At 38.2% G+C, this 72,089-nt stretch overlaps 1 protein-coding gene and 2 long non-coding RNA genes across 3 annotated transcripts; all 3 read left to right on the top strand.

Annotated features, from left to right (window-relative positions):
- The first annotated feature begins 30,745 nt into the window (after positions 1 to 30,745).
- On the top strand, positions 30,746 to 33,673 carry LOC110938649. Its single transcript, XR_002591557.1, has 3 exons — positions 30,746 to 30,873; positions 32,061 to 32,144; positions 33,587 to 33,673. It is a non-coding gene; the product is annotated as an uncharacterized LOC110938649 (long non-coding RNA).
- Positions 33,674 to 36,528: 2,855 nt separating this feature from the next.
- Positions 36,529 to 39,456, top strand: LOC110938648. Its single transcript, XR_002591556.1, has 3 exons — positions 36,529 to 36,654; positions 37,844 to 37,927; positions 39,370 to 39,456. It is a non-coding gene; the product is annotated as an uncharacterized LOC110938648 (long non-coding RNA).
- Positions 39,457 to 59,005: 19,549 nt separating this feature from the next.
- LOC110940187 (pathogenesis-related protein PR-1) lies at positions 59,006 to 59,993 on the top strand. Its single transcript, XM_022181742.2, has one exon. It carries the CDS (start codon positions 59,106 to 59,108, stop codon positions 59,760 to 59,762), a length of 657 nt encoding a protein of 218 aa, XP_022037434.1. The 5' UTR covers positions 59,006 to 59,105; the 3' UTR covers positions 59,763 to 59,993.
- Positions 59,994 to 72,089: the final 12,096 nt, after the last annotated feature.

Raw genomic sequence — 72,089 nt, 5'->3', positions numbered from 1 at the left:
CGATGCGAGCCGCATCGAGGCTCCAGGCAAGCTAACCCCTAAGTGGGAAGGACCGTACCGAGTCAAAGAGGCTAGCGATAAGGGCTCGTACGTGTTGGAAAAGATCGATGGAACTCCTATACCCCGGACATGGAACGAGGTGCAATTAAAGAAGTGTTTCATGTGAACAGCCTACTACGGCAAAAGAAGATCGCTATTTTATGTTTATCATTTCCAGTTTCCGTATGTAATTCAGGAGGGTAATGCCCCGATAACTTTCTATTTCCTTTGTAACCGGGATGTTTTTTCCCCGGACCAATGACTAGCAAAGCAGTGAATAAAGCGATCTGTACTTTTACAAGTATAAAAATAGCATATGTATAAGTTCGAACAACTCCCTAAATGTGCACAAACGGGCCTCGACCCATGCCTCGCGCCGATCGAGAAGGCTTAAATAGTTCTAAAAATATAAAAATCTATTAAGCAGGCGAAGCACCCTCATTCGGTGCGACCGCTAAATTGAGAAACAAATCCCGAGCGAACAGTAAAAAGTTTGGACGCAAACTAAGTACTAAGTAGCTAAGGTTAAATACCTGATTTAACAAAAATCACAATATCATGCATAATGTGTTACCAGAATATTTTGAACAAACATGTCACTGAACAATAAAAAGGTTGTACGATTACAAAGTAAAAGTTTTAAATTTGAATGACATCATCATCCTCTCCAACAATAGGGAGCATGCTCCTTTGTTGAATGACGGACAAGGGCTTGTCTACTAAGTCCGCCACCTTGTCGAGCACGGAAATTTGAAGTTCGTCAAAGGCCTTTACTGCAGCATCTAATGCATCCTGAGCCCCCGCATCATAGCCCGAAACCTCTTCAGCAGAACGAACTGAATCATGCGCGGCCTTGAAACCTTGCTTTATTCTCGCGTTCGCTCCCACCGCATTAACACTATTAACTAAATCAGCAACAACCTTCTCCAGCTCAGGGCTCTGCTGAACTAGCTTGACGACCCAAGCAACCCCCTCCGTCAAGAACCACTGTTTCATAAGCATAAGCTCCGACATTTGGGCGTAGAGCTCAACCATCTCAGTGTCACAACGGGATAACATACCCTTTGCTTCGTCAATCAATGCGTTATGAGACTCGACGGCCCTATCGCGAGCCCTCTCGAGTTCACCTTTTGCTGAGAAAAAAGTAAAATTCAGTAAGATAGAGAAAAGTATATAAACAAAGAATAGTTCAAAAAAAAAACGTACCAGTTATCAAGCGATGGTAATCGGCCAGGAGTTGATCCTATGACGTTTGCATCTCCTTTAGTTCCGCCGCATGCCTCTCCTCCGAACTAACTTATTTTTTCTCCAGATCAGCAAATTTTTCTTTTAAAGCTTCCAAGTCCTGGAGAGCTTTGTCTCGAGCCTCGTGGGCAGCTGCAGCCGAAGCCTTGGAAGATTTGTTGACTTCCTTTGCCTCCGAGACTTGCCCCTTCAATCGATAAACTTGGGCCCGAAGGGAAACCAGCTCTTGCTTCGCCTTTGATCGGACGTCACTTTCATTCTTCAGGTTAGCAATTTCACGTTTAAGTTTGTGACACGACGATTCCGACTCGACCCAACGCTTGTACGTCTCCACCACCAGAGAGTTCGATTGAGCTTGATTCAACATCAAGGCATTCCCAAGCTCTAGCCCGCTCATCTTGCGATAGTGAGAATGTTCAGCAGGGGTCCCCAAGTGAAATAACGACATCTTGGCCGTAAGAGCATCCACAATCCTGTCTTTGTTCACCAATGACCATTCCGGTACGTACTTCTCCAGAGCATGAGCTGAATCCTTGTCTTCAATACCACCCGAACCTAACTCCCGGGATAAGAACACAGCTTCAGTGTCATACCATAAAGGAGAAGAAGAGGCACTGTCACCACCATCAACTAGCGAAGGGCTCGGCCTAGATACATTAGACGCAACCCCCGTAGTGAACTTACCCGAAGGAGAAGGTTCGGTTTTCTTAAGATCAGATGTACGCAAGTCGGTAACGACCTTAACACCACCTCCGCCAAAGGACAACGGGCTTAACGGAGTTTTTAAATGATCCCGTGGAGTGCGGCCCCCATGGAGATGAGCATCTAAATTTGCCAAAACACCTCCGGCAGTAGAGAACTCGGTAACCTGGTCGTCGTCATCAAGTGTAATTGTTTTAAAATCTGCCTTCTTCCTTTTCAGTTGTTTGGGTGTCGGGTCACTTTTGGTCGGAGCAGCCCGTTTTCTTTTCAAACTAACTTGGGGCTCCCCTCCTTCATCCTCCTCATCATCTTCGTCTTCATTCTGGCCATCACCCCCCTTTTCTCCGCCAGCACGCGTCTCAGTTTCCCCGACAGAAAGATGAATTCCCTCGTCCTCGATCACAAATATAGAAACGGAACCTTTCATCCCTGCTGAACCAGCTTTTCGACCCCCCAGCATCATCGACCGTAGCTATCGCCTGAATCGGAGCAGCGGGCAACACCTTCGCCACAGGGGCAGAACCCGAACCACCTTGAGCTGCCAGGTCAGCTTGAACCGCCGAACCACCCTGATCACCAGGAGCATCGGGCGCACAAATCTGATAAAGATTCTCATGTACAAGGTGTAAATACGGGGGATCACCTTTCGGAGTCTTGGTGGCTCGGATGTCTAGCTCCTTGGAGTCGAAAATTTTAACCGTAAAGCCTCCTTTAAACCCATAGCTGCACAAAAAGACAAACGATAAATAATATCTATCACCGAACAGAAGTGTCGAACAAAAAAAATATATATAAAAATACAAACTCAATAAAAATACAGAGAAGCACCACACAACTGACCCTCTTTGTTCCATCGGAGGGCAGGATACCACTCCGGTTCGACCCACATCGTGCTGATCCGCCCCATGACAAGGACGTGTTCCGGATATTTCTGTATACGTCCGGCCTCCTTAATCAAATCAGCATACAACTTCTTATTATACTCAAAGTCTTCAGGAAGAGGAGGCGGGAGTTTCGACTTTTTTAGCCTCCATGTCATGAACTCCGGAACGCACCGATCGTCAACTAGAAAAAAATGATCTTTCCAATCTTTTATACTCGTGGTAATCCATGTGTAACAGCAAGAGTTTTTGTCCCTGACTTCAAAAGTATACCAGTTGCCGGACCGGTTCAACTTGTAAAAAGCCCGGAACACATCCAAATCCGGGTCGGACCCTAAACCATGACAAGCCAACTCGAAATGGCACACCTTGGCAAGGCCAAAAGGGTTCATCTGAGTCAAGTGAACCTCGTGAAACAACAAAACTCCGACCAAGAACTTCGTCAAAGGAAGACGATAGTTACAATAGTCGAAAAAGCGGGTGTAAATCCCTATCTTTCCCGGAACGAAGGGATAGATAGGCGTGTTCTTTTTCGGAAGAACAGGGTGTAGCGATGCGGGAATCGTATAGCTTTCTATATACCAGTCTAAGCCCTTTTGGGTCAAGATATTAAAACAGCCAGACAGGTTACTTTTATTCGCCATAGCAAGAAAGAAGTTTACTAACCTGAATATATGAGTCGATTTCGCCAACAAAGAGGAAGAAGAAGAAAGGAAGAAAAAGAAGATGGAGTAAAAAAAGGTGAAAGTGAAAAGTCGTTTTTTCTCACCTCCTTTTATAGGTAAGGGGCACCGCCTCAAAGAAATCCAGTAAGAAAGTGCCACGTCATGACAGCTGACGTAAATCAAGCGTCGTGTCAAGAGGGAAAAGTTAAAGTTAACCGGCGGTCACCAAACTTAGGTCACCGCCCAATTTCAAACTTTGAAATCGATAAAAACCGCCAATAAAAACCGTGGACCTCAAAATACTCTGACAAATAGTTCGAAGTCTTTGCTAAACAAACACTACGAACTAGGGGGACTTGATGAGGATACGTCCTTAGTCGGACCGAATCATCCTGAGGCATAGAGCCGAGCCATAATACACAAAGTCGGACTGATCCCAAGCCACAAACGGAATGAACGAGTGTGGTGGCACGCCATAACAAACCGGGCCCCACATGCATAACTGCCATGACAGTGACTGGTCCGACCTTAACTAACTTGCCACATCAGCACACCCAAAGACTATAAATACTCTACTTAAACCTCCAAAAACCGGTAACTGCTACTCTCTCACTCTAAACTCTCCTCTCTCTCTCCCTGACCTATTTCCTCCTCACAAATACTTATTCTCACGCCCGAGCTTGGTCACAGAGAGGCCCCCCTCCCTGTGACGAGGCTAACGGTGTGCTGTTTCCTTGTGATCTTGCAGGTTCATTGCTTGATCATCTGAAGCTCTACTCTGACCAGGTCGTACCAACTGGTTTTTGAGTCTTCACAGGTAATCAAGCAGAAAAGGAAACCCAGCTGGTTTCTTCGCGGTCAATAGTTGCTGGGCGACAAAATCAAAATGAACCGAAATTATCGCTTATTTAAATTTCAAAAGATATGCCGTTTGTTCGATATGAAGATAGTGGCGGAGTGGTTATATGCGAGTTTGGTTTTGGCGGAGACCCAGGTTCGAGTCCCTTCTCCACCACTATTTTATTTTTTAAATAAAACTTAGAGATTATACAGGTGGCACCCTTAACTATTAATAGCTTGGCTGACTAGAAATGTTAACTTGGTTAAGTTATATAACCTTAAATCCCACTTGAAACCCTAACGAAATTAACCAGGTTATTATTATTTTTATATAGTGAAAGGAACAAAACTTTTAATAATTAATTAATTTAATTAATTAAACTAATGAATAATAAATAAATAACCATATTCATAAACAAATTATAACGATTATTTATTTCGCGAAGCTTTCGAGTTTCAAGGGTCGGATTTTGGGAAATCCAATTTGACAGATGTTACAGTCTCCCCTACTTTAGGAGATTTCGTCCTCGAAATCTAAGAGGTAGTATTGTATATGTAACACCTCGGAATTTTATATCAAATCGTATGGCAACACGTGTCCAATCAACTCTCAAATATGCCACAATGTTCGACGGGATGGACTAATTCTGTAAAATAGTGGAAGATTGGATGTGGAGGGACCAAATATGTTAACATGACAAAAGATTGGCCTCTGAGTGACCCTTACGGACCGCAAGGCCTAATGCCTTACGGACCATAAGGCAATTAAAACATTGTATCTGACAAAGCCTTACGGACCGTAAGACTTTAAGGCTTATAGACTGTATGACTTTAAGGCTTACGAATCGAAAGCAATTATGAAACCATGGGCGCTGAGGTCCTTACGGTCTGTAAGGGACCGTGCTCGCAGTTTTCACTTGCAGACCAAGGCAGTCTGCTCTCGTGCCACCTCTCTCGTGAATTTCCACCCTTGTTCAGCTTCTTACACCTCACAAAACACCTAGAACCATCCTAGAACCTCCTTTAACACTTGGCTTAATCCTACTTCACTCATTAAAGAATAAAAAGGTTTGCTCATTTCTAAATCTTCTTTCTATCACTCTCTCATAGAGTTTGCTTCTTCATAGAGGCCTCCAACTGAGTTCATTTTCATCCTAGAACACTTGTAAGTGTTCCTTCATAGCTCATTCTTTTTCTAGGCTATGTTATTAGCCGAAAGTCAAGCAAATTGACTTTTGCTTTGACTTTCGGTTATGACCATTATGGTCAAGCCAATGTTCAAATTGAACATGGCTACGCGATCGTAATTAGGTAGGTGATAATCCCATATGAGTGCATCTCCTGAAGATCAAGTTAAGTTGGTCAAATGACAGGTCAAAGTTATAATAAAATAAAAGTCAAAACGCAGTTTTTTTGGAAAACATATAAAATGAACCTATAAACGTTTAAACACATATTTTTTACATTATATCAGTTGGTATAACATATTAGAACATGTTTAAGCATGTTCAACCCATCATTTCCAGTTTATAGTTCGGTTTGCAACCGAAAGTCAAGCAGTTTGACTTCTGCGTTGACTTACGATTCTGACCCGATTTAGCTAAGTTAGCTACTGATTTGAAGTTGCATTATGATCATATTTATGTATGGAATAGCCCTTTGAGGTCATACCATTTGATCATAATCAGTTGTTGGGTTTTATGCAAGTTATTGAATTATGCCATAAAAATACCAATTTTGCCCTTTTGTGCAAAATTGGTTTTGAACTATAATGAACTTATAAAATGGAATACCTACTGATATGGTAATGTCATAATCATGTTTTGGGATAATAAACTTGACATTGACTCATCCAATCACCCGATACCGCCTATGCGCGTACGGTTAACTTATGTAACTTAGTTTATGTAACTTAGGCGAATTGGGTTAAACTCTCTCAATTTCACTTCTAATCAGAATGTATTATTGTTTGCCCTATATTATACAAGTCATAGTACTTGTAAGGGTTTAAACCACATTCTATCCGGTCACCGCTTAATCTAGTGAACCATACCGTTTTCTTTATATAAATTAACCAGTCCAAGTCCAGTAAATTGCAACCTTACTTGTTATTTTGTTTGAACGGCTGTGCTTATATATTGTCTTTGGATTGTAAAGACTTAAGCCAGGTAAATACTCTTAACTTATTTTCCTATACGAGCTTGGGATACGGTTAATTATTACCGCTTGGTCGGGTATGGGATCAGTGACAGATTGTGTCTAAAAATCCAATAACCTATTTTAATTCGTATTGCTTGATAACTTAAACATTGGGGGTTAATGCGACCGTGTCCTTGATATACTCGGCTCATTTAATTGCAAATAGCCACGACTTAAGCACGGGGTATAGGTATACACCTTACAGATGCTAATGCTATGATAAAATATTTTTATACCCTTTTATGGGTTTACCCTTTTATAGGGTTAAAGTGGCGTGTCGATTAATCATGTTATCGGAGTTTAGTTCCGGGCCCTATATGTATTGACAAACATGTAATACTGATAATAAGAGATATATTTTATCCCAAGTTATTTATGAAAATATGTGTACCATAGTGTAATGAAATGATTTTGAATATTTTTAAATTGTGTCGGGTATTTGTATTTACCAGTGAAAACTAACGTATCTTCAAAAGACTAAGCGCAGGTTACAAAATACGTAAATAGGCTGGAAGCTGCCAGGTAATTGCTTAAGTGGAATTTACAACTCCATGCAAGAAGCCTAGTAGTCTCTTTATATAATCTTTTGTTATTCTGATCCGCCTGTGGATCTTTTATACATTTTCCGTCTGTATTATATTTGAACATTTGGATATTTGGACATTTGTACTTTGTAATAGTTATTTTATACTCCCAAGACTTCTGTTATGTTAACTGGGAATATCCATATCAATTTGTCACATATATACCTCAAGTCCGGGCCCATCGGGAAATGTGGGTGTGACGGGTTGTTATCAGAGCCAACATTTGAGTGAATTAAACACTAGCCTTTTGTGTTTAATCGCAGCTTGTATTAATCATTGAGACATAACTTCAATGATCATTTTGTTTTACACTCAATGTAGTGTTAAATTATAATTAGGCAGTTGTGACAATGAGCACACTGACCGAGAAAGGTGGAGGACATATGTCCAAGCCTTATAGCCCTTCTGATCCGTTGAGATCACGGCTAATATTATCAAGTCATCAAATTTGATGACCATTTTTATTATACTCATACATATTGCACTGAGCAATGACTTATTAATGGCTTTTAGCCCAAAGATCTATACATGGCAAACTAGAACTCTGGTAATGCTATTGACGAGCGTGGTAACATTGGACACGCTACTCGTGAAGGCGAAGGGAATGACCTTCAAGCCCTGATTGCCGCTGAAGTCGGCAAAGCCATGGAAAATTTCATGGGCAATTTTAAAGGATCGGGTTCGACCCATCTAAAGTCCCAATCAATTCCACATCCTTCCACACCTAAATCTGAGAGCTCACATTAGTCCTTAAATGAGAGGAGTGAGCCTAAACAAGTTGCCAAAGAGAAAACCCAGACTGTTAGGTGCACATATAAATACTATGTATCATGTAAACCTTGATACTTCACGGGAGAGAAAGGAGCCATCGATGCCATGAAAGGGCTTGATGAAATGGAGACTGTTGTAGACATTTGCGACTGTGCTGATAGAGACATTGTCAAGTATGTATCTCAATCTTTCAAGGCGATGCCTTAACATGGTGGAAGGCCATGATACAGTCGACAGAGAAAGTGTCCCTGTACAATATGAAATAGTCCAAATTTGTGGACTTAATCAAGGAGACGTATTGTCCTCCTCATGAAGTAGAAAAGGTGGAGTCGGATTTCTTGACTCTAACCATGAAGAACCTAGATTGTCGGAAGTATGTGTCCGACTACAACTCATTGTCCAATTTAGTTCCTTACTTGATCACTCCGGAATCCAAACGCATTGCGCGTTTTATGGGTAGGTTAGCACCAGAGATCAAGGGTATGGTTAAAGCATCCAAGCCCACCACTTTTAGGTCTGCTATAGACCTGTCTCTTGTAACAACTCGTATTTTGGTTGCTCCCTTTTTACCATCATTTCAACCGTAAACGCTTGTACTCTGAGATTGAATTATTTTTATGGGTTAAACTATTTTAAACGCATTTTACAACGTTTGTTTATCGCAGTTATCGCACTCAAACGCTTGCTATTTAAACGCTTATTACTTGAACGCTTATCGCAACGCAAACTCGAAACGCGAATTTATTTATATTTTTTGTGTTATTTGTGTGTGTACTTGTTTAGTATGTTATGTGATTATCAACACATCGCTCAAAACGCTCAAACGCTCACACTCGCAACTCGATTTATCTCGCTAAAATGCAACGCAATACTTAATGTCTCGCTTAAATACTTAATGTACTTGCACTAAATAACGCAACAAAACGCACCAAATGAGCATCCTACACGCGAAACGGAGAATCTCTACACCAGACTGGCCCCTTCGAACGAAGCCAGCAGCTTCATACCAAGGCACTGCCTTCGTACGAAGGCAGCCAGCTTTGAACAAGGTCACCAGCCTTCTTCTATAAATAGCCAGCCCTCCTCTCTCATTCTAACTTGCTGCCATTCTCTCCAAAACGCTGCCGAATTGCTGTCCAACTATTTTCAAGTAAGATTTATCATTTTTTTTACATGTTACACAACGTTTTCCACTACGTTTTTCCACAAGATTCATTCTGATTTCATCCAAACTCCTTTCTTTTTACAAAAACTTACATCTTTTATGTAAACTTTCATCTTTTTTAAATAAACTTCATCCTTTTCATGAAAACCTTCATCTTTTTCATCAAATCTTCTTGTGTTACAACGGATCTACACTTAACCGAGTGTACTGGGCCTAGCTACGGCTTCCCAAGTTAGAAATCTGCAGATTTCACACTCACCAAGTGTTAATCCAAGTGAAAACCCTTTAAAACCACTTTTAAACTTGATTTTTTACACCAAAATGGAACAAACCGACACATATTTCGTTCAATGGATAGTGGGATGAAGTGGTGTCAAAACCGTCATGAATGGGACTCGAAAACACATCAGATTCAAACGAAAACACAGCTCCAAACGCTAAGAACAGCCACGAATGCGAGTTGGACTGTTCTGTGCGAAGCCCGGCTTCGTATGAAGGCATTGCCTTCATACAAAGGCACTCATGGCTTCGTATGAAGGCACTGATTTCGCACAACAAAGCCAAATTCTCACCCGTGACTTGAACCAAGACCTCTCCGGCTCTAGGTTTAATCAGTAGCTTAAGGTTGGAGGGATGAACACTCGATTTCTCAAAGACAGACGCGAAGCACACTCGATTTTTGACAACGGAAGCCACACATGTACGAAAACCCCACCTTCGCACGAAGGTACGCCTTCGCACGAAGGCACTGGCTTCGTACGAAGCCTCTGTTTCCCACCCGACACTTCGATTTCGACCGTTTCAGCACTTTAGAGGACTTACGCTTCTGTTCCCGTACGCAGGCTGATCCGGCGCTCCCTTCAATCCATTTTCAGACCGTGTTTACTTGCTAGACACCCACTATGAGTATACTCGAACCCTTTTTCGCTTAACGCACTTTTGGGTGTTACACACGTTCTCTATCAAAATACACAGCACTTAAACGCTTTAAAAACGCTAACCCCACTCGCATGATATACGTGATTAGTTGTATACTTATTGCTATCTTAGACAGTGATGACTTGCCATACCGCCCTTAGCAACGATAGTACTATAGTTTGGACTCAGCACCTGTTTATTCAGGGGTTGTTAAGGATCAAATACTTTACTTCACTTGTCCGCTTCGGTGAACATGTGTCGCGCATACTTTATTCGTAGTCATGTGGTTAGCTTGTATCATTGTTGATAGCTTACTTGATTCACCAACTTACGTGTTACATGTTGGTTATGACTAATGCGTAAATACTTTTATACTATATTTATGCAAACTTGTGTACTCACCTTTACATTATTGTATTGCCTTTATTTTAACGTATGTGACAGGTTGATGAATTGTTTGCTGCAAATGGACAGGGAGTCTAGAAACTCATAATAAAAATCTAGGTTGTCAGATCTTGATTTGTTTGAGAGACTTGTTATCCGTGTTGGACCGGTTGTTGACCCTAAATAGTCAGTTAAGGCAGTTCATCTTTGTGTACAAAGGCGGAATCAGTGTAAACAAAGTAACAACAGCTTTTCCTTTTAATTTCCTCTTCTATTACTTAATTCTGAGTCGTTTACAAGAATTCTGACAAAAATCCGGCAGCACCTCGACTCTGATTTCGCTCCAAACACTTACCAATGAAGATCACACATGAGGTATTTATAGATGTGCTGATTTCGCTCCAAACTGCTAGGAGCGAAACCCCCATGTATCTTCGAGCGAAACCCCCTACTAACTATGTACATAGGAGCAAAATTAACATCTAAGATCCTAAAATCTGTTTTTCGACTCCGTACAACCTATCTAGACCTAAGACTCGATACAAACGTAGTCAACAAACATTCAGTGCACCAACAGACTCCCCCTTGGATGTTGACGAAGTCTTCAGCTCCGAGTCTTCAGTCTTGGTCTTTTCTCCAACTCTGTCTTTTCATCTTAAAAACTCTATCTTCACAGGTTCAGGATCACTTCCTAGCTCCATCTTCAGACTTCCCTTTGACCGTTGTTCCAGACTCCCCCTTTCACAGACTCCCCTTCTCAGTATGCTGGAAACTGAGGTCTTGATCTGGTTCAATCTTTAACACTTCGATTCCGGGGGAATGATGAAGTCCAAAACCTATATCTCAAACAATAACATTACACTCTATCTTTTCACACAAACGAACATTCAATCAGTCCTAGAAATCCACTCAAGTATTCAGGTCCAAGTTAATGACCCTGATTACTCAATTTATCTACCAAGTTCAACTTAATGACCTTGGTTGATCTTTTGACGATACAGAATTATTTTGTTTAAGTTTTTCAAACATTTTCTCAAAAATGTAACAAGCATCAAACTAATGAACTTGTTTTAACTTGTAAATCACTCAAACTCTATCAAGGTAAGCTCTTCTCATTCTTCAGCTCAGAACTTTTCATGCGTCTGCTTCAATCTTTGAGAATCCAACGATTAACTCTCCACTTTGGTTTGTCAAAAATAAAGCGGAAATAAAAATCTTTTTGGATTTTAATAAAGTGTTCTAAACTAAGAAATGAAATACAGAGACTTAAATTGCAGAAACTAAAGAAATTAAACTATTTACGAACATATTTTTGGCGAGCGTGTCAGGGAATCATATCAGCTTTTCAGACAAATTACAAGTACCGTTAAGATTCATTTCATACTCAGAATTAAACAATTCACCTCGATTGTCGATATACTGATCCATCTTAAATTCTCACACAAATTTCAATTTACTCAGGATACGATTTAGATGTCTTATGAACTTAGCTCATTCATGTGTCCCACCTCTTGAATATACTCCCGTATCCAGAATCCCAAATATTCAGTCTTACAGGTGAGTATACCACAGATGATATCTGTCAGGGGTTAAATGCGAGGGCCGTGAGAGCTCAGGTCGATACTTCCGTATACGCAGAGAGATGACGGATTCGACTTTTCGGTGTGTCCCTTTTAGAGGATCTTTTATTTACAACAGCACACGATTAGCATTTTGCAATGTTTCATCGTTTTTTATGCTGAGGGTGGTTGCTATATTTCAAGCAATGCGGAAAGTACTATTCGGGGACTAGGTCAGAACTTCCATTCAGCAGAAGTCCCAGAATAATACCCCAGATATCACTGAGTATAAAGACCTAGTATCTCAGAATACGGGACCTTTCAAACGAGATTTCAGGGGTTACCTATATATCCAAGTAGTGTTCCCCACGAATTATGCAAGTTTTAAATTTTAGGTTTATATCCCGAATAAATCTACTAAATGTGCGAAAACCTATCGACACATCATCAGCGAGACTGTTTAACTCATATAATCTTTACAATTCTTTAGCATATTGTAATTGTCTAGCCGATGTACTATCATTTTCCCTTTTTACACAAGCTCTTTTTCAATTTTATCATGTTTTTGTATTTTTGCATTTTTTAATGTTTTTGTATTTTTTGACAATAAACTATTTACAACTACTCCCCCTAAATACCAAAACAAGTGAAAAATCGACAAACCATTGCAGATTGTTTCTCATCTTCATCCGCAACAGTACTCTCATCAATGCCAATAATGCCATCCGACACCGAAAGAAGCTTCATACCGTTTAGTTTTAACAAATATTTAAACCGATTTTTATCAAATGCTTTGGAATGTAAATCAGCTTTCTGTTCGTCAGTGTGGATTTTCTCTATTCGTATCAACTTTTTCTCGAAACAATCGCGAATAAAGTGATGATGAATTTCTATGTGTTTAGTTTTAGCGTGATGTACTGGATTCTTTGTTATATTTATTGCGGCCTCGTTATCAACAAAAAGAGGTGTGTTAAGAAACTACAAACCGTAGTCGCGCATCTGTTGCTGTATCCACAGGATCTGAGAGCAGCAACTGCTAGCAGACATATACTCCGCTTCACATGCAGATAGCGCCACAGACGTTTGTTTCTTACACTGCCAGGTAACCAATCTAGGTCCAAAGAACTGGCATCCTGCAGTTGTTGATTTTGAATTGACTTTGCAGCATCCGAAATCCGAATCGGAATACCCTTCGAGTGTAAAGTCGCCTTTCCTAGGATACCACAACCCCAATGAAGGAGTTCCTTTCAGGTAGCGTAATATCCTCTTCACAATAATCATGTGTGAAGCTCTCTGGTTAGATTGATATCTTGCTGCGAGGCACGTTGGGTACATGATATCAGGACGTGAAGCAGTTAGATACATCAAAGAACCTTTCATGGAACGATAGAACGTTTCATCAGCCCTGTCTCCGGTAAGATCTGGGTGAATCCCATGATTTGTTGCAAGTGGGGTAGCAGCTGGAGTAGAACTTGACATTCCAAATTTCTCTAGAATATCATGAACATACTTCGTCTGGTGAATGAAGATTCCCTCAGGTAGTTGTTCAACTTGTAGACCCAGAAAGAATTTCATCTCCCCCATCGATGACATTTCGATTTTTTGCTTCATCACCTGTTCGAAATCTTTGCACAGATTCTCATTCGTCGACCCAAAGATTATATCGTCCACATAAATCTGAACTATCAGAAGATGACCGTCGACTTCTTTAGTGAAGAGAGTGGCATCCACTTTTCCACGTATAAAGCTGTTGGCAAGTAGGTGTTGAGACAAAGTCTCGTACCAGGCTCTCGGGGCCTGGTGTAAACCATACAGCGCTTTATCCAATAAGTAGACCTTGTTCTTGTGGATTGGATCGATGAAGCCCGGCGGCTGACCGACATAAACCTCCTCTTTAACCTTCCCATAAAGAAACGTCGATTTTACATCTAGCTGATATACTTTGAAGTTCTTACAAGATGCAAATGCAAGGAAAATTCTGTTTGCCTCTAGTCGTGCCACAGGAGCATAGACTTCAGTAAAATCAATCCCCTCTTGTTGACTAAAGCCCTGAACAACAAGTCGAGCTTTGTTCCTTACAACAACTCCTCTGTCGTCTCTCTTACACTTAAATACCCATTTCGTATTGATTTTTCTGTGACCATCCAGCAAATCCACTAGCTTCCACACACCCAACTTTTCAAACTGACTCAATGCTTCTTGCATCGCAATGACCCAATAGTCTTCAGTAAGCGCCTCTTTGTAAGTTCTCGGTTCGATCTGCGAGATAAAACAACTTAGTGAAAATCAGTTTGTAAAGGTGCTACTGTAGAATAAAAACATGTAAGGCCCTGGTCAATTTGACGTCTCATGCGAACGCCTGCTTGCAATTCATCGCCTTCCAGATTAGTAACATTTTGATTTGCACCTTGTTCACTCATTTGGTTTGTTTGACTTAAATCCTGAATCTGCTCCCCCTCAGAATCTGAATCTCCATGATCAAATATAGGCATATTTTCAGCTTCTTGATTATCATCCTCTACCGACTGATTATCTTGAGCAACTTCATTTTGTTGGACAACATCATGTTCACCAGCATTACTCGGACCTGCTTCATCGTCATTTGAAGTTTCCCGTGGTCGCCTCGAATACTCAGCTGGGAACCTTTGCTGTGACTCATACTCACGCAAAATATCCAACTCATCAAAGAAATCTTCTTCTTCTTCTTCTTCTTCTCTCATATCAAACGAATCCCACAACTTGTCATAATGATAACGCCATGAATCTCCTGGATTTTGTGGCGGCATAGTATAACTTTGACATTCAACATTTGCAGCTTCAATAATCCGCTTCTCACTTGGAACGAAGACACGTCGCGAAGGACTTGAATATCCAACAAATATACCCTCAATGCACTTTGGACCAAACTTTCCATAAGGCTCTAGAACAGTACAGGGTGACCCGAACGGTTCAAGATACTTCAAATTCGGTTTGCGGTTATTGATTAACTCAAAACATGTTTTGTTGAACTTTTTGATAGTGAGAACTCTGTTGAGCGTATAGCATGCGGCGGAAACAGCTTCAGCCCAAAAATTAATTGGTAACTTTGAATCTGCGAGCATCGTTCTAGCCGTCTTGATTAGTGTCCGGTTTTTGCGTTCTGCTACTCCATTCTGCTGCGGAGTGTACGGAGCACTAAACTCATGCAAAATACCTCTTTCATCACAAAATTCTTCCATCTTGCTGTTCTTGAATTCAATACCATTATCACTTCGAATTCTTTTGATATGCCTTTGGTACAGATTCTCAATTCTTTTGAACAACGCCATCAAACTATCAAACGTTTCGTCTTTCGTCTTCAAGAAAGAAACCCACGAAAATCTGGAATAATCATCAGTAACCACAAGACAATATTTGTCTCCCGTAATACTCTTGACATTCACCGGACCAAATAAATCCATGTGAAGTCTCTACAGAGGTCTTGAGACTGAATTGACTTGCTTTGTAGGTTGTGACTTTCTCTTCTGCTTGCCTTTAACACAGCTAATGCACTCCCCTTCCAGATGAAATCCTTTTACATGAACTCCTGTAACCAAATCATTGTGCACCAAGTGATTCATTTTTCTATGATGTATATGTCCCATCTTACGGTGCCACAATCTCGATTCTTTTTCAGTTGCTCTGGACACGAAACAATGAGCCTGACCCGTGGTTGTAGTAGCTACGCTCATATCCAACACGTACAGATCATTAACTCTTGGTGCCCTCATGATAATCCATTCCTCAGGGATAACAAATCCTGGCTTCAAGATCAAACATTCTTTATCAGTGAAGTGAGTGGTATACATCCTGTCACAGATCTGCGAGATACTCAGCAGATTGTTCTCCAGCTCAGCAATGTAGTTAACTCTTTCAAATGTCACAATCCCATTGGATAACGTTCCTTCACCAATAATCCTTCCTCCTTGATTACCCGCAAAACCAACATAACCTCCATTGATATTCTTCACATCATACAACAACGTAGTCTTCCCTGTCATATGTCGAGATGCTCCACTGTCCATAATCCAGCGTGAGACTAATCTCGGAAGATCCTGCACATATCACAACATGATTTAAACACTTCAATAAAGATGCCGATTCATGCTTCGCGATCAAGGAAGCTCTGACACTTCAAACTGTTTAGTCAAACATTGTGTCCACCCAAGCCTCATCAGCCTTGGGTGTAACCTTGACACTTTTAACCCTCGCAATTTTAATTTTAAAGTTTTCAGCCTTTAGAGGTGGAAAATTTGCATCATAATCAATCTGAATTGAATCCTCAGAAGGTGAAATCTTTTTCTCAGTTTTAGGTTTCCAAACTTGTTGAGATAATGCTATCCGTTTGTAAAATTTATCATTTTTAGTTACCACTTTCTTTACGGGTTCATTTTTCACTTTGATGTTGTCATTTTTCACACTCTTTTTCTCAACAACCAATCCATTGGTGCTTTACCCTTCTCGTCAACTTTCTTCTTTTGAATCTTCACAATTTCAGTCTTAGGCTTCACGTTGGTACACTTTCGTGCAATGTGACCAACTTGATTACATCTAAAACATGTTCAAGTGTCAACTACCCGACTTTGCCTTCAGACTGAGACTGTGAATCTCTTTTCTCAAAGAATTCTTCATTCGATTTTGAAAAAATTTCTTTCTCTTCATCAGCAAGTGAACTCGAACTGTTCACAAACGTTTTCTTTTCAACAAACCTTTTGTTTTGAACATTTCTCTTTTGATAACTCTTACCACCCTGATAACCACCCGTCCATTTGTTTCGATTCTTGTTGTTATAAAAACGCGGTGGAACAACATGTTTTTTGTAGTATGATTTATCTTTTTCAAAATTCATTTGTCTCTTTGTTTGACACAAACTGTTCACTTCTGATAATTCAACTTCGACCAACTTGAAAACATTTGTTAACTTTTCACATTTACATTCTCAATTGGAAACTCTGAATCCGAATACAACTTATCAGATCCCGACATCTTGTACATAACAAGAGTAGGTTCATCATTTAAGTTGTTTTTGGATTTTTGTTTCGGAATGTATTTATCCATAAAACATCCATCATCTTCAGCTGAATCAGACATCAAAACAGTTTCAGCTGTGCTCTTAACAATCTCTGTCTGAACACTATCATCAGATGATGTAAAAGTAACATCAATATTCTCCGGAAGTTTAACTTCATTCTCTTCCTCGATTTCAACCAACCCAGATTGCTTTTTCGTATAATTTTCCAGAATCGGTGGTGGAACTCTATGAAAACCCACCCCAGTTCCATCAGAATAAACATCTTCGCCAGCTTTGTTTTTACCGATGGGTTTGGGAACAATGTGTTGCAAAACAAAACTTGCGGAATTGTAACTATTAAGCTTCAATTGGATTCGCTCATTTTCGATTTCAGCCTCTTGAACTTTAAGTTTTAGTTTAGCGATTTCATCCAGTTGTTGGTTGATTGATTCTTCTTTTAATCTAAGCACAGTTTTTAATTGAACATTTTCTTTATAAGTTTTACCATTTCGATCATCATTATCTTTCATTGTGGTTTTAAGCTTCTCAAATTTTTTGGTGATTTGACGGTTTTCAAGAACTAACTTTTCATTTTCTTGTCTAATCCTTTCATGATCAGTTTTATCATTTTCAATCTTGTTACTTAACTCTTTTATCCGTTTAGTTGAAGCTTTAACCATCTTGTCACGATCAAGAATTTGATCCTCAACGTTTCTGACTTTCGCTGTCAGATCTTCAACCTTCTTACCGTTGAGATACATGACCGTATTACAAAATTTGCATTCTTTGATGCAATTTTTGCAATCAACATCCCCATTGACTTTCTTACCTGATTCAGTCGTTGACGTGTTTGAACTGACCTGGCTTTTAGACTCAGAGATGGATTTAGAATCTACCTCAATCGCCTTAGCTGCCAACACCTTGTCAGCCATTTTTCCAAGATTTTCAGCAGTCAACTCCTGAGTAGTGTCAATGATTCCAGTATCAACTTTCTTTGACTTCTCTTTCTCCTTCTTCTCTTTCTCTTCTTTCTCTTTCTCTTCTTTCTCTTTCTCATCTCCAGTTCCCCACCATTTATTCTGCCAATATTCATCATCATCTTTTAACTCTTTGATTATGGCCTCTAAATCAAGAGTGTTGTGATCAATAGCAATGTTTCCATATGGGTCAAGATAACACTCCCTATCTGGATCCCATCTATTTGCTTTTTTTGCCTCCAAAAAGATACCAGATATTCTGATCATTCTGTTTGTGGCCAACATCCTTCTGTAATTATACTTCTGCTCTTCAGTTCTGTCGTCTTTCCACGGAATAGGTTCATTTTTTGCCATGAAAGCGTAACCAACCGCCTCTTCCTCCGGTAACAGTTCACTCCAGTCATAACCCTCATCATCATAAATCACCGCAAGAGCTCTAGATTTCTCTTTGTTCTCTTCAATCTGCTTCATTCTTGGCGGCTCCGATTTGTTTTGATGATATATTGCCTTCTTGTAGTAATCTTCCCTGAACGGGTTTTCAGACTCATCAGCATACACATTTCTGCATTCACGCTTGAAGTGACCTTTCTGCTTACACTTGAAGCATGTCACCTTGGACTTGTTAAACCGCAACTTGGTAGATGGTCCACCAATTGTCTTCCTGCCGGTTATTTCCATGAAACGCTGTGCTCGACGAATAGCACTGGCCATGCACCACCTTATGTCAATTAGTTCCATTTCTTCAGGATCTATTTGATCATAGTCCTCTTTTGTTAGGTTTGTGTTGCCAATCTTCCCAGCCACAAGACTTTCATAAGATTCTAAGACCGGCGCTAGGAAAACCATCTGCTGCTTAGCCGACTCCTCACTGAAATTCTGAGCATTCTTCATGTCTACAGCGATGTTGCAGTGAAATAAGTTCTTTGCCTCAGACTGGTTTGAATTTGATGAAGATCCACTGTGATAACCACTATGATATCCACTGCTTTGACTGCTTTGACTTTCTTTGCAAGTTGTGGACACATTCTCAGCAGAAAACGCAGTTTTGGGAGAATTGTTCTTTGGCATCATGCTCTTTGGATAATACAAATCCAAGTTCTGCTGGTACGACGAGTGATTGACTTTGTGTGTCTTCTTCAATTCCAACTCATGACTCTCGAGTTTCTCAATCAGCAAATCTACAGTTAACACTTCTGGTGCCTTGATAGTATTTTTCAGCATCATCGCATAATATTGCCAATCCATCTCGTCTGGCAACGAATCGAACAATTTGTCTACTAGCTCATCTTCAGGATACTTAATTCCATGTCTAGCTAGTTCCAGCTTCAGGTCTCCAAACCTCTCGATCATCTTTGAAACTGATTCATTCTTTAAACACCCAAACAAATCAAATTCTTTCCTAAGAAGTTTCTTTTTGTTTTTCACGATTTCAGTACTTCCTAAACATTTCTTTTCCAACTTTATCTAGAGATCTTTTGCACTAGAGTATTCGATCAAAGAGATTATATCTTCACGAACAGATTGAAACAGCAATGCAATACATTTCTGCTCAGCAACAAACGACTCTATCTCATCAGATGTTGATAAAGTTTCACCCTTTTTGCTTCCAACATCGTATCCATTTTTGAGACTCTTCCAACTCAGAAACGTAAAAGCCATCAACCAATATTCGAATTTCTTTGCCCATCGACTATATTCTTCAACAGCCATCAACTTCGGTGGTTTGTTGTAAGTTCCGAAAGCACTTTCAACCTCCAAAGCATCCGATAACTTCTTCTTGGCATTTGGCGGGTTCTCATTGTTGTTGCTTGTAGATGTATCATCTCCCGAATTTCCAGCAAAAGCGTACATGTCGCTAAACGGGTTCAAGAAAATGTCATCCATCTTGAATGTACCTGACAAATCAGCAAACACTTAGAAAAAATTTCGAAATTTTGAAAAACAGTGATTTCGAGCGAAATCACCTATGAGCGAAATCAACAGAATGCACTGCGAGCGAAATCAGGTATATACTGATTTCGAGCGAAATCAGAAATGTCTTTACGAGCGAAATCAAATAGTATGGTTCGAGCAAAATCCGTTTTTGACTGATTTCGAGCGAAATCAACAAATGTCCCACGAGCGAAATTAGACATTATGTTTCCTATGAGCGAAATTAGGTATTTCGCTCCAAATGACCAGATAACTTTCGAGCGAAATAAGCAGTTTTCAAGCGAAACCCCTTCGATGAACAGTACGAGCGAAATCAAGTTTTTAGCTAATTTTCACCATTTTTAGTCCGAATTTTAACCTGATTCTTTCTAGGGTTTATTAATTCTATGTTTTTCACGTTATACTCGAAATTCAGGTCATTTCAACCGTAGGAACCAGTTCAAATTAGAAAAATATGAGAAGAAGTGAGTAGAAGTAAGAGAATCTGGTAGAATCAAGCTGTAGTAGTATGAACTCCTCGTCCTGAGCTCTGATACCACTTGTTGGACCGGTTGTTGACCCTAAATAGTCAGTTAAGGCAGTTCATCTTTGTGTACAAAGGCGGAATCAGTGTAAACAAAGTAACAACAGCTTTTACTTTTAATTTCCTCTTCTATTACTTAATTCTGAGTCGTTTACAAGAATTCTGACAAAAATCCGGCAGCACCCCGACTCTGATTTCGCTCCAAAGACTTACCAATGAAGATCACACATGAGGTATTTATAGATGTGCTGATTTCACTCCAAACTGCCAGGAGCGAAACCCCCATGTATCTTCGAGCGAAACCCCCTGCTAACTATATACACAGGAGCGAAATAACAAGTACATGATTTCGCTTCAAATGACATATGTGTCATTTGGAACGAAATTAACATCTAAGATCCTAAAATCTGTTTTTCGACTCCGTACAACCTATCTAGACCTAAGACTCGATACAAACGTAGTCAACAGACATTCAGTGCACCAACAATCCGTTTTGACTGTTTGTTGAAATATTTGTTCATTAGTATGGGATAATGATCTCATTAAATATTGTCACTAAATAGTTGTTATGGATTCTCTTGAGCAATCTGGTTCGCCTAGTGTCGCGCCCCGATGATTCCGCCATCGGTTAGGGTGTGACAGATTGGTATCAGAGCCATAACTATAGGTAATTAGGTCGTGTCGTGTAGAACAGGCCTAGTCTATAGTCTAAGTACCAACAGACCACCTTCATACGAACCCAATTGGCTCTTCGTACGAACCCTCATGCTATACCCCTCGTACGAACCCACATTACATACTATGGTTCGAACCCATGTTACACCTTCGTATGAGCTCACCAGCTTCGTATGAAGGCAGCCTTCCCTAAGGCTGGAAATTTATTTTGCCTTTCCTAAGGCTAACACAATACACACGTTTGAAAACACTCGTATAACACAAATGAGTGATTGTGTCGAGATTAGGTGTGAAAACCAAGAGCTCTCGATAAGATCACTCACCCCACGTATTTTACTCTCACACGAGAATCTTTCGTTGAGTTAGGAGTGAAATCGACACCTCAACGGAAATCTCCATTTCTATCTCGTGGTTGTTAAACCACGGCTAGGAACAAAGTTGTTAAGTTAGGGGCGAAACCCGCATCTTAATAATACGTTCCACTCCTTAAATTGATTTTTAAAGATCTCACCAAAGTCCCAGCTATTCCAATGACTCAAGTCACGTAGTAACTGGAAGGATGGATGCCGGTAGCCATATTACGGTGAGAGCATAGTCTATTAGGCCAAAGCGTGTACTCGAACTCGTTGAGAATAGTTGAATCACTTTGGGTAGTCGAAGTCTCAACACCCAAGACACTCTATTTATATTTAAGCCCGCAATCGTCGATTTTACGCGTCATCAAATTTATTGTGTTTATGTGTTTTTCGATTTCGAGGTTTTACGCTTTATCGATTTCTCATTTTATTGTTTTTCTCTTTCCGAAAATACGCACAACTCGCACAGCCCTCACAATCTAAAACGCTAACTAATCGCGAGCAAACTATGAAGCCTCATACGCTATACTCATCGCTTACGTTGCTCGCTTATGTCGCGCAACTCTCGCAAACGCTTTACATCATTTAAGAGAAGGTGAATACGTGCAAAATATGTGCTAATACGTGCTTATGTGTATAAGTGTTTATGTGAACTATGTGTATACATGCAAATACGTGATTATATGTATACGTGAATATGTGCCGGCGTGTTCCTGCGCTTTATGTGAATAATAATAATAATAAAATGTATTGTATTGAACGCTAAACTTTTAAACAAAACCTGTTATAATCGAATCTCATCTAACACCTATGAAGGCATCTGCATAAGGACTCACACTTGACAATGTCTTCTTTTGGGTGTCACACTCGTCGAACCGTTCAGAGGAACAATGCTGACAAACGTATCGCGTCTCTCATGGCCAAGGAAATGGCTAAGGTGATCCCTCAAATTGTCAGTGAAATCCACACTGTCAGCAGTACTTCTTTTGTTGATTCCAAGCATGACTCGCGCAAGGCTCCGTTCAGCTTCAAGCAGTTCAAGGCATACGGTCCTATGAACTTTACTGGTGAAGATGGACCCAGTATGATGTTTCAATGGTTTGACTCGATCGAAGTTACCTTCCGACAAAGCGGATGTCCTGAGAATCTCTGCACTGTCAACGCCACTGGTGTATTTCAGTCAAGGGAACTTGACTGGTGGACCGCCGAGCGCAACAGGCGCATAAATGATGCAACCTATGGTCTCGCATGGGAGGAGCTGAAAGAGCTCATGATGAAGGAAATATGTCCTCCCAAAGAAGTCCGGAAGCTGGAGAATGAATTCTGGAACATCAAACAAGTTGGAGGTGATAACCCTGGTCTCAACGCCCGATTGAAGCAGTTGAGCATCATCTGTCCAAGTCAAGTGGACACTCCTGAGTGTTGGTGCATGTTTGTGACAACAGCTTAGATTTGGTCTTTGGATATCTTGTAATTAGTTAAACGATAAACAGTTAGCGGGTTTAGCTTTGTAATAGTTAGTTGTAATGTTTGGGCTAACTAAACCCAAAGAATTGGGTGATGGGGGCGAATTGGGCCTGTCCAATTCGCAGCCCATGATGTTTGACCTAGACCAGTTGTAAACCTTGTGTTATATAAACAAGGTTAGACATTAGGGTTTAGGTTAATCAGCCAAAACAGTTTGTGAGAGAGCAATTTCGTGAGAGCTTTAGTCTTGGACGAAATTAGGGTTTGTGAGGGATCTTGATTGATTGTAATCAGTTTGATAGATAATCAATAAAGATCCGGTTTGATTGAATTGTTGTTTTCTGTTCATCTACTTGTTTTCTGCTTATTCTGATCAAGAGGATTCCGCACTCTTGATTGGAAAGACGATTCTGTGAAGATCCATACACATCAAGGGGACCTATAATTGGTATCAGAGCATTAGGCTCTTGATTGCTCGGTTCAGAATTGTGCTTGGCAGGAGGATTTTCGAAATTTTTGAAACCTGAAAATTAGGGTTTTTAAAATTTTTGAATTTTGTGTGTTTTGGTTTGATAAAATTTTCGAATTTTTTGGCTGTTTGATCTTCTGGTTTGTTTGTTTGGTGGTTTGCAGGGTTTTCTGGAAAGATTCGGCTTATTCTGGAAAAGTTTTTGGCTGATAGACTTGAAGATTCGAAGACTGTTCTTCGTGTTCTTGAGTTTATTCAATCTGTTCTTGATAAATTTTCGAAATTTTTTGCTGATTTGCTGCTTTGATTTTGCAGGAAGTTGTTAGAGAATCAGAAAAATCTTCAAATTTTCGAACAGATTAAGTTTCCAGATTTATCCAGCGAACTTGACCAATTTCGCTGACAGACACAGCGAATTTGCTAGTTCCAGCATATTTGTCGGCGAAGTAAATCCAAAGGCGACTTTGGTGATCGTATAACTTTCCACAGCGAAGTTATTACGATTTTTGGCGAATTTACTGGTCGTCGGATAGCGATATTGACCAGCGAATTTAGCGAAATTGGCAGCGAAATTTGACCAGCGATTTTGACAGCGAAATTGACATTTAAGCGAACTAGATCAGTGAATTAGACCAACGAATTTGATCTGCGAAATAACCCTTGACTAGCCAGCGAAATTAATAGCAAAATTAAGGGGTGGAATTTCCATTGGCAAGCGTCGGAAAATTTTCAGTGTTTTGCAAATAGAAATTGATCCGTAGCTCGTTTGACAGAACCGTTTGCACCATTGAACTCGTGTGATTTTTAGGACAAAAAAAAAATTCGGTTTTTGACATTATATATCATTGGATTCGTCTTTTCGAGACGATTCTAACGGTGTAATTTGGTAACCACTGTTTTCGGACGACTATTGTACGGTTTCTCCGTCTGTTAACGTTAAAATGTCAAACATGTCTACTTTGAACGAGCTGTTGAAGATGGAGCATGAGGTTGGTACTACCAACAAACCACCTAAGATGATGAAGGTGGAAAACTATCTGACATGGAAGGATCGTTTTCAGTCCTTCATTGAATATCAGGATACGCGCATGTGGATATGCATCGAAGATGGTTACGTGAATCCTACACACGACTTTGAGGGCAGACCACGTCGAACAGAATATGTGAACATGCAAGATAATGATAAAAAGATGTATGAGGCTGAAAAGAGAGCCTTGGCTGCAATCAAAATGTCGTTACCTGATAGCATCAAACATACCTTCAAAAAGTACACTAACTCAAAGGATATGTGGGATGCTTTGGAGAAAAGATACGCTGGTAATGCTGATGTCAAGAAGAACAAGATTGATCTACTTAAGAAGCAGTTTGCTGTTTTCAAGTACATGAAGCATGAGTCACTTGAAGACGTCATCACTCGTTACTACCATCTGATGTCAGAAATGGACAATTATGAGATCGATTGCTATTCTGACGTAGAGAAGAATGACAAGCTGCTAGATGCTTTGCCTACTAAGTGGGATATCTACACTCTAATGATCAAGGGTGAAGCAGATTATGAAACAAAAGAGCTTGAAGAGGTAGTAGGAAAGTTGAGAGCTTATGAGCTCAGTATGAAGAAGAAAGATACTGGATATGATCAGGTTCAAGATCCGGCTGTTTACAATGGGCTTACATCTTCTTCATCTCACAACGCTTCTAGCGACTCAGCTACTGCGTTTTTATCATGTGAGAATGAGCAGGTTATGGTGAATCAGGATGGTGATGTGTGTTTTGTTGCTGCTTCAGGAGGATCATCAGGAGTAAAGAAAACGTCAGCTTCTAAGCAGAGTACTGGTGCTAAGTCAATGCCAATGAGTGTGAAGTCTGCTGAGGAGCATCTGGCTCTACTTGCTTCGTTTGTTGCTTCCTATGAAAACTATATTCAGGGAAAGATTTCTGATCCTGCTACTTTAGATGAAGACTATGATCAGATTGACCCTGATGATCTTGAAGAGATGGATTTGCAATGGCAAATGGCCATGATTTCTAGGCGTGTGAAGAGGTTTATGAATAGAACTGGGAGGAAGTTTGTTGGGAGGTCTGTTGGTTTCGACAAGGCCAAAGTGAGGTGCTTTAACTGTCAAAGTTATGGGCATTTTGCTAGGGAGTGTCAGAAACAAAAGCAAGAAAACTCGAGTCAGAGTTCAAACAACAGGAATGCATCAAGCAACTCTAGCTCAAAGGCGTTGATCTCTACTGCAAGAGAGGGTTCATATGATTGGAGCATTCACTTAGAAAATGATGGGGATGTCACTCAAGCATTCATGGCAGAGATTACTCCAGTCGATGATGGTGAAGCTAAAGTAGATGATGCTGAAGTGAAAGTGGATGCTGAGGTGAAGTTAGAGAATAGAGCTGAAGAAAAGAAGGTTGATCAGACAACAGGTGCTGAAGATGAAAAACAAAAGTCTGAATATGAAAGAGAAGCTGAGGAAAAGGATGCTAAGTATAAACAATTGGAAGCTCAGCTTGCAGCTCTAATGGCCAACCTTGACAAACAAACAGGAGAGGTAAAATCTAATTCTGTGTGTTTAAAATGTTGTGAACTACAGGGTGAGGTTGACAGGTTGTCTGCACAAAACAAAAGTTTGGTAAGCGAAATGTCTAACATTAAAGAATCAAACTTTTTTGCTAAAAGAAATGAAACGTCATACTTGAAGAAAATAAAAGGTTATGAAAGTGAAATTGAAGCCGTAACCTGCAAATTAAATGAAAAACTTCAAGTCATTGACTTAGCTCATGACATGATGGCTGAGAAAACAAAAGAGATTTCTGATAAAAACAAAGAGTTGTCAGATGCTCAACTCAGAATTGTTGAACTTGAAAAGAAATTGGGTCAATTCAGGGATTCTACTTTTGTTATGAAACATATGATGGGTGGGTTAAAGAAGAGTAATGACAAGACTAGTGTAGGATTCCAAGGCTTTAATGAGGTCCCACCTCCTCTTAGTCATGATTATTCATTCCTACCTGATCAAGATGAGCTAACAAATTTCATGTCAACAGCACCAAGTAGTTCCACAGCAAGTCGAGGAGAGGAGTCTGAGAGAGATGAGGCCAAGAAGGATAATAACAGCAAACCTGTTTTGAAAACGAAAACTTCACATCCTAGGAATAAAAACTCAACTTCTGTTAAAAGATTAGTTTTGTTCAAGGAAGTGACATGAAAAACGAAACAGCTGTTATTGAAAATGAATCGAACATAGAGTTTGCTAAAAATAAAAACAAAGAAACTTCAGAAATTAAGCAAACTGAACCAAATACTTCTATGGCATCATCATCAAAGCCTGAATCTAGTTCAAAGGCTTCAGATAAGAAGTCTTCGAAAAAGATGCCGTGCTTCAAATGTCACACCAAAAGACATGTAGCTAGCTGTTGTCCTAACAAAAAGAATGAAGCACAGGTGAATGAGAGGAAGATAGAGAAGTCACCAGAGAAAAGCGGTGATAAGCAGGAGAGAGAGTCCAACTCTCCAAAGAAATCTGCTCCTAAGCAACCAGAGACAGTTGTTGTTGGTGTGGATAAGGCTGAAAAAGGAACTTCACCAGTTCCTCGTTTTCAAAGAAATCAACCTAGATTTCAGCCTAGATCTCCACCAAGCAGATTTGAGAGACCTAGAAGCAATTCACCAAGAATGAACAATCAAAATACAAATAATTTCAGAAGTCAAGGTCAATATCAAAATCGATACCAAAATAATGGTGGTCGAAATTTTTATAACAATGGCTTTAGAAATTACAACAATAATGCTTCTAGGAATCAAAATCAAAATTTTCAAAGGTCAAATAGTCTAAACACACATAGGAACCCTCAGGACCAAAGACCTACTGGAAATCAAAATCAAGTTCCAACAGGTCTAAGATCCAAGACTCCAGTTAGGAGTAATGGATATTGGATGGATGTTCCGGTGGTTGGTGAATTTGGACGACCCAAGACCATTAAGGCTTGGGTCCCCCAAACTAACTAATCTTTTGGTTGGTGTGTGCAGGAGCTGCTAAGGAGGATTATCAACTTGTGGTATGTTGATAGTGGCTGCTCCAGGCACATGACGGGGGATGCAAGGTTGTTAACTGAATTTGAAGATTATGATGGAGGACATGTGAATTTTGCGGGTGCTAAAGGTGGTAGAATTACAGGACGAGGAAAGGTGACCAATGGGAAGATCTCACTGGACAAAGTGAACTATGTTGAGCAGCTTAAACACAATCTTATGAGCGTGTCACAAGTCTGCGACAAGGGTCACTCGGTCCATTTTACCAAGAATGAATCTTTAGTGTTGAAACCAGGTTTGGAAATACCGGACGATTGGATAGTGATGCGAGCGCCAAGGAGAAATGACACTTATGTCATGGACATGGGTGCTAAGGATCCAACTGCAGTGGTGGCGTGTTTACTATCAAAAGCATCTGAAGCTGAATCGATGTTGTGGCACAGACGCATGGCCCATATTCACTATCGCAAAATGAACTATCTTGTTAAAAATGAGCTAGTGAAAGGGGTTCCATTGCGGAGGTTTCAAGTGGAAGACAAATGTCTTCCATGTCAAAAGGGAAAACAACATAAGAAACCTCATAAATCAAAAACAGTAAATTCCATAGATGCCCCTTACGAATTACTTCACATGGATCTATTCGGTCCAGTGAACGTGAGGAGCATAGGTGGAAAGTACTATTGTTTGGTTGTCACTGATGATTACTCACGTTATTCATGGGTTTTCTTTTTAGGTACAAAAGATGAGACAGCAGAGATGTTGATAGATCTTTTTACAAAATTGGAAAACGTCCATGATGCAAAGATCAAGAGGATAAGGAGTGATAATGGCACAGAGTTCAAGAATCGTATTCTAGATCTCTATTGTCTTCGCAAGGGAATTGAACATCAATATTCTGCTCCTTATACGCCTCAACAGAATGGAGTTGCTGAGAGGAAAAACAGGACGTTGATTGAAGCCGCTAGGACGATGCTTTCAGATTCTAAGCTACCAGTTCTTTTCTGGGGAGAAGTTGTGAATACAGCTTGCTATGTCCTAAACAAAGTTTTGACTGTTAAACGTTTTAACAAGACTTGTCATGAATTAATGTTTAACAAGAAACCAAACTTAGAAGGCTTTGAACCATTTGGGTTACCCTGCACCATTGTGCGAAATAAAGATAAACAAAAATTCGGTGAGGTGGCTGACGAGGGCTACTTTCTAGGTTACGTACCTGGCGCACCGAATAAAAGGGTGTTTAATCTAAAAACCGGTAAAATTGAGGTTGTGTTTAATGTTGAAATTACTTCATACAAACCTCAACAGTCAACGAGTGGACCAGCTATATTATATGATTATGAAAGTGTTTTTAAATCATTTAATATTCCTGAGTTTTCCAATGCAGATGAGTCTCAGCTGATTCAAACAGTGATTGGTGATGATGAAGGCGAGTTCATGCCTAGATCGAATGTTGATATGACAGATGCTCCGGAACCTTCCCAAGATGCTGCTGCTACTGATTCAAGTGACGATGAACCCGAACCCAATCAGGGGGAGGATTTCATTAATCCGTTTGCGGATCAACATATTCAGGGGGAGGTTGGATCAAACCTGGGTGACAATTTGGAAGTCGATGCGGTTGCTACTACTCGAGCAAGTAGAGATCATCCAGTTGACATGATACTTGGAGATCCTACTGCAGGTGTTCAAACGAGAAGAAGCATAGCAGCGAATACTGGTTTATTTGTGTCGATTGAGAAGACTGGGATAGTAAACGAGTGCTTGTATAGTTGCTTTATTTCCCAAGAGGAGCCGAAGAACATTCATATGGCTCTTAAAGACAATTCATGGGTTGAAGCTATGCAAGAGGAATTGGCCCAGTTTGCTAAGTTGAAGGTTTGGGAGTTGGTTGATCTTCCTAAAGGTGAAAGAGAGATTGGCACTAAATGGGTGTTTAGGTGCAAGAAGGATGAAAGAGGTATAGTCACGCGAAACAAGGCTCGATTGGTTGTCAAAGGTTTCAATCAGCAAGAAGGGATTGATTACAATGAAGTGTTTGCACCAGTGGCAAGGTTGGAGGCAATTCGTTTGTTTCTGGCTTTTGCTTCATTCAAGGGCTTCAAAGTTTACCAACTAGACGTGAAGAGTGTGTTTCTTTACGGGAAAGTCCAAGAAGTGGTGTATGTCTCACAACCAGATGGGTTCGTTGATCCAGATTATCCAGATCGAGTGTACAAACTTGATAAGGCTTTATATGGGTTACATCAAGCTCCCAGGGCGTGGTACGAGACACTGTCTACACATCTGATCAAGAATGGTTTTGAAAGAGGTCAGATTGACAGTACACTATTCATCAAGAGGAAGAAGGAAGATTTTCTGCTGGTACAGGTGTACGTGGATGACATCATCTTTGGGTCATCTGATGAAAGCATGTGTAAAGAGTTCGAGCAGGTGATGAAGAGCAAGTTCGAAATGAGTGCTATGGGTGAGCTGTCCTACTTTCTGGGATTACAAGTTGAACAGAAGGCGGATGGGATGTTTATTCATCAAACAAAGTATGTGTATGACATTTTGAGTCGGTTCAAAATGAATGATTGCACTACTTCCAACACACCCATATGTGAAAATCACAATCTTGGCCCAGATCATGAAAGTACTGAAGATGTTGATCCTACTCAATACAGGGCAATGATTGGTTCTCTAATGTACTTGACTGCTTCAAGACCCGACATCATGTTTGCTGTATGCTTGTGTGCCAGATATCAGGCGAATCCTAAAGAGTCACACATGAAAGCAGTGAAGCGAATTATTCGTTACTTGAAGGGGAAACCTAAACTTGGGTTGTGGTATCCAGCTGATAGTGATTTGACGTTTGTTGCTTACACTGACTCAGACTTTGGAGGATGCAAATCGAACAGGAAGTCTACAATAGGTGGTTGTCAGTTCTTAGGAGGCAGGATCGTGTCTTGGCAATGCAAGAAGCAATCCTGTGTGTCTACCTCTATGTGTGAAGCTGAATATATTACTGTTGGAAGCTGCTGCTCTCAGGTTCTCTGGATACAACAGCAAATGCGCGATTACGGTTTGGATTTCTGTAACACCCCAAATTTCGTAAGATATACTAAAATGCTTTAATCGTAATATTTAGCGAAAAGAAATGATAAATATAGAATTCTACTATTAGTAAAGTTTTATAAACTATGGAAAGTGTAAAACACATGTGCACATGAAGTTAACCAAGTTAGTATGTAAAATGAAATAAATGCCATGTTATAAAAGATAAGGGGGTTAAAATGAAAAATGTATAAATAAAACACTTGACCAAAAGTTAGTCAGTGTTTGGTGATGGTGTGCGATCGAGAGAAAGGGCAGGGGAAGAACAAAAACCCTAATCAGCCTAAATTCTTCAAATTGAGGGAGGAATTTGGCTCAAAACTAATGCATGAACCAAGATTCTTGACCACCCAAGTGTTCTTCACACCAAGTAAGTCGAATTTTATGTTTTGATGATGTTTGACAAGATGGGTTATGATCAATTCGTAAATTGATATGAAATTAAGCAAGATTGTGAATTAGAATCACCAAATAGAACTTATGTTGTGTGTGATTTTGAGTAATTTCATGGTTTGAAGCAAAACCCACTTGTTCAAGTAGTATGATGTTATGTGATGATCTTGTAGTTGTGAAAATTGTTTAAATATTATGAACTAGTTAGTGTGTGATACATGAATATAGGTTAGATTGAAGGATTGTATGAAATTAAAGAAATTCTTAGTGGTGATGATGAAGGAAGATAGGAAATAGGAATGAAAGCATGATTTAGTTGTACATTGTGCATCAAACGGTGTACGCACACCAAGTGTTTGATGAAATGCCTAGTGTAGGATAGTGTGGGAAATTTCATGCTAACTAATGAATGAATATGTGTTGAGTATGGTAATGATATAATTAATGATAGTTGAATATAAGAGACGCGTAGTAGAAGGAATTCATGAGATGGTGTTGTTGATGATATCATTTGGGTGGAAATGTGCATTAGGAGCTTGTACCATATGCTTGAACGAGGAGGATGCACATCATGTATTGGATCAATTTCTTATTGGTAATGTAGGATTTGATGTACACTAAATACAAAACATGTGAACTTGCTAGTAATGATGTTATGACTTCGTTTAAATAGGCTCACCTTGTATGTGGTGGTCAAATGTGAGATAATGAAAGCATTAACATGTGAAAGTATGTGTACGTAGTTAGGTGATCGTGTGGATGTAAGCATATTTCATCATGATTGTTATATATATATATATATATAGTGATGCTTGTGCAGCCTAAAATAATAATACGGATATATGAGGTTATGTCATAAGTTATATGTTAAACCGTTGACTTCCGAAAGTCAACAACGCGTCTACGCATAGGAAGCATGATTTGATTTGTTGTCTTAAAGGTAGGATCATAGGAAGTCGCATGGTACATGTTATGTTAATACGCGTTATTTGTGATGACATGATGAATTACATTAGTTTGAAAGGATATGAAATTGATTATATGTCTTATGCTTGTTAGTTTTGACTAAAGAAAGTCAAATGTGAAATATGCGGTTGATATGATCGTTAACATGTACAATGATGTATGCTAACGAAAATGTGATTTGGTGACATGAAAGTATAGGAATCATGTCAAGACGGACTCAAGCATGAAAGGCTAACGGGTCAAGAGGAGACAAGGAATCGGATACGAACCCGGATGCACGAGGTAAGTAATTTCTATAATTACTTCTTAGTTGTTTATGTAAAGTCATGTGCAATCTAATTAGTATGATAATTGAGGTCATAGAGGAATGAATGGGTATGATATCAATGAAGTATTAAACGGATCCTAGCAACTATCCGAGTATGATATGTGTGATTAAGAATGATAGCTAAGTAGTAGGATTGGTTACTTAGGCAAGGAAGTCCTTTGTTGTTAAGGATAGGGCTAAATTGACAAAAACGCCCTTGATGGGTATTTCGGCCAAATGACCTTAAAAGTCGTTTGGAAACAAACTATTTGATTCGAGTAGTGTCTTGGTTAAGTATAAAAGCGAAGTATAGAGTTTTATATGTCATAGACCATTTAATGCGCAAATACCCATAACGGGTCAAAATAAGCCTTTGAGCGAAAGTGAGTTAAGAGGATGCAAGGCAAACGAGAATTTAACCTTTCATGATAGTCGAAAATAAAAGTATTAAGTCCATATGGCATTGTGGTCAAATAATCAGATTATGTTGGTAAAAGCACGAATGGGTCAAATAGTTAGAAAAAGAATAATAAGCCGGAAGCGTGTAAGATAGGAATTTCCTTAAATCGGATATGGGATTCCAAGTCCATATGATAGAATGTGAAATTAGAAGCATGTAGGAAGAAACGGGAGGTTAATCGGATAAACGGATCAAAAGTTACGCAAGTTTTAGTGCGTACGATCGACGAAAGCAACACAGCAAGAAAATGGCAAACCTAGAGGCCGTCGCCGACGCCCATAGGGGCCGTCGCCGACGCCTCATGGAAAATACAGTTTTGCCGACGCCTTATCTTGCTGTCTACGGAGAGTTTGGGCTACGCGTAAAACCAAGGGCCGTCGCCGACGCCCCCTAGGGCCGTCGCCGACGCCCTCCCCATGTCCAAAATGCTGTAAATTGTTATTTAAGTCAATTTTTGGAACGTATGTTCCGGTATGTTAACCGTGGACTACGGTGGATCTCCCAAGCATGGTTTTGATCGTGCCTTTAATGTTTTTGGGCTATAAATCTAAGTTTAGGTCCCATGTGATTAATATACGTGTATGTAGTGATATGTAAGATCTTGAATGCGTACGTAGGGATGTAGGTGCGAATGTGAAGGTGTATATATGTATGTATGAAGGTACGTATAAGTGTACGTATGTACGTAGAAACATAGGAAGGTGTGTATGTACATAGACGTGTATGTATGCATATAGGAATATATGCAGCCATGATTTAGATGTGTTAAGTAATAACGTTATTAACAGCGTGCCTTGAGAATGAAAAGCATTGCAGGTACACTATTGAAGCCTCACTTGGTAATGCATACGCGTATGGAATGTTTAATGTTAGGAAGATAACGAAATGGGAAGCGTACGAGAATGAATCTAGTTTATATAATGCGTGCTAATGTTATGAATGTATGTGTGAATGCAGGTTGTATGAGTCACGGAGGATTACTGAAAAGTGAAGATCGAAGACCGAGTCTTAAGTTATATTGTACGGGAGTGTTTGAATAAGTAATGTCATAAAAATAATTTATATTTCTAATTGTAAATAAGTTCGATGGGAGTATTCAGTGTAACAGTGTCACTTTAAAAATTTACTTCAAGTAAGTCAAGACGTTTAAAAAGAAAGAAATTTTAAAGCTCCTTTTTCCGCTGCGTCATCTTTAAGGTTAAACGTGTTAGGGCGTAACAAGTTGGTATCAGAGCCCTGGTTTGAGAGAATCAAGTAACAGGAGGTAAATACTTGAACTCAAACCGGTGTGCTCTCGTGACCAAGAACCCGTACAATCTAAGACTCGATCGAGGCCTAAATGCAAAAGCGAATGTAAGTATGTATTAGATTATGTATTTGAAGGAAACTAATAGTATGTTATGTGCAAGGTAAGCTTAAGAGTTTGAAGAGGGTGATCCGTGAATGCAGGATAGGATGAACGCCAAGGCGGGCGAAGGTGCAACTAGGCAAATTAACCCCAGGTACACAATACTAATATGTATGAGTACCAATGTCAAAATAAAAAGGAAAGGGTCTCCTTGGGAGGGTAATTATTAAACGAAAGACCATGACGTGGTCTTGGGGAAGTATTAGAAATATGCACGAAACTGAAACCCATCTCTCGGGCGTAAGGCGATGATTACACGAAGGCACGAAACTAGTGTGTGGATTGCGCACCTGGCCAGTACGCAAGAAGCATATGACGTTCGTGAGACCGTGGCAATTATTGCAGGTATGCCCGGTAGAACTGGGTAGCAGGTGGGCGCTATGTTGTAGCGAATGCGAAATAGCAAATCCATTGCGGATTTGGTTATGCTAACGAAGGCTATAAAAAGTTATGCGAGTCGACCGGTTCTAGCGAACAAGTCGAATAAGAATGAGCTACCATCCGTTTTGAACGGGTGATTTCGAATGCTCTAATGAATGCTAGAAGCTTAATCCGTTATACGGATTGAAAGAAGAAGTTATGATTAAAAGCGAAAAACCCAATTATTTGGGTAAGTGGAATATGTATGCTTAACTCTCGTTGAGAGTGTTTATGCCGAAACCCAACTATTTGGGTAATCGAATGTGTATGCTTAACTCTCATTGAGAGTGTTTATGCCGAACCCCATTTACTTGGGTAGTTGAATGTGTAAGGAAGAAGAAAACTCATATATGGATAGAACTAAAATGAAGTAATTATGATTCGACAACTAAGATGACTAACCTTAAAACCTAGTTGCTAAAGGCAAGTAAAACTTTAAGTTTTTGTTAAAACACATGTAAGGAAGAAAAGGTACGAATGATATGTTTGAAGCCGCTAGATGGATTCAAACATAGAAGGAATGAAGGGTATGGATGTTACATTTAAATCCGTGGGACGGATTTAAAACATGTACCTCGATACGTATATATATATATATAAAAATAACAAGAATGATATATTAAGAAATGGCCATGTATTGACCTGTTATGAATAGGTCTAACACACTAATGTCTTAAGAAGGAATTGATAAAGTATTGATGTATAAACGCGGTCATGTGATAAACATCATGTTTAAATAAAATCGAATGAAGTGTGTAAACCCCTAATTTTATAATGAGATTGGCAGAAGTCATGATGTAATGAATCTACCGAGGACGGTGAAAGAATGTTCATGAATGGAAGTTCATGATAGCAGATGGATAAGATCAACCCTGTTAAGATACGGATTCGTGAAGGAGCGAGTCAACTCGGGTTGTTACACGTTGGTCGGTGCCAAATTAGCAAGGTTAGTAAATGGTTTAACTTGTGGATGCTAAATAGAAAGTTACATATTGACTGATGTTCTATGTGAACTAGTGGTACTGAACTTGAACGATCATAACTGTGGAAATTATGATAGAATATACTAGACGGCGAGTATCGTTAAGAAATGCTAACCTTGATGCTCGGCTTGTTGGCCATGTTCATTTGAACAAGATCTTGTAGAAAAGATACGCGTGGCATAATTGACAATAGTAACCACGGAAATAATGCTTAGTCCTCATGATAAGTACGGATAAAAGAAGTGTGATTTTAGTTGTAATAATAAGTCTTTGAGTGATTATAGCATGTGTACGATAATATATCGGCCCCTCCTATGAGCTTAAGGATGATCGGAAGTAACGATAGTAATGGAATGTTTGGGATGGCTCGTAGTGAACAAAATGAAAGATAGCATATGATGTATGAGTAGAATGAAATAAATCGATTTATTTCGATTAGCAAATATATGAATGTAATATGCGTAAATAGGAAGTTAGAAACAAGCCATAGACTTGGGTTTGCACGATTAATAATTGTATACAATTGGAATAAACTCGATGAATGAAATGCTAGTGATAGTATGTACTAGAAACTAGCAATATAAAGTAAAAGACACTAATAAGAGCTCTGGACCAGACCCTGACCTCGTGTTATTATGAAGGCAAATTACTAATTTAAGAATATAAGGACAATGTGTACCATCATGATTATTCATGATTAAGACTTTTGCAAAGACCCGAATGACTTAGGTTGTAACGTGCCCATTGAATAAGTACAATAGAAGGGTAAGAGTAAGAACGAGAAAGGTTTCGGGGACGAAACCTTCTTTAAGGGGGGTAGACTTGTAACACCCCAAATTTCGTAAGATATACTAAAATGCTTTAATCGTAATATTTAGCAAAAAGAAATGATAAATATAGAATTCTACTATTAGTAAAGTTTTATAAACTATGGAAAGTATAAAACACATGTGCACATGAAGTTAACCAAGTTAGTATGTAAAATGAAATAAATGCCATGTTATAAAAGATAAGGGGGTTAAAATGAAAAATGTATAAATAAAACACTTGTCCAAAAGTTAGTCAGTGTTTGGTGATGGTGTGCGATCGAGAGAAAGGGCAGGGGAAGAACAAAAACCCTAATCAGCCTAAATTCTTCAAATTGAGGGAGGAATTTGGCTCAAAACTAATGCATGAACCAAGATTCTTGACCACCCAAGTGTTCTTCACACCAAGTAAGTCGAATTTTATGTTTTGATGATGTTTGACAAGATGGGTTATGATCAATTCGTAAATTGATATGAAATTAAGCAAGATTGTGAATTAGAATCACCAAATAGAACTTATGTTGTGTGTGATTTTGAGTAATTTCATGGTTTGAAGCAAAACCCACTTGTTCAAGTAGTATGATGTTATGTGATGATCTTGTAGTTGTGAAAATTGTTTAAATATTATGAACTAGTTAGTGTGTGATACATGAATATAGGTTAGATTGAAGGATTGTATGAAATTAAAGAAATTCTTAGTGGTGATGATGAAGGAAGATAGGAAATAGGAATGAAAGCATGATTTAGTTGTACATTGTGCATCAAACGGTGTACGCACACCAAGTGTTTGATGAAATGCCTAGTGTAGGATAGTGTGGGAAATTTCATGCTAACTAATGAATGAATATGTGTTGAGTATGGTAATGATATAATTAATGATAGTTGAATATAAGAGACGCGTAGTAGAAGGAATTCATGAGATGGTGTTGTTGATGATATCATTTGGGTGGAAATGTGCATTAGGAGCTTGTACCATATGCTTGAACGAGGAGGATGCACATCATGTATTGGATCAATTTCTTATTGGTAATGTAGGATTTGATGTACACTAAATACAAAACATGTGAACTTGCTAGTAATGATGTTATGACTTCGTTTAAATAGGCTCACCTTGTATGTGGTGGTCAAATGTGAGATAATGAAAGCATTAACATGTGAAAGTATGTGTACGTAGTTAGGTGATCGTGTGGATGTAAGCATATTTCATCATGATTGTTATATATATATATATATATATAGTGATGCTTGTGCAGCCTAAAATAATAATACGGATATATGAGGTTATGTCATAAGTTATATGTTAAACCGTTGACTTCCGAAAGTCAACAACGCGTCTACGCATAGGAAGCATGATTTGATTTGTTGTCTTAAAGGTAGGATCATAGGAAGTCGCATGGTACATGTTATGTTAATACGCGTTATTTGTGATGACATGATGAATTACATTAGTTTGAAAGGATATGAAATTGATTATATGTCTTATGCTTGTTAGTTTTGACTAAAGAAAGTCAAATGTGAAATATGCGGTTGATATGATCGTTAACATGTACAATGATGTATGCTAACGAAAATGTGATTTGGTGACATGAAAGTATAGGAATCATGTCAAGACGGACTCAAGCATGAAAGGCTAACGGGTCAAGAGGAGACAAGGAATCGGATACGAACCCGGATGCACGAGGTAAGTAATTTCTATAATTACTTCTTAGTTGTTTATGTAAAGTCATGTGCAATCTAATTAGTATGATAATTGAGGTCATAGAGGAATGAATGGGTATGATATCAATGAAGTATTAAACGGATCCTAGCAACTATCCGAGTATGATATGTGTGATTAAGAATGATAGCTAAGTAGTAGGATTGGTTACTTAGGCAAGGAAGTCCTTTGTTGTTAAGGATAGGGCTAAATTGACAAAAACGCCCTTGATGGGTATTTCGGCCAAATGACCTTAAAAGTCGTTTGGAAACAAACTATTTGATTCGAGTAGTGTCTTGGTTAAGTATAAAAGCGAAGTATAGAGTTTTATATGTCATAGACCATTTAATGCGCAAATACCCATAACGGGTCAAAATAAGCCTTTGAGCGAAAGTGAGTTAAGAGGATGCAAGGCAAACGAGAATTTAACCTTTCATGATAGTCGAAAATAAAAGTATTAAGTCCATATGGCATTGTGGTCAAATAATCAGATTATGTTGGTAAAAGCACGAATGGGTCAAATAGTTAGAAAAAGAATAATAAGCCGGAAGCGTGTAAGATAGGAATTTCCTTAAATCGGATATGGGATTCCAAGTCCATATGATAGAATGTGAAATTAGAAGCATGTAGGAAGAAACGGGAGGTTAATCGGATAAACGGATCAAAAGTTACGCAAGTTTTAGTGCGTACGATCGACGAAAGCAACACAGCAAGAAAATGGCAAACCTAGAGGCCGTCGCCGACGCCCATAGGGGCCGTCGCCGACGCCTCATGGAAAATACAGTTTTGCCGACGCCTTATCTTGCTGTCTACGGAGAGTTTGGGCTACGCGTAAAACCAAGGGCCGTCGCCGACGCCCCCTAGGGCCGTCGCCGACGCCCTCCCCATGTCCAAAATGCTGTAAATTGTTATTTAAGTCAATTTTTGGAACGTATGTTCCGGTATGTTAACCGTGGACTACGGTGGATCTCCCAAGCATGGTTTTGATCGTGCCTTTAATGTTTTTGGGCTATAAATCTAAGTTTAGGTCCCATGTGATTAATATACGTGTATGTAGTGATATGTAAGATCTTGAATGCGTACGTAGGGATGTAGGTGCGAATGTGAAGGTGTATATATGTATGTATGAAGGTACGTATAAGTGTACGTATGTACGTAGAAACATAGGAAGGTGTGTATGTACATAGACGTGTATGTATGCATATAGGAATATATGCAGCCATGATTTAGATGTGTTAAGTAATAACGTTATTAACAGCGTGCCTTGAGAATGAAAAGCATTGCAGGTACACTATTGAAGCCTCACTTGGTAATGCATACGCGTATGGAATGTTTAATGTTAGGAAGATAACGAAATGGGAAGCGTACGAGAATGAATCTAGTTTATATAATGCGTGCTAATGTTATGAATGTATGTGTGAATGCAGGTTGTATGAGTCACGGAGGATTACTGAAAAGTGAAGATCGAAGACCGAGTCTTAAGTTATATTGTACGGGAGTGTTTGAATAAGTAATGTCATAAAAATAATTTATATTTCTAATTGTAAATAAGTTCGATGGGAGTATTCAGTGTAACAGTGTCACTTTAAAAATTTACTTCAAGTAAGTCAAGACGTTTAAAAAGAAAGAAATTTTAAAGCTCCTTTTTCCGTTGCGTCATCTTTAAGGTTAAACGTGTTAGGGCGTAACAATTTCACTCGTACTCCTATTATGATAGACAATAATGCCACTATTTCAATAACTAATAATCCCGTGAACCACAGTCGCACAAAACATATTGACATACGTCATCATTTTATACGGGATTGTGCTGAAAAGCGACTGATTGAATTACATCGAGTCGACACAGAAGATAACCTGGCAGATCTTTATACTAAAGCATTTGACAGGGCTCGCTTTGAACACTTAGTCGAACTCAACGGGATGAGGAATCCTGAATAACTGGTTTTTCATAAGAATTTTTGTAAATAGTTTACTGCTTTTCTTAAAAAAATCAAAAACACAAAAAAAATGAAAAATCAAAAACATAAAAAAAATTGAAAAATCAAAAACATAAAAAAAATAGAAAATCAAAAATGAGTTATCACTGTGTGAAAAGAATAAATGATAGTACATCAGCAAGTTAGACTGTCACACTGAAATTGAACCTAAATTGCTTAAGTGTGATAGCAGCTTCATCATATGATGTACCAGTAGGCAAAAAGCATGAAATAATCAACTTACCAATGTGATATAAACATAAATGAACTGAATATGAGTGGGGAACGCATCAGTGGTGTATGGTTTAATGACCTTAATTCTTGCGTTGATAGATTGCCAAAATCTGAAGTTTTGGGTCTTTATGCTGTTATTTCATCTAGGGATATCTTGGCAGTCTGTCTGTTAGAACTAAAATTGTACATGACCTCAGGAAAGAAAGTCACTTGGAATTAGCTCATTTCTATTTGAATGTCTGTATATTGTCCCGATACACACAATTTTGATCTGATTCTGAAATCTTCTCTGAAAAAAAGTCGTGTACCTCCTCTGCTGCATCCAGATATATGCTGACCTGGAGGTGCTAGGCAACGACAGCTTCTGCTGCATCCAGATACATGCTGACCTAGCTGTACGTTGTTGCGCTATAGATCTACTACACCCGAAAGAGGCCCTCAAGTGCCCAAAAGAAACCCAAGAAACCTATATCAAATTGAGAAAATCTCATTTGATTTGTATATTATACCATCTCTCCTAAAGATCTATTCTTTTCTCTTCTCAACCTAATCCCAGTTAAGATTTCAGAAATCTGGATTGGACTTGTGAAATATGTGGTAGGGAAGTTACTTGCATGATAGAGTGTGCTGTTTATATTTCCAGGATTTGATTAGTCTTTCTTTGGGTGTTCATTGTTAAGCAATAAAAACATGATAACACATATTATATGCAGATTTAGACACCGTCATGATATCTTAAAGTTTGAATTCAGTATACTCACCTACTACGATGAATCTTTGTGCATACCTTGATCGTGGGGGTATATCCTGTTGTGGGACACGCTCATATATCAGTAATAAAATTACCTTAACGTATCATATGGTAATGGTACTTGAAATGTTCATGCATTTTGTTTAAGTGGACAAACATACTGGTAATCGTCTTGAACTGTTTTTCAATAAATTTATTAAAGAATTATCTAATTGTGTGAAACAGTTTGATTGTGCTGATATGATCTTCTTACCAGTGATTCTCACAAAAATAGAGTGTTTATTGCTTTTGTATTTATTTGCTTTCAGAAAATATAAAAATACAAAAATAGTGTCTTTTTATGTTTAAAATTCTTAACGTACGGAAAACTGTTATTCTTGGAGGAATTGTTACTGATAGGGGGAGACGGTGTTAGTAAGTGAGTTCAAATTTTAACTTCTGCAGGTTCTTGTGTGTTGAGCAAAATGTTTTGCGTGTTGATGATTTTGAAAAAGCTTAATCTGTTACACAGTTTAACTAATCTCTTGAAAAATAATAATTTATTTAACTTATGTTGAAAAATTCTTATGGTTTCTCGAGATATTGGTTTTATAGTGTTCAGATTGAAGCGGTTTGTTGCTGAGAAGTTGCTGTGAAGTGTGAAGATGAGAGTTTGATTGGCTGCATGGTAGAACCTCCTTTCTAAATTGCAGACAAGATTGAAGAGTTTGAAGATTGCTTTGCAAATGCTAAATTGGAGTTTACTCAAACGCTAACGTGTTGAAGATTTGGTGATTGGATGCATCAGCTTAGGGGGAGTCTGTTGCTGACAGACGCTATTGAAGCTGAAGCTATCCAAAGACCAAAGACAGTGCAAGATTACTTGAAGATTGCAAGAAGACCGAAGACAAAGTTTTGACTCAAGACAAAGTTTTTATGAAGCTATTGTCAAGGGGGAGTTTGTTGGTGCATGTTTGTGACAACAGCTTAGATTTGGTCTTTGGATATCTTGTAATTAGTTAAACGATAAACAGTTAGCGGGTTTAGCTTTGTAATAGTTAGTTGTAATGTTTGGGCTAACTAAACCCAAAGAATTGGGTGATGGGGGCGAATTGGGCCTGTCCAATTCGCAGCCCATGATGTTTGACCTAGACCAGTTGTAAACCTTGTGTTATATAAACAAGGTTAGACATTAGGGTTTAGGTTAATCAGCCAAAACAGTTTGTGAGAGAGCAATTTCGTGAGAGCTTTAGTCTTGGACGAAATTAGGGTTTGTGAGGGATCTTGATTGATTGTAATCAGTTTGATAGATAATCAATAAAGATCCGGTTTGATTGAATTGTTGTTTTCTGTTCATCTACTTGTTTTCTGCTTATTCTGATCAAGAGGATTCCGCACTCTTGATTGGAAAGACGACTCTGTGAAGATCCATACACATCAAGGGGACCTACACTGAGAAATCTTTCAAGAAGTACATTTGTGCTCTCCCCGACTATGTCGCTGACTTTGTTCAAGCAGCGAAACCTGCTACAATTGAGGAAACTTATCAGCTCACAGCAGAGATCAATGACAAGCGAGGCTTGGCAGGAGTTTTCAAAACAACGACCAAGAGTCTCAACCAAGCTACTGCAACTCCAAGCACCGAAACTGCTCCCTCTCAAGCTCCCAAGTCCAATCGCCAAAGTCGCAAGCGAAGGAACTCTAACAAGAACTGTGCGGTAGTCGCAGCTCCGCCCAACACCCAGTCTCGTCAGGTTGTTACTCCCAACGCGCCGCCTGCTAAGCGTGCATATACTGGTACTCACCCACTGTGCTCTACTTGCACTTATCATCATCCAGTGGGAACAAACTGTCGTTTCTGTGTCAACTGCAACCTCTATGGGCACTACACAGCTCACTGCCGCTCAGGTCCTCGTCAGCAAGCTCCTCAAGCTCTCACAGAACCACCGGCTCAACCACTCGCTCCTCAGGTTAACCCAGCAGTTCCTGCACAAGTTGTTCACACACGCGCTTGCTACACGTGCGGTGACTCGAACCACTTTGCAAATGTCTGCCCATAGAGTGTTGTGAAACAAGAGCCGCAGCAGCAACCGCCACCGCAGCAACAGCAACCACCGCAGCAGTAACAGCAACATCAACAACCACAAGCAGCTCGCAGAAGAACTTTCAACATCAATGTCCACCAGGCTCAGACTGACAACAATGTTGTCAATGGTACGTTCCTTGTCAATGGTATTTATGCTTCATGCTTATATGATACTGGAGCCGATAACTGTTTTGTATCGTTTGAATTCGAAAAGCTTCTAAAACGTAAACGCGCTAATCTCCCAACGACCTTCGACGTAGAAGTTGCCATCGGAAGAACCGTTACCGTCAGTTCCATTCTACGTGATTGTACTCTTGAACTCAACAATCAAGTTTTCCCTATCAATCTCATACCTATGCAACTAGGTAGTTTTGACGTCATAGTAGGCATGGATTTTCTTCACGAGAATCGTGCCGAAGTTGTTTGTTTCGAAAAGATGATTCGTTTTTCTCTTGTAAACGGTGATCAATTATGTGTCTACGGTGAAGTACTCTCGAAAGAGTTGAAGCTTATATCTTGTATCCAAACGAGTAGTACTAGTGGATGAAAAGAAAACCGCGAAAGACGTTCCTGTTGTTTGTGATTTTCCAAACGTTTTTCTCGATGATTTACCTGGTTTACCCTCTACTCGTGATATCGATTTTCATATTGATTTAATCCCATGCGCTACACCTGTAGCAAAAGCTCCCTATCGCCTTGCACCATCTGAAATGCGCAAGCTATCCAGCTAACTTCAGGAATTACTGGATAAAGGCTTTGTACGCCCGAGCACGTCACCATGGGGCGCACCTGTCCTTTTCGTGACAAAGAAGGATGGATCGTTCCGAATGTGCATCGATTATAGAGAACTTAACAAGCTTACCATTAAGAACCGCTAGCCGCTACCCCGAATCGAAGACTTATTTGATCAACTATAAGGTACTACATGTTTCTCCAATATCGATTAACGTTCAGGCTATCATCAATTATGGATACAAGAGCAAGACATCCCAAAAACTGTTTTCTGTAGTCGTTATAGCCATTACGAATTCGTGGTCATGCCTTTTGGTCTCACAAACGCACCCGCGGTCTTCATGGATTTGATGAACCGTGTGTGCAAACCCATTTTGGATCGTTTTGTCATTGTGTTTATCGATGATATTCTTATCTACTCTAAGTCGAGAGCCGAACACGCGCAACATCTTTTTTTAGTTCTCGAGCTTCTTCAAGGAAATCGCATCTACACCAAGTTCTCCAAGTGTGAATTTTGGCTCAAGGAGGTTCAATTTCCCACTCACATCGTCAACAGTCAAGGAATTCACGTCGACCCCACGAAGACTGAAGCTGTAAAGAGTTGGATTACGCCGAAAACTCCTTCCGAAGTCTGTTCGTTCCTTGGATTGGCGGGTTATTACCGTCGATTCATCGCCGACTTTTCTAAAATCGATGTGTCTCTCACTGCCCTAACTCATAAGGATAAACCTTTTACTTGGGGCTCTGACCAAGAGGACACCTTTCACACTCTCAAGTGTATGCTTTTCTAAAATCGACTTTTCTTTGTTTACTGTGATGCCTCTAACCTAGGTCTTGGTTGTGTTCTTATGCAACGAGACAAGGTTATCGCGTATACGTCTCGACAACTCAAATTCCACGAGAAGAACCACACTACCCACGATCTCGAACTCGGTGCAGTTGTTTTTGCGTAAAAGATATGGCGACACTAACTTTATGGTACCAAGTGTACGGTCTTCACCGACCATAAGAGCTTACAACATATCTTGAATCAGAAAGAACTGAACATGCGCCAACGCAGATGGGTTGAACTTCTCAACGACTATGATTGCGAGATACGCTACCATCCTGGTAAGGCTAACGTCATAGCCGATGCTCTCAGTCGACGAAGCTATGTGCATAGTATTCGTAATGTTCAAGCCCAGAATGATCTCGAAGCTCTAATTCGCGTCGCTCAACATGCATGCTTCATTGAGAATACCTTGAAAGAGGAAATGAAGTGTGGTACCGAAACTCAGCTAGTATACAAATGGCACCCTTTGAGGCACTGTACGGTAGAAAATGTCGATCGCCTATTGTTTGGCACGAGATCGGAGACGCACAGATCACCGGTCCTGAGTTAATACAAGAAACGACAGACAAGATTCTCCAAATAAGAGATAACGTCCTCTTAAAGGTTTCACCTTGGAAAGGGGTGATCCGTTTCGGTAATAAAGGGAAACCAGCGCCTCGTTACGTGGGTCCCTTCAAGATTCTGGAAAGAATTGGTAAAGTGGCCTACCGACTCGAGTTACCGGTTGAACTCAACAACGTACACCCGACTTTCCACGTCTCAAACCTCAAGAAGTGTCTAGCTGAAGAAAATCTTCATGTACCTCTTGAAGACTTGCAAATAAACGAGACACTGCACTTTGTGGAAAAGCCAGTAGAAATCATGGATCGAGAAACCAAGAAACTTCGACGCTCTCGCATTCCCATAGTCAAGGTTAGATGGGAAGGCAAACGCGGTGCCGAGTTCACTTGGGAACTCGAGAGTGATATGAAAGCTAAATATCCGCAACTCTTTGTTATGTCTACTACTTAATTTCGGGACGAAATTCCCTAAAGTAGGGGAGACTGTAACAAACCGTATTTTGGTTGTTCCCTTTTTACCGTCATTTCAACCGTAAACGCTTGTACTCTAAGATTCGGATTATTTTTATGGGTTAAACTATATTTTAAACGCATTTTACAACGCTTGTTTATCGCAGTTATCGCACTCAAACGCTTGCTATTTAAACGCTTATTACTTGAACGCTTATCGCAACGCTTATTTATATTATTTGTGTTATTTGTGTGGTTACTTGTTTAGTATGTTACGTGATTATCAACGCATCGCTCAAAACGCTCAAACGCTCGCACTCGCAACTCGATTTATCTCGCTAAAATGTAACGCAACACAATATTTAATGTCTCGCTAAAATACTTAACGTACTCACACTAAATAACGCAACAAAACGCACCAAACGAGCATCCTACACGCGAAACGCAGAATCTTTACACCAGACTGGCCCCTTCGAACGAAGCCAGCAGCTTCGAAACAAGGTCACCAGCCTTCTTCTATAAATAGCCAGCCCTCCTCTCTCATTCTAACTTGCTGCCATTCTCTCCAAAACGCTGCCGAATTGCTGTCCAACTATTTTCAAGTAAGATTTTTCTTTTTTTTACATTTTACACAAAGTTTTCCACTACGATTTTCCACAAGATTCACTCCGATATCATCCAAACTCCTTTCTTTTTACTAAAACTTTCATCTTTTATGTAAACTTTCATCTTTTTCAAATAAACTCCATCCTTTTCATGAAAAGCTTGATCTTTTTCATCAAATCTTCTTGTGTTACAATGGATCTGCACTTAACCGAGTGTATTGGGCCTAGCTATGGCTTCCCAAGTTAGAAATATGCTGATCTCACACTCACCAAGTGTTAATCCAAGTGAAAACCCTTTAAAACCACTTTTAGACTTGATTTTGTTACACCAAAATGGACCAAACCTGTACATATTTCATTCACTGGATAGTGGGTCGAAGTGTTGTCGAAACCGTCATGAATAGGACTCGAAAACCAATTCGATTCAGACGACAACACAGCTCCGAATGCCAAGAACAGCCACGAATGTGAGCTGGACTGTTCTGTGCGAAGCCCAGCTTCGTACAAAGGCACTGATTTCACACAACACAGCCCAATTCTCACCTTTGACTTGAACCAAGACCTCTCCGGCTCTAAGTTTAATTAGTAGCTTAAGGTTGGAGGGATGAATAATCGATTTCCCGAAGACAGAAGCGAAGCACACTCGATTTTGGACAACGTAAGCCACACATGTACAAAGACCCCACCTCCGCACGAAGGCACTGGCTTCGTACGAAGCCTCTGTTTCCCACCCGACACTTCGATTTCGACCATTTCAGCACTTTGGAGGACTTACGCTTCTGTTCCGGTACGCAGGCTGATCCGGCGCTCCCTTCAATCTATTTTCATACCGTGTTTACTTGCTAGACACCCACTATGAGTATACTCGAACCCTTTTTCGCTTTAACGCTTTAAAAACGCTAACCCCACTCGCATGATATACGTGATTAGTTGAATACTTGTTGCTATGTTACACAGTGATGACTTGCCCTACCGCCCTTAGCAACGATAGTACTATAGTTTGGACTCAGCACCTGTTAATTCAGGGGTTGTTAAGGATCACATACTTTACTTCACTTGTCCGTTTCGGTGAACATGTGGCGCGCATACTCTACTCGCAGTTATGTGGTTAGCTTGTATCATTGTTGATAGCTTACTTGGTTCACCAACTTACGTGTTACAAGCTGGTTATGCGTAAACGCTTTTATACTATATTTATGCAAACTTGTGTACTCACCTTTACATTATTGTATGACTTTATTTTACCGTATGTGATAGGTTGATGAATTGTTTGCTGCAAACAGACAGGAAGTCTAGAAACCCAAAATAAAAATCTAGGTTGTCGGATCTTGATTTGTTTGAGAGACTTGTTATTTGTTATGACTGTTTGTTGAAATATTTGTTCATTAGTATGGGATAATGATCTCGTTAAATATTGTCACTAAATAGTTGTTATGGATTCTCTTGAGCAATCCAGTTTGCCTAGTGTCATGCCCCGATGATTCCGCCATTGACTGGGGTGTGACATCTCTCTCACTCACTAATTATTCATATGTGGAAAGATATCTCTCCGAATGGGTATAACCTCCGGTAATTATACCCATCGCATTTAATGCGATGGGAAACAGTACCAGCAAGTGGATAGTCTCATCCAATGGGGGAGCCACACATCAGGCGGGAAAAACTAAAAAGTCGCCATTTTAGGGCGTGTGGCCGCCACACGCCTGACACAGCCGGAAAAAAGCAAACTGTCACCCTGACGTACCCCTGCAAAAGTGACTCCTACACTCCCCGATGCGACAACCACTTCAACCTGCAGAGCTACAATGACAGACGTCGCCATCAGTCTCACCAACCATGAGCACACGTGCTTAGCAAAAAACTTCACTTAGAAGAAACATTACTCATCATTTCCATGCACTGTTTTGGCTCATTTATGTATGCCATTTCCATGTGTCATATTGGCTCATTTAAGTATGCCATTTCCATGCGCTGTTCTGGCTCATTTTAGTACGCCACTTCCATGCGCCATTCTCATAGGTCAATTTGGCTCACTTCAGTATGCCATTCCCATGCGCCGTTTTGGCTTCTATACGCCATTTTTACGCACGTCGTCCTAGCTCTTTCCAATATATTATGCCACATATACCACTTTGGCTCACGGGAGCACCCTATGTAGGATCGTTGTGACGACCAAACGAGTCGTTCAGAAGAGATCTCGTCCAATACGAAAGGCGGAATCAGACGTATCGGAGTTATTTCAGCTTTATACACACTAGAATCACTTTAACTATCTCTTGTATTGATTTCAGAACGTTTTACAGGCTGGAGATACTTCAGCAGAGCTTCGCAACCGGAATCAGGAATGTTACAAATGAAGACATGAGCTCTCATATTTATAGGCAGGCCAGTCCCCATGAACCAGACATCACCAGTTCGTGAGAAGTGGCCACTTCGTATGAACTGGCTCTGCCAGTTCGTGAGAACTGGACAATTTACTCTAAAACCCTATTTTCTTGACTACCGAGCTCTGTTCTATCCAATCTAGATACAAGACACAATACAAGACGAAGTCAACAGACATATGCACCAACAGACTCCCCCTGGATGTTGACGAGTCTTCGGTACGAGTCTTTAGCATGACGAGTCTTCAGTCTTGATCAGTCTTCTTGTTCTTTTTAAAGTATCTGACACTGTAAGCATCCTTCAATCTCTCTCTCTTCTTTTCTCTCTCAGAATCTCAATCTGACTCTTCTAGATCTCTCGGTTCTTTAAATTCTTCAGCATTAGCAGCTAGCGTGGACTGTAGGATTCAAAACTTGCTCTACTATCTTCAGACTCCCTTTTGCAAACAGACTCCCCCTTAAGTTGTTCCGGGATCGCAATCAAACATAGCTCTTGATCTAGAATCGAAACCTGGCTCAACCTCTGCACATATCTCTACCCAAAAGTTAGTTTTTCAATTATTTAAAAATTTAACCATTTAGACACCACTTGTAAAATCAATCTCAAACCATCACTTGTAGATATCATCCAAAATAATTTTACATTTATAATCTCTGATGGCCACTTGTAAGAATACCATTTTCTTTTTTTTTTCTAAATAAACTCTCCCAAACCTGTTATTCATCATGTTTAGCACTTGGAATTTTGAAAATCATCTTTTCAACATCAGTTATCGAAAGTAAGATGAAATATAATCTTTTTTAATTTTTCAAAAACTTTATACTGAAACTCATTCTTTTTGGATTTTGGTTTTTAAATGAAAAGCAGTAAAGAAATATTTACAGACAATATTTTTGTGAGTTTGTGTAAGAGGATCATATCAGTTTTTGAGACATATCACTAACACCGTTAGCTTTAAACATTTTAAGTTCTAAACGATTCACTTAGATTGTCAGTATACTGATCCACTTAAATTTTCACACAAAGTTCAGTTGTTTCGAGATACGAAAATTAGTGTTTTAAAGACTTAAACTTATTCGCGTGTCCCACCTCAGAATATACTCCCGTATCCAGACTCCTATATTCAGTCTTACAGGTGAATGTACACAAATGATATCTGTAAACGGGTAATGCGAGACCATGAGAGCTCAGGCTAGAACTTCCGTTCAATCAGAGAGATGATGGCTCGTCTTTAGGTGTGTCCCGTTTGGGGATCTTTTCTTCAACAGCACATGATTAGCATTTTTCAATGTTTCATCATTTGTATGCTGAGGGTGAGCTTTAAGAATAAAGCTGTGCAGAATATTATACGAGGACTAGTCTATTGCTTCCGCAAAATCAGAAGTCCCGGTATAATATCCCAGATATCATCACGCATAAAGACCTAGTATATCAGAAATAGAAAATCTTTCAAACAAGATTTCAGGGGTTACCTGTATATCCGAGAGATGTTCCCCATGAGATAAGTAAGTATTTGATATTTAGGTTTATATCTCGACAACAATCTACTAATCGTGTAAAAACCTACTGGCATATCATCAGTGAGACGCTTATCACATATTTAACTTTCTAAATCTTTAGCATGCTGTGATAGTCTACTGATGTACTATCATTTCCTTTTTTTCACAACAAAACTCATTTTGATTTTTATCATGTTTTTGGCTTTTTCAAATTTTCTAATGTTTTTGGATTTTGGATTTTGGATTTTATCTTGTTTTTGGATTTTTTTTTTCAAATTTTCAAAATTTCTAAATTTTTTACTCCCCCTAAAATCAAAAATATGTTTCAATTTTTGATTTTTCGGGAAAATTTGAAAACAATAAACTGTACAAATAAAGTGACAAACTGATTTGAATTGATTCAATTCGCCATCCACTTGGCTTAAACAATCAGAACTCCCCTGACAACAAACTATTTTCCAATTATGATTTCAAAACACTTAAGTTTGTTTTAATCAAAATGGTTTTTCCGGAAAATTAGTTTTGTTTGTCATTTCACAAACATGGGGTTTCATCACATTGTTCCTTTTTTCAACCACTTGTAAAATCTAACACTTGTAAGATTTTCTTAACAACAACATTTTTCAAGAATGATGCCGATTCATGCTCCACGATTACCAACTTGGGAGCTCCGGCAAGTCAGGATTTTCAAGAAAACAATGCTGACATCCAAGCCTGACCAGCCTTGGATGCATCCGAGTTATTTTCACTCGGTGTTTGAACATTCCTTTTTTATTCAAAATTTGCAGCCCGCAATGGTGGAAAGTTGACATCATCCATTGGCGGTACTGACTTTTCTCTGTTTAGTTCAACTGGTGGCTCCTCTGACTTTGACGAGTAAGATTCATCGCCAGAAATTGGCTCCTTTGCTTCCGAAGAAACAAATTCATCGCCAGATTTAACATCTGATTTCTTAACAACCCACATTTTGTTGTTAAGATTCACATTTCTTTTGTTAAACCTTTTAAAACTCTCACCAACCTTAAATTTTGAATTTTTGAACATTTTAAACTGTTCGGTTAGTGGTTCAGTTTTATCAACAACTTTTTCTTTCTTTATTCTCTCTTTTGTCCTCAGATTTGTATCTGATGAATTCGTTTTACTTGACTCATCATTCTTTGTGTAGGATCAAATTCTGACCCGAACGAGTCTATCAGAGGAGTTTTGATCAGATACAGGTGCGGAAAATAAGTACCTGACGTAGAAACAACTAGATCTTCACTTAAATCACTTTATTGATTGATATAACAATGTTTACATTCAAATCTCACACCGGCAGCACCTCGGTATGGAATCTCAGAAGTGTTACAAATGATTTCGCTCAAGAGGTATTTATAGACATGTACGAATAAGCGGAACCTTTCATAAGGTTTCACTTATACGGACATGTACGAATAAGCGGAACCTCTCATAAGGTTTCACTTATACGGACATGTACGAATAAGCGGAACCTCTCATAAGGTTTCACTTATACGGACATGTACGAATAAGCGGAACCTCTCATAAGGTTTCACTTATACGGACATGTCGGGAAATCTCGTACAAAGCGCCCTAATCTAACATTCTAAGACTAAGACTCGATACAAGACGAAGTCGACAGATGTATGCACTAACACTTTGTTGAGTAAAGCGCTTCATCAGAACTTTTATCTGAATCAACAATTGTATCCGAGGACAAAATCTTTTCAAAATACTCTCTCGCTTTCTTTCTTTTCTTTCTCAGTCTATCTTTTTGCCCTTGTGATAATTTCACTTTCTGTTCTTTGGGCTTTTCCTCAACTTTGACTGTTTTCTTCACCATTCTATGAGATACAGCCCTCGATCTTCCCTTTGATCTCATTGGGCAATCTCTGCAATATGACCTCTGATATGACATTCATAGCATCTTCTTGTCTCAAATCTCTGACTCTGGCAGTTAACAGCAATGTGTCCTTCAAAACCACATTTGTAACACACCCTGTTATCATACCATTCTCCACTTTCAAACCACACACTTAAATCATAACACTGATTTGATTTGTAGTACTCATCATTTCTCAGTTTTCTATCATTGTGATGATTTGTCTTTGAAAAATCTTCATTTCATCTTCTCCTGTAAGCTTGATTTGACTTTTGAGCACCGTGGTCAAACCTGCACCACTTATTATCAACTTTTTATGAGTTTAGATTTTCAAATTTTGTGATTTTTTATAAAGATTGGATGATTGAACTGATGATCTTTTAATGTTATTTTGAAAATTTTTAGAATTTTTAACATTTTGTTTTTGTTCCACACTTTTCTTAAAAGGTTTTTGCGTTGAGCATTCACCTTTTCAGTAGATTGTAAAACAGTTTCTTGAAAATTTTCTTTTAATTTCAAAAATATTTTCTTTTTATCATTTTCATCATCAGATTTATCATCACAATCTTCAATTATGACTTTATCATAATTTCTGACATTGTCACTTATTGGAATTTCATTGATCGGTTTTGGACATATATGATCTAGTATTAATGACGAGGTCACAAAACCTTTCAATTTCTTTTCTAAATAATCAACTTTATTTCTAGCAATCTCAACTTCATTTTCAAGTTGAGTGATTTTCTCAAGATGAGAATTTATTTCTTTTTGATTTTCAATATTATTATTATCCAAAACAGATTTTTTATTTTTTAAAACTTTTATTTGATTTTGAAATTCTTCTTCATTTTCCTTTAAAATTTTGTTTTCTAATTTTATCCAAAACACATCTTCATTTTCTAAAATTTTTATTTGATTTTTAAAATCTTTTTCAATTTTTAATTTTTCATTTTCTAAAATTGTTATTTTATTTTGAAATTCTTTCTCATTTTCTTTAAAATTTTGTTTAAAAATGTCAAACTCTCCACGTCTTTCAGAAGCTTGACATTGTCTGATCTAGATTTATCACATTTTGAGCACACTGGTTCAGAACTTGAAGTTTCATTTTTCTCGGATTCTTCATTCTTTGGAATTGATTCTGTCTTGAATGTACCTGCAGAAAAAATTTTAATAAAATCAAGAGGATTCAAATTTTCATCTATATAACAACCCCTCTTAATATCATATTTCATAACATTTTTCTCCTGCAAGACATATATTGACTCTTCTGCTTATTTCAAGAATCACATCCAAACTTATTTTATCTAGATTCTTTTCTATTTCGTTTATCAATTTTTTCTTTTTCTTATTAATTTCATAATTGTGTTTTATAAGCTCTTTGATGAATTCTCTTGGATAAAACTTTGAAAATCTAGAATCCTTTTTTAGTTTAATAAAGAATTCATCCCACTCTAAAGGTAACGCGTCTGCAAATTTTGATATCTTTTCAGCATTTGACAATCTTATCTCGTACCTTTTTAAACTGTCAAGTAATTTATCATACCGGTCTTCCAACTCATTCACCGTCTCATGTTTCTTACACAAAAAACATTCAAGTCTTTTAACCCAAACATTCTCTTTCTCATCTTCTTTCCTATTAATACACATCAAACCAATCATTTATTTTTCAAGTTTATCGTTTTCCTTTTCGTCAAACATTTTAACCACAATTAATTCAAACAATCTGATGTGATGTTTACTCAACCCATGCGAGTTGGATTTAAAATCAAACGACCTGGTCACCTTTTCAAATGACCTGGTTCGAGTTCGTGCGACCTGGAAATTTTTCACACGAATTGGACCTTTCGTCGATCTGAGGTAGATTCAAACGACCAGGACTTCAAGTCGTGCGACCTGATGATATCTCAAACCGTACGAACTGAACTTTCAGAAGACTTGACGTTTCACACGACTTGGCAAGATTTCAAACAATCTGAGTATATTTCTGATCAATTATTAAATGCTCACATACAGATCACTCACATGCAATATCTGATGTAACTCTTATTCTATTGGACCGAGAACTGTTTATAATAAATGGGCCTCGTGATAAAACAAATTGATTGGACCGATAGCTAATAAAGCACTGTACTTCACATGCAATCCATTGAGTTAATGGCCGACAAACATCAAGTGTCACAAGAATATGATTGGGCCGAGATTACTTACATCACATGCAAACTGCTATTATCAAAAACACTTTTGCCGACAACTTTAATTCAAAAACTCAGTTTCATTTGGCCGCACTATGAATTCACATGCAATATATGAATATTGCTGATAAAGTTGACTAAGTGGCCCGATCAAACCGATGCAACCTGACCACACCGTACGACCTGAAATCCAATTTCAAACAACATGGACCAGATCGTGCGAGCTGAAGAATATTCTCAAATGATTTGACCAGGTCGTGCGATGTGAATGATCAGTTCGTGCTAATTGAGTAATTTTTTCAAACGATCTGATACTTATTACGAACGATCTGAATGATTTTGTCAATTTTGATCAAGTTTTAGGTGGAATTAGGTTCTGATTTGTTCAAGGATTGATTAAAACTCAGTTTTACGAGTTATATCACGAAATCAGATCATTTTAACTGTAAAAACTCAGTAAATTTGATGAAATTGTGAAGAAGAATGAGTAGAAATGAGTAGAAATGAGTAGAAAAAAGATATATCCGTGAAATCAAGCTGAAATGGTAAGAACTCTTCCTCCTGAGCTCTGATACCATTTGTAGGATCGTTGTGACGACCAAACGAGTCGTTCAGAAGAGATCTCGTCCAATACGAAAGGCGGAAATCAGACGTATCGGAGTTATTTCAGCTTTATACACACTAAAATCACTTTAACTATCTCTTGTATTGATTTCAGAATGTTTTACAGGCTGGAGATACTTCGGCAGAGCTTTGCTACCGGAATCAAGAATGTTACAAATGAAGACATGAGCTCTCATATTTATAGGCAGGCCAGTCCCCATGAACCAGACATCACCAGTTCGTGAGAACTGGACAATTTACTCTAAAACCCTATTTTCTTGACTACCGAGCTCTGTTCTATCCAATCTAGATACAAGACACAATACAAGACGAAGTCAACATACATATGCACCAACACCCTATGCCCCATACGCCGACCTGAATCACTTAAGCATGCGTCTTTCAAATACAAGAGTGCCTTATAAGTCCAGAGCCACTCCCAACCGATAAACTCATCTAGAAGCAGCACTGGACTGGGGGGGGGAGACTTGAAGAGGTATGGTCCCAAACGACATGCGCGAGCACGCATTAACAGGACCACACAACTCCGAAAACAAGACTTTGCCACATAGAACAATCTGGAAAGATCTAGAAGGATACACATGGCAACGAAAAGGATGCTCCTAGAAGAAAGAAAAGGACGTCAGGTGGCACCAATCATAAGATGCTCCTGTCACATGATCCTCAAAGGACAGCGAGGGACTGGGCGACATCAAGAACAAAAGGACGCTAAGCTGGAACGAATGCCCATAGTACAAGACAAGACCGGGTCGTGTCAGAGAAGACAGAATGGATATTCCTTCTGGTCGGACAGCTGGCAAACGACCAACTGGCGCCTCCTCTCCTTCACAAATCTCCGACTATAAATAGAAGGCTTGACCTCTAGGTTTAAGGATCCGTTTCTTACTCCCCCACTCTATACACACAGTTATATCCTCAAAGTGATTACTTATTCTCACGCCGGAGGGTGGTTACAAGGAGAACCCCCAACCTCTCCTCATTGTAATGAGTTCACCGGTGTTGTTCGTTTTGCTGAAGAAGAATCAGACTCATTGGCAAGTGAAGAATAGAGATCGATTATTATTCGCAAGACAAACCAGTTGAGTTAACCTAGTGTTACTTAGTTTATCTTCACCATTGTTTTTGTGACTTGACAAGTCGCATTGCATAGGTTTGTTACAACGTGAAGTTGTTATTCTTTTCGATTGTATTATAGTTCCATTGTATTGTTAGAATAAGTTTCATCTACACATCACATCTAATTGAAGATATTAGCTTTCGAAGATAATTTTGGTATCAGCTTAAGGTTAATTCTTGATGTTAAACTTACGTATATAGATGAATCATAACCTCTTTTCATTTTCAATATGTTTTGTTTTATTAACATAAAATAGTTTGAACTATTTCCTAAACCACATTATACCATAATACAACAAATACCTAACTTTGTTTGTGGGACAAAATCAATTTTTCATAGGTTTCAATATTTTATATTTTATATTTTATATTTTATATTTTATATTTTATATTTTATTTTGTTAGTATAATGATTTTTAAAATATTTTTTTTCTTGTAACTTTTAAAATAAGATGTTTACAACATTTCGAATACGCTATTGCGACGTGCTTGCTTTTATATACCTCTTGATATAGACTTTACTCAAAACTGAGTTTCGAATAGTAGTGTGCAAGTGATCGAAGCACATATACGTGTCATCAAAACTGGCTCACATTTTTTTTTGTTTTTTAAGATAACATAATGCTTATATAATTCGGAATGTGTTGTTTGTTACATACTTATTTTTTTTTTTCCTATGTATCAATAAAAGTTGATTATTTGTTTGTTTGGTATGAACTGAACCAATACCATCGATGCCTTAACAAATTGAATAAATTCTGACCGAATAACATCATATTGGTATATGTATCATCCAAACCGGTATCGGTATTAGTTTTACGGTTTTCGGTCAATGTAAAATATGTGTTGATATTCCCTTGGGCATACCTCTTTCGACTGTTATATTGAGTCTGGTATCGTACTGTACTATAAAGAAAACCAAATACCGACCGAATGTTTGCCACAATACATTAGAAAATCCGATGCTTATTGTCCAAAACGTGAATTTGAGCTCCAAATAGCATCCATGAATTGTCAAAATGAACTTTTTTGATTAGGCTATACTTTCATATAGTTATCTATCAAGATCAAATAGATGTTAGTCCTTATTGTGTGTAAACTTTGGCTAATATAACAACCATTGATAGCGTCATGCGCAGGGTGGACGACAACAAAGAACTCATTCTTTCGAAAGCCCAAATTTTTTACTTTTACTTTATATTTAATATATAAAATTATATTTAATATATAAAAGTGTATGTTTGTGTATGTATATATTAAAACAAAAGCTCATAAATAAATTTCAAACTCAACTAAAAACGAGTAAAATAATAAAGTAATTATTCATGGTCCATTTAAAGGTCCGTTTATCATTTTGTTATTGTTTTTTATATAAAACATTATATTTAGAAATATTGTATTTTAAGAATCCCGACTATTCGTCGTTGGCCGCTGATAGTCTCAACTTCAAAAATAACAAATGGCAGTTCCAATTATTGACATATTGGCCACCAATGGACCCTGACTAAACAGAACCCTAACGCCGTTAGTCTCTGGCCGCCGGAAAACCGTTTTTGGCCAGTAAAAGGTTTCTAAAGGGCAGATCTAATGTTACAAAAAGGTTTCGACGAGGATGTTAAGTTTTCCAACCAAAAAGTTGAGTTTTCCTGCCAAAAATAAGTTTTCCGACGAAAAAATGAGTTTTCCGACGACTTCAGTAATTTGAGCTTTTACTAGAAAAAGGTTTCTAAAGAACCGTAATAAGGTTACAAAGAGGTTTGTGATGAAAATGTTAAGTTTTCCGGCCAAAAATGAGTTTTCCGGCCAAAAACGTTTTTCCGGCGACCAGAGATTAACGGCGTTAGGAGTCTGTTAGTTGGGGTACATTGGAGGAAAATATGTTAATAGTTGGGACTGCCAGTGTTTATTTTTGAAATTGAGACTATTAGCGACCAACGACGAATAGCTGTAACTATTAAAATCCAATATTCCTTATATTTATCGGCTCGTTTTTTACATGTACAGGGTTCCCGAACTCATCACCCTAACCATTATATATCTTAACAAATGCAAAGGACATGTACAGTAAATTATAATTAATTAAACATAAGTTACAATGTGAAATATATTACTTACAAGTGTCAAAAGGAAAAGATTTTAAAAATGTTTTTTTTTATTTATTGTGGCTTTTATTTTACTATTTCAAAGGAAAAGGTTTTAGAAATTTTTTTATTGTGCCTTTTATTTTACTATTTTAAAATAAACCTTTTTTGTAATAATTTTTATACTAAAATTTCTTTAAACATATTATATTTTTTTCCTTATAACTATTAAGATATAATGTTTTATAAACTTCTAAATATGTCATTATGATATACTTAAAATCGAGTTGTGAATAATAATTTACAAGTGCTCAAAATACATACGTACATGTCATCAATGTTATGTTATGATTTAGTTTTTTAATATAATGTTTTATAAATTTCGAATATTTGTTACGGGATGCTAATTTTTATCCAGGATAAGATAAAATTATTTGAACGTATCAAATATCGTTAGTTTTTGTTCTTTCCTTTAAAACTAAACCAATACAACCAAATAACATTGGTACCGGTACCACATTCATTTTTAATGATTTTTTTAATGTGCCAAACAACATAGTTACCGGTACTTGTATAGTAACGAACCAAACTGATACGGACTGAAAGCCCGCATCAAAGCGCAGGTATTCCACTAGTTCATATGATTTCCAAACACAGTATTAGAAAGGTTTCAACCCCATATTATTCAGATTCATCATTTTCACACAACTTATTAAAATTGTTGCTTGGAAGCTTTGGAGACCCGTGACAAAAGAAAACAAATTTAGAAGGTCCTCGCGTCACATTTTGTAGCAAGAAACATGTGTCACATGCATCAAGATAATTCACGGGTTCAACTAACAAAACTACCATATATACATATAACATATACCATATACACATATACGTACATATATACAAAATCATATAGATATTTTAAACTGCCACAACTTTATAAACATTTGTAGTATACTTTTAATTTCGTAATAAATTTATATAATACACTTATATGACAGTATCTTTTTCTCCTTCTCTCTTTTTAAAACCCTATATATGAGCAAGTAACCAGAGTTGGTGTGTGTAGATATATATGTGTGTATGTACGTATGTATGTAACACAAAATGAACCCCACGCCACACATGGTTTTGCATGAATGTTAGGCTAGTAAACTTCAATCAATGGCAGTCACATCTTGGTGAATGTCACATTCTCCTTTGCAACCAAATATATACTCCTCTAAACAGCTTCCCCTATCATTGCCAGCTTCTAGTTCATTCCTACAAAAAATGACACCATCTTCTTTACTCTCCTTCATCCTCCTCCTAACTTCCCTAACTCTTTCCATCTCAACACCAAGCCTTTCTTCCAACAAAAAACCCGACAACGAAACCATCTACAAAACCTCTAAACAACTTTGCATCGGTTGCACATACGAATCGTTGCAGTTTCTATTTGCCCAGAACATGGTTCGGGCAGCCAAGTGGGAAATCCCACTAGGGTGGGATTTCCAACTCCAAAAATACGCCCAATGGTGGGCGGGACAAAGGAAAAGAGATTGTCAGTTGATGCACTCCTTTCCCGAGGACGATTTTAAGTTAGGAGAGAATATATATTGGGGCAGTGGATCATCATGGACTCCTGTGGATGCTGTGAACACGTGGGCTGGAGAAGAGAGATACTATAGATATGGAGCTAATACTTGTGCCTCGGGCCAACAATGTGGGCATTACACACAAATCGTGTGGAAAACAACTCGACGCGTTGGGTGTGCTAGAGTGGTTTGTGATAGCGGTGATGTGTTTATGACTTGCAACTATGATCCCGTTGGGAATGTTATAGGAGAACGGCCATACTAATTAACAGTCGTGACATTAGTTTTTGCCAATTTAGCGGTTGGGAAAGATTGTGTCATGTCTTATTATCATTATATATATAATACCATATATGTAAAAAAAATCATATTATTACGTAGTTAAATGGATTTAAGTACGAATGAAATAGTCATTTATCGGAATTATATAATAGTTTCTTGTGTTGTATCAGTTTTATTTATTAATAAAATAAAATGGCATAGCCTTAGCCAGTAACAGCCAGAAGTGTGAAAATGATTGGGGTGTACATGTTGCAAGACATTATTTTTAGGATAATAATTTTTTTAAGAAATTGTTATAAATAAATTTATATATTGTTAAACTTGTGGAAAGAAGCTAGGAAGAACATAACAAGTTTTTTTATATTCCCACAATTATACATGTTATCAATATTGGGGAAGGTTCAAATGAAAACCACTAGTTAACGCGAAAACTCGAAAACTAATTAAAAAAAGCCAAAAAAACATGCAAAAAAATTTTTTTTAAAAAAATTTTTTTTTTCAATCAAATTTTCGCAGGTTTTTTTATTAAAAAAAAAAAATTTCAAAAAAAAAAAAAAAAAAAATTTTGTGTAGTGCACATGTGTAATACTGCACATGTGTCTGTGTACTACACATGTGTATTATTACACATGTGCACTACACAAATTTTTTTTTTTTTTTTTTTTTGAAAAAAAGTTTTTTTTTATATATAAAAACTAGCGATTTTTATTAAAAAAATTGAAAAAAAAAAAAAAAAATTTTTGTGTGTTTTTTAGGCTTTTTTTAGTTAGTTTTCGAGTTTTCGCGTTAAAAGTGGTTTTCATTTGAACCATCCCCTATCAATATTAAATCAAAGTGTTCATAAATAGTAAAAAAATATATTTAAATATTATTATTACATTATAACATTCTTTTAATATTTTATTACTATAATGCGCGTTTAATATCTTAACTTGAGTGATGATAAATGATAACATATAGTTTTTTTTCTTAATTTTTTAGATTTTATTGTTATAATTATTTTCAAACACATTTTATCTTTTCTTAAAATTTTTAAGATATAATGTTTTATGAAGTAATGCTTATTTTTGTTATTCTAATAATATATTGTATTGCCTTATAAAACTATAAAAGTACTATTGCGATATGTTTATTTTATATGTGTTACGATAAAAGCTTTGTTAAAAATTGAATGAGTCAATTATAATTGATTTTTTTTGTTCGAACAACTTCGGTAGCAGAATAGAGTATCTTTTTTATGTTACAAGATATAAGCTACAACGAGTGTCACTGACGAACAAAATTGATATAGTCCGAACAACATCGGTACCACGTCGATTTCAACTGAACATCGGTACCAGTATTTGTACTTTTGAAACCTTTGTCAATATTCATTTTTAAAGTTTTTGATCGATGTAAAATATGTGTCGATATCTTTTAGAGCATATCATGACTTTTGTTTGAGTTTATCTTTCGATCGCTAGGCAAAGTGTCAGTTACGATCCTGATACCTTATGAATTGAACCGATACAGACTTCCCGTCACAACGCGCGGGGGAAGTCCACTAGTATATATTGTTAGTGAAAGATGATGAATAGTAATTTTAGTTTTATAATAATATATAGCCTTTTATTATTTTTATTTTTAATAACATATTTTTAATTATTTTTTTCTTTTTTAAACCATATATTTCCTATACCGTGTTTTTAATAATTCTCTTTTATTTTTTAGAACATATATTATCGATTAATTTGGTACTTCTTTAATATTATACATTTATAACTTTTTCTTAAAACTTAAGTACGTAGTTATGATTGATTTTTTCCCGGACATTCCGTTATAAGTTTTATTAGAAACGAAATTGTACTTATATTAAAATATTTATTTGGTATCATAAAACAGTACGATAATAAACTAAATCGTTCCAATGGTTTATCTTTCTAAACAACATGCTTTATTTTCAAATTATATTTGTTTTATATTATCATTTGTTCGGTTTCGTCGCAACGAGCAACGAAAAAATACTAGTAATTATAAATTTACAAAGTTTCTGTAAACGCCAAATTTAATAAAAATGCATTAAAAGAATTGCAACATCATATATAATTGCAACATGTGCACCTAATCAATTTCACACTTCTGGCTGTTTGAGAAAGGCACATAACAACTATTTATATTTTATATATCCCCACAATAATTATAAACCTACAAACTTTCTGTAAACGCCAAAGTTACTAAAAAGTTATTTAAAATGTATTAAAATAATTTCAACATCATACAACTAGTTATTTTAAAATTTTGGTTAGATCAAGTACAAAGTGTAAAATATAGAGAAAGGACATAAAGAAAAGGGAAAATTACAAAAATGTCAGTTGACCAACCATGTTTTCGATTTTGTCACGCTTCTGTGTTCGTGGACGGACCTCTGAGTATAGGATGAGTCGGCGTATCATGTTGAAGAGTCCATGTATCACGCTCCTTCGGAAGAGTCCACCGACGCTTCGGAAGAGTCACTGACGCTTCGGAAGAGTCCACTGACGCTTCGGATGGACATGGACTCTTCAACATTTACGCCGACTCATCCCATGCTCAGAGGTCTGTCCATGGACGCAGGAACGTGACAAATTTGAAAACACGGTTGGTCAACTGACATTTTCGTAAATTTCTCTAAAGAAAATATCATATATTTGTGAACTTTCTCTCTTTACACACATGTCAATTCCTCCATCATTTTAAAATGTATATAACTTTTTTCATATGATATTATTTCTTAAAAAAAAATATCATAATAACGAGCGTTTTTATCCTTAATATAAGTATTATATTGCTAAATAAAAATAAAATAAAAATTACATTGTTACAAGGTTTTTACACTACAAGAAACGGGCACCTTTAGCGGCGCCAGCCGTCGCCGCTAGAAGTCCTTTTTCTCGCCGCTAAAGGGTCGCCGGTATTGATCGGCCGGTATTGCCTGTTTTGTCGCCGCTAATGACCCCCTTGCCGCTATTGCCTTTAGACTTTTAGCGACGACAAATCGTCGCTAAAGGGTCGCCAGTATTAACTTGGTCGGTAATGGTTAAACATCAATTGTGTCGCCGCTAAAAGTCAATTTTTTTAAGGACATCAGCTAGATAAAACTGCATACCAGCCGTTTCAGGCCGAAAAACAAAATCTGCCAAATTACAAACAACGCAAAACAAACGCCATAAACATATACTAAAAGTAATATAATTACAAACAACGTTTAAGTCCTACATTATCATCCTACAACGTTTAAGTCCTACATTATAATCCTACGTTAAAAATAACAAGTCACTCGTCGGAATCATCCTCATCTTCGTTATCGAATAAGTTATCAGAATCGTAGTCGTTTGCCTTTCCTTTTCCTTTTGAACCAAGATAGTTGTCAAGTTAATTTAAAAAGGCCGGGGTTTGGAACAAGCTATTAACAAATTCCTACAATAATAAATATCAAAACGTATATTAGCATATTAATTAACGCTACCAACATATATTTAACAAGGAAACATGCGTTCGTTTATCATTTTATAAACTGCGTAGTTTACCTCAGAAAAGGGTTCTTGAGTCTAAGGTTGCGAAGCCGACAAGTTCGAGGTCGTGTTTGAAGAAGGTTTATGCCCCATATCCCCCGGTACCATCCTCGTCGCTTTCCCAACGCTTCCTGATACGGCCAATTGGAGGACCATCACCGCTCCATTCGTTTGTGGCCTGCTGTAAATTCCGCTGTATTTTACGAAGATGATTACATGTGTGTGTGCGTGTGTGTGTGTGTATATATATATATATTTGTTATAGAAAATTTTACTTAAAAGAAATACTTATATAATTTTGTTCAGCAACTGGGTCAACCCAGTTTGCTTATTTGCATGTGCTTAAATATTTGATAAAATTTTATGCATATAACTTATTTACCCTTAAGTGGTTCACGATGGCTTCCCTGTGCGGTTGTGAAACTTTATCCCATCCCATTTTATCGAACGGGATGGTCCGCCACATATACAAACGAGCCTCCCTTGAAAACAAATCTCTTGCTACACCAACTTCGGGGGAATCGTTGCAATTAAAACAAAAATAATTAGTAACAACATTTATAATATATCAAATATAAGGACTAAAAAATAATTTAGTAAAAGACTTACCATCCGTCTCATGTGTGCCTCTCAAAAAACCACCAGGAGGCGGTGGATCACCAGCGCTGTCACCCCCATGTCCCCATGGGGCCACATCCGCCATCAGATACGCAAATACAAGCAATACCGAAATCATTATCCCTAAAAAGTTACAAATGTTACAGCATGTGTATCTAATAGAAATTAATGGAAAGTACAACAAGTGTAACTCAAATTCAAATAAATATTTTAACAAGTGTTTATCAAATACAAATTAATATAAATTACAATAACTTTGCTTTTAGTCAGATTCCATATAATCGGGATCGTCCTCATCATAATCAGTCTCGACCTCAAACACTTCATCGACGGTAGCCGTTGGGGGATCAACTTCAAATGCAGGCTCACCCGCAGTAACATGAGAATATCCAATTTGAAAGTATTGGGTTAAGTCAATGACAAATGGCCAGTCAGATAAAGAGTTGTTGTGGACAACATCAATATCTTCTAAGCCTTTGTCAACATTTTGAACCTTCTTGACGCAGTCATCACTTAATGGTTGATCCCAAATTTTTCGATGATTGACATTTTTCACTACCCACCTATGTTTATTTTTTTGGTTTCCAGACGTTTCTTGGATGAAGAACACTTGTTTGGCTTGCGAAGCAAATATGAGTTGATCGTCTTTGTCCCATTCAGGTTCAGTGCTTATACTGGTGATATTATTGTCATGGTTTACACCCCTTCGAGTATCAAACCACTTGCACCGAAATAGGACAGTTGAATAATCATTTGTATAACGCAACTCAATAATTTCTTCTAATTGGCCATAAAATTTCACACTGTTCTCTCTAACCACTTCCACCCCAGAGTTTTGTGTTGCGCATTTTGCATCACGTTCAAGTGTCTTAAACCTAACAAAGTTGACTATGCAAGCAGTGTAAGTATAAGAAGTCATGTTCGCACAAATAGAAAGATCATACAACTTTGGGTGGAATTCTGGAGAATTTTATGTTTTCATCAAATGGACCTAATATAACAACCCTCGAAAATAATTTTCGACACCCCTAAAATATTTAAAGTACACCCCATATGCAAAAACGGGCCCCGAATACCTTTAATTTAATAAAATAAAAATAAAAACAAAATTTAAAAGGCTGTCGCGGGGCGCGTATCCCTTGGCTACCTCTTACGCGGGCCGCGACAGATAGGCCACCAGCTTAACCCGGTGCCGCCACGTGTCCCAGTCGTGTCAAGCCAGGTTGGAGAGCGACTCGTCTGGAAGTATGAGACAGGTTGGAGAGCGACTGCACCCCCAATGAGTGAAGAAAATGTGCAAGAGCTCCGAACCTTCGGAGAAGAGATTTTAGAAAGCAGCGAGATGATGAGACAGGTTGGAGAGCGACTCGTCTGGAAGTATGACGAGTGCAATATGGAGTTCTGGATGAACCCATATCCGTGATGATGGTGGTAGTAATAATAATATTAATATAATAATAATAATAATAATAATAATAATAATAATAATAATAATATATAATATATGTGTATGTTTGAAAAAAAAATCTAGATAATAACTACGGATGCCTACTAGTATTATAATTTTAATTTTAGTTGTATTGTAAAATATATGGATGCATACTATATAAGAAAGAGTAAGTCGCAATGTTCGACGTTTTTGATCAACATGCGTGTTGTGTGATTGGTTGTATTAAATATTATCTTGTGATATTAATATGTGGTAAATGTTTAAAGTTCAGATGGACAACGAAGTGAACCAGGAAAACAAGAATGATAATAACCAGAACGACAATAACCCGAATAATGATAATCCGAACAACGATAACAATGGAAACCAAGTGGATAACAGTGTCATCCAACACATAGTGGCACAAGGGATAATAGATGCAATGTCATATATTATCAAAACAGTTAGGGAAGCCGATAATAAAAGTAACAAGGGCAGCAAGCGACCAACTGAACCAGAACACAGCGTAAACAATGGACCCATACTTCAAGTGCCCATTCCTAAAAGAAGAAGAACCATATCTTATGGTTGTTCTTATAAAGAATCCTGGTCCTGTAAACCAATGGAATTCTCGGGCAATGAAGGGCCCATTGCAGCTCTACGCTGGATAGAAAAGACTGAGGCTGTCTTAAAAATAAGCAAGTGTGCGGAAGAGGATAAGATAATGTTTGCTTCCAATCTGTTTAAGAACTCAGCCTTAGAATGGTAGAACACTATCCTCCAGTCTAGGGGAAGTGACAGGGTTTACAATATGGAATGGGAGTAATTTAAGAACGTGGTGGAAAGGAAATTCTGCCCTCCCAATGAAAAAGAACAGATAGCAAATAAGTTTTTAAACCTTAGAATGACTGGAGTAGATAGTAAGGGTTATACTACGTTATTCTTTGAATATGCTAGAATAGTACCAACCCTTGCATCACCTGAACCCGTATTAATCTGCCGTTACATCTAGGGATTAATCAGTGAGATTAGGCATGTAGTCAAGGCCGCTAGACCCTAGACTATAGAAGAAGCTGTAGATTTAGCAAACACCTTGACAGATGAATTAGTGCGTACACGAGAAGAAGACCAGAGGAGAAACCTAGCTCAAAGGCTTACCCAAGAATTTCGTTATGGAAATTCCAACCATGGGAAAAATGTATGTTCTACCTCTGCACCCTACTACAAGGCCTGTAAGAAGAAGCATTCAGGAAAATGCTCCACTTACTACAATTTCTGCAAGATACCAGGGCACAAGAAAGAAGATTGTAGGAGGAAACCTAATAATGGGATATGCTTCAACTGTGGAGAAAAAGGTCACATCAAGCCGAATTGTCCAAAACTAGTTCCAGCCATGGGCAATAAGACTACCAAAAATGCTAGAGCATTTGTTGTGACGGCAGATGAAGCCAAGATGATTCCGGACGTGATAGCTGGTACGTTTTTAGTTAATGATGTTATTGCTAAAGTATTATTTGACTCTGGTGGGAACCAAAGTTTTATTAATACTTCATTTTGCAAACTTTTCAATCAACCATTAACTAAACTTCCACAAGAATGTCTAGTAGAGACAGCAAATGGGGAAACTATTAAGATTTCTGAAATCTTGCAGGGGGCAAGAATAGAATTTTTAAATCAAAAATTTATTGCACACCTTTATCCAATGAATCTGGCAGGATTTAATGTTGTATTAGGAATGGATTGGTTAATAACTGATGTGCACAAAATGCAACATATAAATTACATCAATTGTGGCATAAAACTAACCCTTTTTTAGTACTAATGTTGGAAAAAGTGTGTTTTTGTCTTCCTTTTGTATTTTCATGATTAAATGAGCTCAAATGAACAAAAGAAGCAAAAATGGCAGCTAAATCTAACATAAATACAAGAAAAGGAATAAACGTGGCATGCCCGACCCCCCGACAGCATCTTCCCAAGCAAAAACAAGAAAACAAAAGGCAGAACACGCCCCGTGCTCAGTGAGCACGGGGGCGTGCCCAAGTGTCAGCAGAAAAGACAAAGTTGTAGAAGCTTCTATCGCCCACCACGGGGTCGTGCTCAGCGGACACGGGGCCATGGTCAACTCTAAGATTCGCAGAATCTAGGGAAATCTTGATAGTACAGATATGCTTCTGCACACGGGGTCATGCTCAGCGGACACGGGGGCGTGGTCAACTAATGCAGACAAACTGCAATTAATGAAGAAAGAGAAGAAGGATGGACACGGGGCCGTGCCCGAGCTGCTGTTCAGGCTATAAATAGGGGTGCTTGGCTCATTTACAAACCATCCCTTGGCACACCACCTCTCTCACACTTCACCCACCACCCACCACCCACCACCATCACAACACCATCATCCACCACCATCATCCATCATAGAGTGTGTGAGTCGTCTCGGGATCCAAGATTGATCGTAAGAGTTCTTGACAATCAATAGCCATGTTTGCTAAGTCTCTTACATCACTTGGTGAAGACAAGTGTTTAGTGTAATACTTTTTATTTTTAATCTTTTCGCACTTTTTATTTGGTTATGTATTAATGACTTTAATAACTAGTTTCTTATGTTGAAGGTGATTCTTCCTTATCGTTTGTCCGTGGTGTCTTGGCATTATTTTACTGTCTATATAAAATAAAAGATTTTCACCATTCATATCTCCACGGTCTATATGGAGATATGTTGGCTACCTGGTCGGGGGTTAAGGGAACGGTTTGGTAAGAGTCTTGCCATTGTTTAGTGTACAGATCCTGCAAAGGACCTGGGTCAAATTTAGTAGGACCTCCTTCAATACCCACCGGTATTGGATGGCGGGGGTCCAAACTCTTTGATCCCCTCATAAGTAGGCTACTATTAAAACTTTAACTCGGCTACTTAGGACTGTATCCCTGCTGACTCAGACTACTTAGCCGCGCGAGGGTAACGTCACCTTCAAAAGAGGGGCCTACCACATTATGCATTAATAACTTAATTAATTATCTTTCAATAATCCGACCCTTTAGGATTCTATCCTTGCTGACTCAAACTACTGGGTTGAGGGTAACGTCACCTTCAAAAGAGGGGCCTACTACAATAACTAAGACAATCTCTTAAAAAGTGCAAAAGTGCGGAAATAATCAAAGGTTACACTACAAACGAGTCGGATCCAAGTGATTCATCTTGTCTATCTGTTTTTACTTTTATTTTATTTTTCAGCGTTTTAGTTAGTTTTATTTTTCTAGTTTAAAAACCTTTTTCTAACTTTTTGATTTGATTAGACGTTGAGGATAAACCGGTACTAAAAGCTCTTGTGTCCTTGGACGACCTCGGTATCTTACCAACACTATACTACGTCCACGATGGGTGCACTTGCCCATATGTGTGTTTAGTATTAGTAAATATCCTGTTTTATAAATTTAAAACTTGGCTAAAAAGTGTAAAAGGGCTTAAAATATACATTAAAAATCTATTACACTACACGCACATCAATAACCAATAAAGCCAGTATTTTATGTGATCAAAAGTCAATCCAAGTAAATTCACCAAGGGGTGAAAAGATCACAATAAAAGCAGATAAGCCCTCTAGATCCACAAAATTCATCTTTGTGATGAAAACAGCAATTTATATAAGAAAAGGGTGATTATTGATTTCTATAATCACTAACACTAAAGGAAAAGAACTGAAGAATATTCCAGTAGTATCTCAGTTTTCAGATGTATTTCCAGAAGAATTACCAGGATTACCGCCAGGCAGAGAAGTCGAATTCAGAATCCATCTGCTACTAGGGACAGCACCAATTGCCAAAGCACCTTACCGTTTGGCACCCGCCGAAATGCAGGAATTGAAGAAGCAATTAGATGAATTGTTGGAGAAAGGATTCATACAGCCAAGTTCATCGCCATGGAGAGCACCGATTTTATTCGTTAAGAAGAAAGACGGATCTATGCGTATGTGCATTGACTACCGTGAATTGAACAAGGTCACGATTAAAAATCGGTATCCATTACCAAGAATCGATGATCTGTTCGATCAATTGCAAGGAGCTCAATTTTTCTCTAAAATCGGTTTACGATCAGGATATCATCAATTAAAGGTACAGGAAGAGGACATTCCTAAGACCGCGTTTAGAACAAGGTGTGGCCATTATGAATTTACTGTCATGCCATTTGGTTTAACCAATGCCCCAGCTGCATTTATGGACATGATGAACCGAATATGTAAGCCATATTTGGATAAATTCATAATTGTCTTTATAGATGATATTCTCATTTACTCTAAGAGTAAAGAGGAGCATGCAAAGAATTTGCACGCACTTCTAAGTTTACTGAGAAAAGAAAAGCTTTATGCAAAGTTTTCAAAGTGCGAGTTTTGGTTAGAACAGGTACAGTTTCTTGGACATTTAGTCAATCATGAAGGAATTCATGTGGATCCCACCAAGATCGTGGCGATTACCAAATGGAAAACCCTGAGTCACCAACCGAGGTTAGAAGTTTCTTAGGATTGGCCGGATATTAGAGAAGATTTATTCAAGATTTTTCTAGAATAGCCATTCCCTTGACTAAGCTAACCTGTAAATCTATTAAGTTTGAATGGGGACCAAAACAAGAAAAAGCTTTTAGAATTCTTAAGCAAAGACTAACCAATGCACCCATACTAGCATTACCAGAAGGAACTGAAGACTTTGTAGTCTATTGTGACGCTTCTAAGTTAGGTTATGGATGTGTATTGACACAACGTCAAAAGGTTATAGCTTACGCATCTAGACAACTTAAGAATCATGAAGAGAATTATTCAACCCATGATTTGGAATTAGGAGCCATAATTTTTGCCCTAAAGATTTGGAGACATTATCTTTACGGTAGTAACTTTACCATTTTCACCGACCATAAGAGTTTAAGGTATCTCTTCGGGCAAAAGGAGTTGAATATGAGGCAAAGACACTGGATGGAAATTCTTAGTGATTATGACTGTAATATCTAGTATCATGCAGGAAAGGCCAATGTAGTGGCTGATGGTTTAAGTCGAAAGTATCATGAAAAGCCAAAAAGAATGCGTTCTCTTAAATTAAATCTGCAGATAGATTTAAACGAACAGATTAGAAAAACACAAGAATCAGTAATCAAGGATGATACTGAAAAATTAAAAGGAATGATCAAGGAATTAGAACAAGGAACAGATGGAATTTGGAGATTCCATAAGAAGAGAATGTGGATACCTAAATTAGGAAACCTACGCCACCGTATATTAGAAGAAGCCCATAAGTTTAAATATACGATGCATCCTGGAAGTGATAAAATGTATCAGGACTTAAGGAAAAATTTTTGGTGGATAGGAATGAAAAAAGGATATAGCAGCTTATGTTTCCAAATGTTTAACATGTTCACAAGTTAAAGTAGAACACTAGAAACCTTCAGGTTTATTGCAGCAGTTAGAAATGCCAGTGTGGAAATGTGAATTGATAACAATGGATTTTGTTACCAAATTACCCAAAACAAGAAAAGGTAATGATACAATCTGGGTCATTGTAGACAGGCTAACTAAGTCAGCTCATTTCCTACCAATGATGGAAACTTTCAGTATGGAACAATTAGCTAAGTTATATGTAAATGAAATAGTTTCATTACATGGAATTCCCTTATCAATTGTTTCTGATAGGGATAGCCGTTTTACCTCTCAAACAGACGGACAAAGCGAAAGGACAATTCAGACAATGGAGGACTTGCTTAGAGCTTGTGTAATTGATTTCGGAGGTAATTGGGACGATCACTTACCATTAATTGAATTTTCTTATAATAACAGTTATCACACAAGTATCAATGCTGCACCATTCGAAGCACTTTATGGATGAAAGTGCCGAACTCCAGTCTGTTGGGAAGAGATTGGGGAAAAGCAACTATCAGGACCTGAGATAGTGCAAGAGACAACCGACAAAATCATTCAAGTCAAGGAACAACTGAAAGCAGCACGTGATCGACAAAAGAGTTATGCTGATAACAGGCGAAAGCCGTTGGAATTTCAGGTAGGAGACAAAGTGTTATTGAAAGTCTCTCCTTGGAAAGGAGTAGTCAGATTCATCAAAAGGGGAAAGCTAAGCCCCAGGTACGTTTGACCCTTTGAGATTATTAGAAGAATAGGACCTGTAGCCTATCAGCTACAATTGCCAGAGGAAATGGCAGGAATACATGATGTGTTTCATGTATCTAATCTCAAGAAATGTTTAGCTGATGAATCGCTAATGGTACCTCTTATGGATATAGAGGTAAATGAACAACTTAAATTTATAGAAAGACCTCTACAGATCGAAGACAGGAAAGTTAAGAAGCTCAAACACAAGAGATTAGTTCTGGTCAAAGTGAAATGGGACTCCAAAAGAGGACCAGAGTATACATGGGAGCTTGAATCAGAAATGCGAAGGAAATATCCACACCTATTCCAGTAGATCTCGAGGACGAGCTCTAAAACAAGGTAGGGAGGATATAACAACCCTCGAAAATAATTTCCAACACCCCTAAAATATTTAAAGTACCCCAATACGTCCTAAAGTACACCCCGTACGCAAAAACAGGCCCCGAATACCTTTAATTTAATAAAATAAAAATAAAAACAAAACTTAAAAGGTTGTCGCGTGGCGCGGAGCCCTTGGCTACCTCTTACGCGGGCCGCGACAGATAGGCCACCAGGTTTAACCCGGTGCCGCCACGTGTCCCAGTCGTGTTGAG

Source organism: Helianthus annuus, chromosome 5 (genome assembly GCF_002127325.2).
Source record: "Helianthus annuus cultivar XRQ/B chromosome 5, HanXRQr2.0-SUNRISE, whole genome shotgun sequence".
Taxonomy (NCBI): Eukaryota; Viridiplantae; Streptophyta; class Magnoliopsida; order Asterales; family Asteraceae; genus Helianthus; species Helianthus annuus.
Note: the sequence above shows the minus strand (reverse complement) of the source record. Positions and strands in the feature narration are given on the sequence as shown.

Excerpts from the sequence above, each read along its gene's own strand:
- LOC110940187 (XM_022181742.2), top strand. The coding sequence starts at position 59,106 with ATGTCACATTCTCCTTTGCAACCAAATATATACTCCTCTAAACAGCTT.